This window comes from Xyrauchen texanus, chromosome 40 (assembly GCF_025860055.1).
Source record: "Xyrauchen texanus isolate HMW12.3.18 chromosome 40, RBS_HiC_50CHRs, whole genome shotgun sequence".
NCBI lineage: Eukaryota > Metazoa > Chordata > Actinopteri > Cypriniformes > Catostomidae > Xyrauchen > Xyrauchen texanus.
In genome coordinates this window covers 19,960,117-20,032,205 of record NC_068315.1, presented here as the reverse complement: position 1 = coordinate 20,032,205, position 72,089 = coordinate 19,960,117, and the positions used below count along the sequence as shown (strand labels likewise).

Here is a 72,089-nt window from a genome sequence, read left to right as displayed (position 1 = left end):
ATTTTAGTGGCAACTACAGTGGCATATGCCACTAGTGACCAGTAATTCCACTGGATGAGCCACAAGATTTAGCAGTACATGCTGATGGCAACAGAATGTAAGATGCCATGATGATTCAAATTATAACCACTACTGCATTTAGTGGCATAGCACCTTTAATCCCATTTACACCTGGTATGAATACGCATATGAATTCCCTGCGTGACCCATTATATTTCTTTATATTTTATGGGAATAGTTGTTTAATCTTATTTTTAATATCAGTTACATACAGTGAGGAAAATAAGTATTTGAACACCCTGCTATTTTGCAAGTTCTCCCACTTGGAAATCATGGAGGGGTCTGAAATTGTCATCGTAGGTGCATGTCCACTGTGAGAGACATAATCTAAAAAGAAAACTCCAAAAATCACAATGTATGATTTTTTAACTATTTATTTGTATGATACAGCTGCAAATAAGTATTTGAACACCTGTCTATCAGCTAGAATTCTGACCCTCAAAGACCTGTTAGTCTGCCTTTAAAATGTCCACCTCCACTCCATTTATTATCCTAAATTAGATGCACCTGTTTGAGGTTGTTAGCTGCATAAAGACACCTGTCCACCCCATACAATCAGTAAGAATCCAACTACTAACATGGCCAAGACCAAAGAGCTGTCCAAAGACACTAGAGACAAAATTGTACACCTCCAGAAGGCTGGAAAGGGCTACTGAGGAAATTGCCAAGCAGCTTGGTGAAAAAAGGTCCACTGTTGGAGCAATCATTAGAAAATGGAAGAAGCTAAACATGACTGTCATTCTCCCTCGGACTGGGGCTTCATGCAAGATCTCACCTCGTGGGGTCTCAATGATCCTAAGAAAGGTGAGAAATCAGCCCAGAACTACACGGGAGGAGCTGGTCAATGACCTGAAAAGAGCTGGGACCACCGTTTCCAAGGTTACTGTTGGTAATACACTAAGGCGTCATGGTTTGAAATCATGCATGGCACGGAAGGTTCCCCTGCTTAAACCAGCACATGTCAAGGCCCGTCTTAAGTTTGCCAATGACCATTTGGATGATCCAGAGGAGTCATGGGAGAAAGTCATGTGGTCAGATGAGACCAAAATATAACATTTTGGTCATAATTCCACTAACTGTGTTTGGAGGAAGAAGAATGATGAGTACCATCCCAAGAACACCATCCCTACTGTGAAGCATGGGGGTGGTAGCATCATGCTTTGGGGGTGTTTTTCTGCACATGGGACAGGGCTGACTGCATTGTATTAAGGAGAGGATGACCGGGGCCGTGTATTCTCGAGATTTTGGGGAACAACCTCCTTCCCTCAGTTAGAGCATTGAAGATGGAGTCGAGGCTGGGTCTTCCAACATGACAATGACCCGAAGCACACAGCCAGGATAACCAAGGAGTGGCTCTGTAAGAAGCATATCAAGGTTCTGGCGTGGCCTAGCCAGTCTCCAGACCTAAACCCAATAGAGAATCTTTGGAGGAGCTCAAACTCCGTGTTTCTCAGCGACAGCCCAGAAACCTGACTGATCTAGAGAAGATCTGTGTGGAGGAGTGGGCCAAAATCCCTCCTGCAGTGTGTGCAAACCTGGTGAAAAACTACAGGAAACGTTTGACCTCTGTAATTGCAAACAAAGGCTACTGTACCAAATATTAACACTGATTTTCTCAGGTGTTCAAATACTTATTTGCAGCTGTATCATACAAATAAATAGTTAAAAAATCATACATTGTGATTTCTGGATTTTATTTTTTAGATTATGTTTCTCACAGTGGACATGCACCTTCGATGACAATTTCAAACCCCTCCATGATTTCTAAGTGGGAGAACTTGCAAAATAGCAGGGTGTTCAAATACTTATTTTCCTCACTGTACATTGGGGTGTTTTGTTTTATATTTGTTGTAGTTTAGTTCATGTTTACTGCATTAGTTCAATCTCACATGTGTTACCCTGATGGTGTTTAGAGTTTGTGTGAGTGACACTGTGCACTGTCTCTACATGTTTATTGGTCATTGGTCCTGGAAAAGCCACTACTGATGAACTTCATGTCATCATGTGCCCTTCTGTACAACGGTGATTAACAAATATATTATAAAGTAAAAAGCAGATTTGTACAGTTTCAGATTCACAAGTTTCTGACCTTTTTTTTACTGTAAATGTAACATTAAACAAATTATAATAATTATACCATTCATCAGGTAGGCTAAGAACGATTTTGTGTCCATTATTGTGCAATAAAGGACTATTCTTGAACATTCTGAGACATTCAATCAATTGGTGGCTACTTTTCTATAACTTAAGTGCGTTGTTCGGCCTAGTCTAGAAATATAAGTCAACTATTGCAAAGTTTCTTAGGCCTGTTACATTCCACGGTGTCTTTGGAGTGTTCAGAAAGCACATAGCCTACTTTCAGGCATATGTAAAATAAAAGGTTTAATTAAAATGTATTTAATTTAATTGCTTTATGATGGAAGCGAATAAACTAGTTTACCAGCGACGTATAGCTGCAGACTCCCTCACTAAATAAATCAACAGCACATCATACAACCGGACCCCGCCGAAGATATAAAAGCTTGCTACTATAAGGATGGATGTCAAGTTAATTCACGTGGTCTCAATTTATCGGTCAGCTGCCACCCTTTGTGCGCTTCGGACTATCGCCCAAACACATCTGCCCGACATACATGGGCGGTGACCTAACAGGCCTATTTAAAAGCCCTGTCCAGTGCTGAAGTCCACAAGACTGACACGATGGTGAAGTGGACAGCAGAGGAACGCGCCGCAATACAGGGTGTATTCGCAAAACTTGACTACCAGTCAGTGGGCCGCGACAGCTTGGCGAGGTAACTTTGTCTTTTGCCTTTCAAGCTGTGTATTTAACCTGTGTGTTGTTAATGTTTAGGCCTTCTGTTTAATGTTCCTCTCTTTACTCTACCATCTCAAGATGTTTGATCGTCTACCCCTGGACTCAGAGGTATTTTGGCGGCTTTGGCAACCTGTATAACGCCAGCGCGATCATGGCTAATCCAATGGTCGCAGCGCACGGAATGGTCGTGCTCCAAGGACTGGAGAAAGCTCTCCAGAACATGGATGACATCAAGAAGACCTACGCTTCTCTCAGCGAGCTTCACTCCGAAAAACTGCACGTTGACCCAGGCAATTTCCAGGTAGGTGTCTCAGACCAGTGGCTATTCTACCATGTTGGAACTCAGAGGTGCCTTAACTTTCCCCTTTTCTTTTACAGCTGTTAGCTGATTGTCTGACCGTGGTCGTCGCTGCACGCATGGGGACTGAGTTCACACAAAGCGTCCACGCTGCGTGGCAGAAGTTCCTGTTTGTTGTTGTGGCAGCTCTAACCAAGCAGTATTACTGATTCTCTGAAAGTAAATGAGATTGTCCTGTAATGAGAAAAATATGAAAAATAAATTATTGAGATAATTTTGACTTGAGTTGTCTCATCATTAAATTGCCTCTTTATGTAAAATCAACAATGGGTTTATGCACAAGATACCACGCTCATTAAAACATGATATAATTGCAGAAGTGTCAATAACACAGCTTTAGTAACATGCATGAAGGTTTTTGCAAGCATGCAGCAGCGGAAGTTTGAGGTTTTTGTTCACTCTGATACGATCTCCACTTCCTGCCCTGCCTTTCCTCACAAGACCATGAACCGAAAAATATTTTAACAGCATTTAATTATTTTGGACATTACGCATATCAACAAGTTGGTCTATATTTTTAAAATAAAATCTGTAGGCCATTAATTAATCATGACTACATAAACAAACAATGATCAACTGTATTTTCATAAATTAGCATAGTAAGATTTATACATGTTTTAATAAAATATTGTTCATTGCTACTTCATGATACCAACAACAATGCTTTAACTGATGTTAACAAATATAATCTTAAACTGTTACCAAAATAACAATAATAATAATAGTAGTAGTAGTGATAATAATAGTAATAGTAGCTAACAATATTATTATTATTATTATGAATTATAATAATAAAACAAGTAGTTATTTAGGTTAATTCGAATATAGCATCGTATAACTTTAGCAATAAAACTGTAGTTAAGTTTGTATTCTAACTTTGAGCTATTTAACTTTAATTTAACTACATGTAGGATTTTTTAGGTCCATAATTCTCTAAATGAAAATCCTTCATGCGGATCTGACTTCAGCAATAACATTAAACCGACAGAACAGTCATATATTATAAAAGAGCTCGCAAGCAGCACGCACTCATGGACTGACCCATCTGGAATATCTAAGGAAAATCAGTGATTGTTGTAACACTTTTTGATTTTGCTAACTTATTTAAAAAATTATATATATATATATATATATATATATATATATATATATATATATATATATATATATATATATATATATATATATATATATATATACAGCGTTTTTGACATATCAGTTATTTGCAATGCCAATTAAATGTAAAACTTAAGTCAGATTCAACTCATCTAAAAGTAGGTCTATAATCGAAGGCCAATGTTACATGTGTGAAACACCCATGGAAAATAAGATAAAGGTAACAACACAAAAATGTGAGAAAAACAATGAAAAAGCTCTGTACTTCTGTGTGTATTTATACTAATGTTAGTCAAACACACACCACCAGGCACCATTTCACAGCAAGCCAGACAAGTTTATACAGAAACTACTGTACATCAAGTTCAAACCCAAAAGTGTAACAGCATCAGTGAACAGCATCTGCACTTTTCCAAAAGCCTTTTACCTTCCTGTAGCTGTTACATTCATGCACAACATTTCAAATGGCATTGCTCCCAAATCAGATGAACACAAATTAATGTGTAGCTAGAGGATAGATGGCTATTTTAAAATGATGAATTATTTTATCTTCTGTAAAAACTATTTCTCTATAAAGAAAAAAAAACCCATAAGGGAGACATTTGCACTTGTGCGTCGTTTAATCCCTGCGCTCCCTACTGATTTCAGCACAAAGGACAGCGTCACTTTTCATTTTGGACTTTGGACATTTTTTCAGCACTCATGTCTGGACAGCAATCGACAACATTTATGGCATAATGTCGATTAACAAAATGATAAATAATAATAATAATTTCTTGCCCTTTAAAGAGGTAAAAAAATGTGATTCTCGGCTGTAGCGCTTTTCGAGTTAATTACGTGAGAGTCGACACTGTGCAACAAAGTGTCAGTGAATGACTTCACGACATATTAGAGGAACTCATGCTGGGAATGCAACAGACAATAATATGGGTAACACTTTAAAACGAGGTTACATTTGTTAACTTTAGTTGACAACATTATAGTTAACATTATCTAACAATGAACATTACTTTTATAGAACTTTTATTTCTCTAAGTTAAAGTTAATTTCAACAAACTAACACATTTTTATAATGAAAAGTTGTATATGTTAACATTAGTTAATGCAGTATGAACTAACATGTAAGTAAAATGAAGAATTGTGTTTTTTTATGATTAATAGGCTAAATCGTGTAAAATATATTGTTGGTTGTTAGTTCATGACACCTAATAGGCCTACATTTAATAATGTTAACAAATGTAACCTTATTTTAAAGTGCTACCATATTGTTGTAAATTTACGCATAACGCGGCAGCTCATTTTAGTTCATCGCGGCCCATTCGGCTCATTTCGCGGCTGACCCACCGGCCTGCTCGGTTCCCCAGATGGCCAGTCCGCACCTGATCGGCCCCAAAGTGCCCTGTACGCCAGATTACCGTGATAGAATAATCCGACCAAGATTGGACCCAGCAGGAATTGTTTTTTTTTTCTAGTTAAAACCTCATTCCCCTGTGTGTCATCAGGATCAGAACCATTGGTGAGGGAGCCCTTGAATTTTTAGCATTGGCCACGGCTTTGGGCTTCAACCAGGAATGTCTAACTGATCTCTTTGTTGCAGACCTGGTTGAGCCAAGTCCTGTATTCCTGTTTGGGGTGAAGAGGGTAGTCTTACCGAGACCATAAAATTGGTTTGGGATTATTTTATCTCAGCCTGTGTCTCGGAGGGGTCTCACTCTTCATCCCAGCCCGAGGACAGCAATGCCCCCTCACCGATGGTGGGTGCTGCAACCCCTCTTACCATCACTATGAGGAGGACGAGACAGAGCTCCACACATGTGTCTGTGGCTGCCAGCCAGGAGGCCAGTTCCCCAGTTGCTTCCAGCACTCCCGGCCATGGAGACCATTCTCCAGTCGCTACTAGCGCTCCCGACCATGGGGAGGCCGTTCCTCGCAGTCAGTGTTCTCAGCCTAGACAGTTGCCGCACAGCCTGTCCTGTTCCCTGAGGTTGTCGATGAGCCTGTCCGGTTCCCTGAGGCTGTCGACGAGCCTGTCTGGTTCCCCAATGCCGTCAACGAGCCTGTCCAGTTCCCCAAGGCCGTCGACGAACCTGTCCGGTTCCCCGGGGCCATTGACCAGCCTGTCCAGATCCCTGAGGCCGTCGACAAGCCTATCCAGTTTCCTGTGGCCATCGACAGGTCTGTCCAGCCCCTGGCTACCATCAAGCCTGTTCATTCCCTAGGGGCCATCGACCAGCCCTTTGCTCAGTCCATTGGCCAGCATTTGTCAGACACCAGCTACCTTTCTGTTGCTCAACCCAGTGGCCAGCATTTGTCAGACACCAGCTATCATTCTGTTGCTCAACCCAGTGGCCAGCATTTGTCAGACACCAACTACCATTCTGTTGCCCAACCCAGTGGCCAGCATCTGTCAGACACCAGCTACCATTCTGTTGCCCAACCCAGCAGCCAGGACCCGTCCAACACCAGCCACCAGTCTGCTGCTCAGCCCAGTAACCACCACCTGTCAGACACCATTCTGTTGCTCAGCCCAGTAACCAGCACCCGTCAGACACCAGCCACCAGTCTGTTGCTAAGCAAAGTAACCAGAACCAGTCAGACACCAGCTACCAGTCTGTTGATCAGCCCAGTAACCAGCACCAGTCAAACACCATCTACCAGTCTGTTGCTCAGTCTGTTCAGTCCCCAGCGGGTGCAACTCACTTGGTCCTGTACCCATCGGTCATCAACCAGTCTGACTCAGTCCTGTTCCCAGCAGTCATCAACCAGTCTGACTCCGTCCTGTCCCCAACAACTACTGTTGAGTCTGCCCAGTCCCCTCCGGCCATCAACGCCCGGTCTGTCCAGTCCTCTGGGGCCCCTGCCCAGTCTGTCCAGCCCTTCAGTGTCCCAGCTCGGTCTGACCTGTCCTGTGCCGCCTATTACCTCCCCTGCTGCCCAGCGGCCTCCCCTAACACATCTGACCTCTGCCCAGTAGCCACAATCGACCCCATCTGTCCAGTGGCTGAGAATTTTCTGGTGCTGAACTCAGCTTCTCGACCCATGTCCTCCCTGTCCATTCAGGTCTCCGGATTCTCCTCCGGCTCTGTCCTGGCCTCCCGGTCCATCCAGGTCTCTGGGTCCATTTCTGGTTCTGCCACGGCATTCTGGTCATCCTACAACCTTGCCCATACCATCCCCCTGGTCTCCCCCACCCACACTCCCTGGTCTGTCATCTGTCCTTCAGCATAGCCCATTCCTTTCTCCTAGTCTTCTACACCCATCCCCTCCATGATCTGCTTTCTGCCCTCCTGGTCCTCTCCCCACTCCTTGGGCCAATCCATTAGTCCTGTCGGGTGTGGACACCAAGAGTCATCCGTTGAGGGGTGCCCTTCTGTAATTGTCCAAATTTTTTTGTCTGTGAGAGTTTGTTTTATATATGAGCACATGGCTTAAGCTAATGTTTACATTTACCATGTGCTCTCCAAACTCCACCCCCTTGTTCTCTTTGGCCTCACCCCTAGTTTAGTCCTCATTATTTTAAATGTCTTAACCTGTCTCCTCTTGTGCCTTGTCTGTTTATATTGTGCTCCCTTTCCTCTTGTGTTTGTCGGATCATTTCATTGCCTTGATCTGCATTTGTATGTTTCTCCTCTGTCTGGTTTGTTATCTTGTTTACCAGTTTATCGTGTATTTCCTTTTTGTGTTTTTACCAGTTTTCTCCCTCGTGAGTTTTGTGTTTCCTGTTTTCTTTTGTATAATAAAATAATTTATTTATCAAATTCCTGCATTTGGGTCATGCTTATGTAATGTGACAGTTACAAGACATACAAAACACATAACATAACATTCATTCTACTTATTTAGATCATTTACGGGACCCTTATCCTACTGCATATGTGTGTATACTAGATGATTTCTTTACACTGAAATAGTGTTCAACTGCAATTGTTACATCTCTATTTCTACTTGCTCTAATGCATAAAATAAATTTTCATTAGTGTAACCTGCTTTGTCAGATAATTAGTCAGATTAAATAATATTTTTTTAATAAAATAAAACCAGTTAATTTAGTTGTTACCAAATGAAGCACATTTTAGGTTACCTGACAATAAAAATTGCAGTGAGAGTATCAGAGTTGTTTTGGTTGCAATCCATCTATTACTGTGGTAAATCTTATACCTTTCCTATAATTTCACTGAAAAAATAAGTGAACTTAATATAATGGCTTCACATCTGGTAAATAAGTAAAAAACATGATTTTTCCTCCCTGAATCAACCTGAACACCTTGACGTTACACAAAGCAAATTTTAATAGTCAGATTAATTGATCAATTGCAGGTTACCACTTTTTACAGTGTATCCGTCAATTGTTGCCATAGAGCTATATCTACCTGATGTAATCCTTAACATCCGTTTTGTTGCTGTAACCTAATGTATTCAGTTTGATTCAGTGATGAATAATTGACATGAATAAAACCAGTTAATTTAGATGTTACTTTTTAGGTTAACCTTTTTCCCCCCAGTGCAATCTTTTACAAAACAATCATGCACGATCATGCATAATTTGTAAGAACATGTGGCCTCTGCTTTCTCAAGGTTTTAAAACAACTGGTTTTGAAAAAACTTAAAACTTAAAAACTGTGCTTCATGTGGTAACATTTAAATTAGCTAGCTTTATTCAAATAAAAATTACGTTTAAATCTATTAAATTAACCTGAAAAATTAGGTTACACCAACAACTTATTTTTTATGGGTTAGATCAAGTAGAAATCTACAAGCGTAGGTTTTCACTTTTTTAATTGTGAAAGAATAAAAACAAACTGCAAAATTAAACTCTGAAGTGTTAACATTTATATTATATAAAATAACAAATAAAAGAAAGAGTCAGATGTTTCTGTGGAAGGGATGTATCATAGCATTGTGTCTGATAAACCCTCATGGCTGCCCCTATCAGTGGCTCAAGCTGCAGGCTGAAAGTGGGTGGAAGCTGAAGAGCAGTGTAATCTCCCATATCATTCCTGCCCTGCCCTATCCTCCTGATGGCAAGATGAGCAAAAACTACTCATGAGTCAGCTGAACTGAAGCCACCTCTTCAATAGAATCCACATGATTTCAACAGAAATGTAGATTCTTTTCATTTGAGTGAAATGTGCAACATGACACAAATTATGTTTGTCAAATGACACTATGTCAACCAGCATAAGCACAATGCTTGTGTTCATATTCTCTTCATGCTGGCTTTTTGTTTTTGTTTTTCTTTACCAAGCTGATATGGACTTTAAAGCTTAATTCTATATTCTAAATATACTGCATATCACTGTTGCATGTTCAGCAACCTCAGAGAAAGATATTTATAAAGGATTGTTCTCAAATTCATCATGAATTCATGAAAATGTTCCTGCCATAAGGCCTATTATAGTATTATGCCACTAATGTTATCAGCTCAATCAAATCTTCACTCTGCCTTTCTATTTATTTATTTATTTTGCAGCTGAACCGAGGTCCCAATTTTGGCAGTCTGGCCAGTCAACAGGCACATAGTAAAGCAAGTAGTGTGTTCTGCTCTCATAAAGTTATGTTTTATTTTGTGTGTGTTGACATGTGGAAACAGCTCTATCCTCAAGACCTCAAGTGACAAATCATTGTAAACAACATATTATTTCTGTTGCAACATAGTTTCAAAGCAGCTTTATAGAACAAAAATACTGTAATGTCTGTAATGTCATAAATGTCTTTAACCTTACAGTTTTACTTACTAACATTTTTTAACTCTGACTGACAAAAATATAGGACAATTACCAACCTCATTGTTGATCAAGTTAAACGTTTTCTGGTCAATGTGTACTAATGCAACATGTTAATTTGTGCATGTCTAAATGCATAGCTCACCCCAAAACAAAATATGTTGACATGATAAACTCAAACAATTTTCATTCCAAACCCATTTAACTTTCTTTCTTCTATGTAAAAAAAAAAATATATAAGGCAGAATGTTAGGGGCTGATAGCCTTCATAGTGAGAGACACCATGTAATAGGGCTAATATCTAAATCTCCTTTCACTGAAGATATAAAGTCATATGGTTTTGGAATAACACAGAGGTGAGTAAATGTAACTCTTTACTATATTTAGTGTATTTTAACATTTTAAATTGGTAAAACCGCAATACAGAATAATGTTGTGTATTTTAATGAAAACAAAATGTTATTATTTTATTTGAGTTTGATGAAAGAATAGGACAAATTCTAGCCTATTCAAGTAGATTAAAATATATATATATATATATATATATATATATATATATATATATATATATATATATATATATATATATATATATTAGCACCTCCCTTGAAGCAAGAAGAGTAGCAGAAATGAAGACTTTGTCATGGTATATAATGAGGTTGAATGACAAACAGTAAAAAAAAAAATTAAAAAACCCAGCTGTGCTGTTTTGCTAATTATAATTTAAATGTTTTATAACTGTTTTAGCATGTCGCATGTGATATGATAATTATTTGAATTTTGACTGATATTGCTTTATGTAGTAGAAATCTTCTATTGCAATTAGTTGTTGAGCACGCTCTCCTCTAGATGGCAATAGCGTACCAAATACTTACAAGCTCAGGTTTGCTTGCTGCAGAATGTCTAATACAGTTACAGTTACAGCATACACTATAGGGAGACCGGGTATAGTTGTCTTAAGGGGAAGGTGTCACAAGGGCTACATAGTGACTATAAGCTATTGAGCAGTATATACATATACAGTACTGTGCAGAAGTTTTAGGCACTTAAGATGTTTCACAAAATATTTGTCTTAAGATGGTTATTTATATCTTCATCTGTAGTGTGTCAATAGGAAAAATACATTTTAGACTCCCAAAAATTTCTTTTGCAAATAGAAATGTTTAGAATAGAAGAACCGGGCGCTCTGCAACAGATGGCATTGCCCCCACAGTGCCCCTCATTGAACATCGAGTCAGTCTGAGATTACATGAAGAGACAGAAGCAATTGAGACCTCTTCTCCAAGAAGCTTGAAACATCTTATCTGCCAACAACAATGAAAAACTGTATCCAGGTGTACCTAGGAGAATTGGGGTTTTAAAGGCAAAGGTGGTCACACCAAATATTGATTTAGATTTTTTACTGGACTTTGTATGATGTTAATTGATATATGAAAACTATTTATGTCATTATTTTTGAAGACATCCTAACTATGCAACATTTTTCACAAGTGCCTAAAACATTTGCACAGTACTGTATATTTTTATTATTTCTATCCTCCAAGTTAAAATTTTAACATCATCATATTTTTTTGTAATAGCTCTAATAGCATAAATGTACATTTTGATTGTCAAATTGTTTGTATTTCATGAGTAGTTTACTGATTTCCGAAAAGCATATAGGCCTAATAAGGGGTTTGATGGCAGTTTCCATTGTGACCGCTTTTAGTATTGTAACATCATGCCCAGCTATTTGGGCAGTAACAGTGGAAATGTTCAATCACGACTTTCTTGGAGCCATGACTTTACCATATTTGCCTAGATAGAAATCACCAATAATAAACCTATTAAGTGAAATATTCACTTGAGTGTGTGACAAATAGCCCAGTCTCCTACTCACCCATTCGTTGAAAGCCTTGAGTTCACCATTTAACAAATAATATAAGTGTATATGAAATGCATGCTTTTGGTAATTTTTGCATATTAAATTATATGAAATACATGTATGTTTAGCTGAATCAAAATCTGTAAACCATACAGTTTGCCAAAACAGGTGTACCTTTCAAGATGGGTAAACAGGATAAAAAGATTTTCATTATTTTTCTTTACTCTAATCCTGTGGATGTGTTGTTTGATGAATCACTCCCCAGTAGATCACACGTGCCACCCACTGTCTGCCTCAGCCTGCCAAGATCTCAGTTATGTTGCATTGTGACTGGATCACACAATAGATAGATACTGCAATTACATTATGGATTTAGGAACTCCATGAGCTCTTATGGAGAATGTAATAAAGGGGGAAACGGAGAGGGGGATAGCACTGTGAAACATCAAATGGTTAACTTAATCTTTAATCTTGATTTTTCTGCACATTAAACATTCTTTGGCACTTACAAAATGGTACTTTGAAATCGTGTCCAACAGATGGTAATAAATCATGTATACATCTTTCAACATCACTATCTGTTTGTGCATCTTTCCTCTCATCGTGTGGATGCCCACATGAGGGCCTTTAAACATTTATCATTCCATGATGATTAATCCTCCTTCCCAGGACAAAAGTCATGAGTGTTAACACAGTGCCACAGACTGTGGCTGATGACATTTTTTTTTTTTTTGTAATGAAAAACACGTGTGCTTACTGGTGGCAAAGGAAATGTGTGATCCTGAAGAGCATGTATCTTAATCTAACAGCCTTTATTGTGGAACCTTGAATTTACATGACCAGCAGACCAATTAGTGTGCAGAAATGTGCTCAGAGCTTCCTTTAACTTGTAAATCATAAGGTGCCAACAAAATGTGCCAGCATCCAGTGATTCACATTCAATTGTGCAGACAGCACTTGTAATTTCAAGTGTAAAATATGTTTAAGGAATGTTCCAGGTTCAATTCGATTTAAGATCAACATTATTTTTGGCATAATGTTGATTACCACAAACTGTGGTAAAAAAAATCTAAAATTTCTCAAATTTCCTTAAAAACCAACAATCGGGATTACAGTGAGGCACTTAATGTGGAAATAAATGGAGCTATTTTTTGGACAGTTTAAAGGCAGTAATGTGAAGTTTATCATTTTAATGATTGGTCTCATTAATTTTCATTGTAAGTGTTTAATTGTAAAATAAATAAAATGAAAGGAAAGTAATTGATGTGGTAATCAACATTATGCCACAAATGCTTTTGATTGAACTTAATTTACACCGAACCCAGAATATTCATTTAGTATTACAATGGATTTTGTTACAATTGCACAGGCTAAGAAAAAAATAAATACAATGGGATTCTATAAATGTGCTTTATATGGTAACATCTAATTACAGTAACTGTTTTTTTTTTTCAAGTTAAAATAGTATTTAACATCACTGAATCAACCTGAATAAACAAGGATTAGGGCTACATTTTCAAGGGTTACATCAGGTAGAAAATCTTCCTTAACACAACAAATGCAGTTTTCAGTTGTTTTTTTGTTGTTGTACAGTGCATTTAACCCATAGAATAACTCTTTCTAACTCTTCAGTTGCTTGTGTTCTCAATTTTCACATTATTATTACATAATTGAAATATATTTGTGACCAGACACTGAGTGCTGAGCACAGTATATATTCACCACATAACTGTGATAAAATGTTTTAGATCTCACATATGTATATTATAGCAATTGAACTCAAAATTGATCCCAAAATCCCTAAAAGTGTGGTTCTCCACCTCTTCAGATCATTAAAGTTTGTTTTTTACAACTTCAAAAAATAACCTCATTTCAGTATCAACCCCAAAACACTGACTGTAGAGTTTCCTGTTCTTTGCCTAAGTTATAAAGTTCAGTGAATGGCCATTTGTTTTCAGCCATGCATTGTAATTACAGCACACAAAAAAGGAGAGGGCTTATGGATTTCCTGCACGTAGTGGAGAGTCAGCATGGTAAGACTGAAAGGAAGGAACTAGTTCCTATACCAAATGAGAAAGCTGAATTAAAAAACCTTTGCGGCACAAGTGGACTTTACAATCCTCCAATAAATCTCTCTCTGTTGACAAGATTTGAAAAGATAGTGTCCTGACAAGCATTGAATTTAGGGGACAATATCTTTACTATTGATGTAACTTTAACTCATACAATATTTATAATTGACCATACTCCTTCATATTATTGAGCCTGATAAAATATACAGTTTTTAGACAAATTGCTCTCATAACACAATAGAGAAATATGCAGTTTGATGAGTTGTCATCTAAAGTATAATGCATCTGTTCAAGATTGCATGTTACATATGCATGCACATGCTCTTTTCCTATAATTCTCCAGGCTGTCTAAAATGTTGATGGATGATCTTAGCAATAAATAATGTAATTCACCGGGGATATGAAACGTCTCCCCTGAACTATATGTCAGTTAGAGACAGGCAGTGGATTTACTGTCTGCACTGCTGTTTAGACAATAACATCGGCAGCGCCCCCATCGCTCTCTCTACCCTAAGAAAACTGAAAAAGCTCTTGATTCTAGCTGCTCTTAGCTGTGAACATTTAGTGATTTATATCTGCTTTATAAGAGATCATCCTACTTTTAATTTCAGTTGCAAATTAAGAAATGGTATAACTGAGTGACATGGTACCAACAGGAAACAAATCACTGTAACTTTTTCCTTATGAAGCTGTAGGCATTTTATTGGAAACAAGCGGCACTCAATGCCAGGTTGTCAAAAGGAGCATGGACATGCCATTAGGAGGAGGACTACCATAAACTAGGACTCCCTTCTGGCCTCCATAAACTAAAAGTCCAGAGGGGAACACAAGAGCTGAAGCAAAACTTCCAGTCCCTTGGTTTTTAAAGATGCTCCTCTGAAGAGATGCCAGCTGTGCTTCCTGCAATGGGCCTCTGTAGGGGAACACAAGCCTTTGAAGTGGTCACTTTGTGTAGGTGAGCAACAGGCAGTGGCTCGCTAACCTAAATTAGGAATCATTTTAGATTTATAAAGACTATTTCTAACTGATCTATCCCTTGAAATGCATTTTGCTTGTGTAACCTTGTATGCAGTTTGATGCAGTGATTCTAAATAATATCTTTGCATCTTGCATAAAACCAGTTTATTTCAATACTACCACATTAGTTAACATCCCCCAATGCCCAACCCCAAAATGTATGTTTGCCATGTTGGTTAGCTCTTTGAACATTTTTTAAAGGGATAGTTCAAAAAGGAAAATTCTCTCATCATTTACTCACTCTCGTACCATCCCAAGTCCCAGGTGTGTATGACTTTCTTTGTTCAGCAGAACACATTTAAAGAAAAAGTTTTAAATATCTCAGCTCAGTAGGTCATTAAAATGCAAGTGGATGGTGATCAGACTTTTGAAGCTCCAAAAATCACAGACAGTCAGCTTAAACGTCATCGATATGACTCCAGCAGTTGAATTAATGTCTTCTTAAGCAATATGATCGCTTTCGGTCAGCAGCAGTATGCGTGCGTGATGTATTCACATTGGCATGTTCATGTAAGAACCGACACATGTGTGACACACCCGGAAGAGCAGTGCTGTTTATAGCAGTGGGTAGAGTAGCCAAAAACTGTACTCAAGTAAAAGTACAAATACTTAAAAAAATAATTACAAAGGTAGAAGTAAAAGTGCTAACATAAATAATTACTTGAGTAAGAGTAAGAAATTAACAGATTACTCAAGTAGTGTGTAACTCGTTAATTTCACAAATGACATAATGGACATTAACTCCCTACATTCCATTACATAATACACATTTAACCTGCATTACAGAATTTGTATTATTATTATTATTATTATTAATGGAAATTCTGTCATCATTCACCATCATGTTGTTCCAAACCCATATTACTTTCTTTCTTCCATGCAACACAATAAGGAGTTTTCACTGAGCTATCACTTTAAAGGGTTAGTTCACCCAAAAATGAAAGTTCTCTCATCATTAACTCCCTCATGCCATCCCAGATGTGTATGACTTTATGACTTTTTATTTCAGCTTTGTAGGTCAGTACAATGCACGTGGATGTGTGCCAAGTATAGGGACTCCAGTAGTTAAATTCTTATCTCCAGAAGCGATATGATAGGTGTGGATGAGAAACAGATCAATATTTAAGTCATTTTTTGCCAGAAGTTCTTCTCCCAGTCAGGCAAGGGACGATATGCAGAGAACAATGTGAATCTCCAAAAACACAAGAAGAAGAATGTGAAAGCGATCGGTTTCTCATCCACACCTATCATATTGGTTCTGAAGATACTGATTTAACCACTGGAGTCTTATGGATTACTTTTATGCTGACTTGATTTTTTTTTTTTAGCTTTAAAATGTTGGCACCCATTCACTTGCATTGTATGGACCAAAATATCTGAGACATTCCTCTAAACATCTTCATTTGAGCTCAGCAGATGAAAGAAAGTCATACACATCTTAACTGATGAGAGCATTTTAATTTTTTGGTGAACTATCCCTTTAAGGGCTTTTGACAGATCTTGATGAATCGGTCAATAAGAAGAGAGGTTTTTAAACTTTCTAGTAATTATTACGGTGAAAAGGTGAACAATGTCCAACAGGCAGGCGTTAAATTGGGATTGCGGAGGTGGAGGAACCTTAAAATCGGTTGATGTTGCAGCCGGGATTTTACTCACAGGCGTATGCTATTATGATCGTTCAGATGACGAAGATGGAGCAAGATTTAAAAGCAGAGACTATAATGCTGAAATAAACTCCTTGGCTGTGCAAGCTTGGAACAACGTAAACATCCTTTGTTTTTTGAATGTTCGAAAACAAAATCAAAACACTTTATGTATGGCAAAAATATGTTTATATATATTCTGCTTCTTGCCTTGCCAAACATGTCTAACAATGATTTATTGTAAAAATAAAAAAAAATCAATAAAAAAAAAAATACACCTGATGCTTTGTCGTATCGTTACGACCCTAGTTTGGGATCAAAATAAGAAGCCATCAAAATCAGAAAACAAAAGGGTCGCAATGGCCATGGTAAAAGAGGGTGAGGTGTATGTACAAAATTGAAGCTAACAAGAAATAAAATCATGCTAAACAAAACAAGGACAGGTGAGCAGACTAAATTAAACTTTAAAAAACTAAGAGTTATTAAATCTTTCTAACTCCCGTTGGAAAAGAAAGAAACAGAAAATAAATCTTCCGGGTCAGTTTGTTTGCATACTCTGCCTACTGTAATCCATTTTAACTAAACAAGACAACACTCACCATCCTCTTAAAATATATCTAAAAAAAAAATGAAATAAAAATTAACATCAAACAAACACTAAACACTGAAGTCGGTTTCCTGGGGCAGCAGTCTTTAAGTGCAACCAGCACCTCTTTAAATAAGCAGGTTAGAGTCTCTACTTAAATCTGATTGGCAGCCTACACAGGAAAAAACAGAATCCAAAGAGCAGGGGCTCCTAACACAGACTGTCATTATTAACAATATTTTGATGAGTGCTTTCTAAAATAAAAGAAATTATGTAAACAACAGAAAATAAAGAAATTTGATATCCAGACAATTGCCTATTAGACAAAATCCCTGATCTGTACCATAATGATGTTTTATGTATTTCATCCATCACTGTTATATTGAAAAAAAGTTTAAAATCACTGTCTTTGCCAAAGACTGGCAAACTAGTAGGGCCATGGGTCACGAGAGACAATGCCAATAACATATGCTTCAAAGTTCCAGTCATGTCTTTATGTACAGTTAGAAAAGTAGCTGTATGTGGTGAATCAATCCATTTTAGACATACATTTAGTCAGAATTTGCAAACAAACAAAATAAAATAGTTATTTAACTATTCAAACAAGTGCCATACACATTGAACACAATTCACTATGTAAAGTCGATATGACATTGCAATAGCTGCAACAGTCTTGTCCATGCATCAGTGCACTAGTATTTAAAAGGAGCCTGTCATCAGTTGTGATTAACTCCTGAGATCACCCTCACCCTAACATCCTGGTTCACAAGGTCAATGTTCCTATGCTAACTTCCTCCACTCAACTTACACCAACACCCCTTTATCTCTGAGTATCCTTAAACTGCCTGTGGGATGCCTTACAAGAATAAGACATACTTGTTAATGCAAGTTTAAACTTTTCTTATTATTTACTTGAGTGTGCAGTATAGTCAGTAGTAGAATAATATTACAGTCTTCATCAAAACAACAAAAGTGTGATCAGGAGGATGTTTTCCAGAGAGTTATTGGGAACTAGAGTCCATAAATGTGTCAATCTTGCTGGTTGGTTGGATCACCGAATCTCATTGTGCTTGGCACGCAGGGAATATGGTTTCACCTCCAATTGTGCATCTCTCATTCCATAGGAGAAAGACAGTCATGTTTGAAACAGCATGAGCATGAGTAAATGATGGCAGAATTTTCCTTTTGGGGTGAAATATCACTTTAAGAAGAAGCTGTTCAAATTTTATCAATCAAACTGAAGTTACCAAAATATAATATTTGGCTTTTACAGGACCAACAACTGGTCCTGTATTTGCAGTATAGCTTTTTAGTCTTGTGCAGTATTTGATGTTCCTCAAGCTTCTCAGAGCACTTTAAGTTTATGGTCCCAGGTTAATGAACTAGAGAGTCGAGGGTTTCTGAAACATAATTTTGGTGCCCCAAGAGCTGCTATGAGTTTAACAGTGCTTAAGCCTTCAACTGTCTTTATCTGATGCCAATAAACAGTTTGTGGGGAGCTATGGAAGCATTTTACTCCTTTGACATTTAATCATTTCCTTTCTCTTTCTGTCTTAGCCTGGAGCAGCAAAGCTTGCCAGTACTGGTTAGTGGGGAGTCAGACACAGAAGCCACAAGAACAACATTTAACCCCAAATCCCAAACAGAATGTGACAGATGACGGACAATATAAGGAATACTGTAGACTGAAAAGCTTTCAATATAAGCTTTCAAAATGTTATATAAGGAACTAAAGCATGTGTTCCTGATGATTCTAGTTCAAACACTGGCTTCAACACTCATTGGAAGACACAAAGTAAGTTCTTTCGACATCTCCAGCATTCCTGGGTTTATTTAAATTTTCCTGTGAATCCATGATAATTAGCCATGATAATTAAAACATGCATTCTCCAAAGGTGAAGAAAGTAATTCATAAACATCTCATTCTGCAGAAAGTTCAAGTTATTCATCCAATGTTATGCCCCATGTTTCAACAAATTGAAGTCTATTTTAGGATGATGCCTTTAAATCAACACATTACAAAAAAACGTTAAAATACAGTTTGGCAGTATTTTGAGCTATGAGCATGGAACACCATGCCTGATTGTAAACCACAAACACACCACAGTGAACAAGCCATAAACCAGACGAGCACACAGGGTTCAGAGAGGGTTAAACCTTAGGTCAGGGCATAATGTCTTCCATATGCTGATAGAACTAATGTCATCTATGCACTCTCCTTTTTCTACCTGCATTCCTTTATCAACACAGAGCACTAAATCTCTGATAGCTCCCCCATGCAGGGAATGATTCATTGCAAGGGAGATCACAAGATATCTGTGCCTTTCCCTCTGCTTCCTCTGTGTAGCAAATGTGCCCTTATATGCAGCACCACATCTGATTTGTCTGCTTTCAGTTGGGCTGGTATTGTTGCCCAAACTGTCATGTCAGTGTGTGAGGAATCAAAGCTCTCCACACCTCATGACACAGTGTGGCAAGTTTATTGAGTGGCAAGAAACAACTGCAGCATAAGAAAAGAAGCACTTCACTGGGCTGTTAGCAGTGTGTATTAAAGGGATAGTTCACCCAAAAATAAAAATTCTCTTATGTACTCACCCTCATTCCCAGGGTGGCCAAAATAATACCCTACACAGAACTCCGCAGGTGTGTGTCAATATGACTGGTAGAGAACTAGAACAATATTTAAGACCTTTTTCACTCTAAATCTCCAGTTTAACTTGAAAATTATGAGAGAATTTTCAGTTTTGGATGAACTATCCATTTAACCTTATGTATATGCACACACATATGCAAAGATGATTAGCTAAAAATTGTGTTTTAAACCCTCAAGTGCATTAATTGTTAAATCCCAAAGGAAAACGTCTCAGTTACTTATATAACCTCCATTCCCTGATGGAGGAAACAAGACATTGTGTCGATGAGTTGACACTAGGGGTCGCTCCTGCGGAGCCCAGACACCTCTGATCTTGGGAACAGATCTTGTAGCATGCCACTCCCCCGGACATACGGGTATAAAAGGAGTGCCGCTGCACATCCACATCAGGTATCGCTCTGAGGAGCCGAGCCAAAGACCCGGCGCTTTCAGCGGTTGATTCAGTGTTGTCCATCAGGGAACGGAGGTTACGTCAGTAACTGAGACGTTCCCCGTCTGTCACTTACTTGACGTTGTGTCGATGAGTTGACACTAGGGGTCCCCATGGAAAACGCCACAAGAGCTGAAACGAGTTAAGCAGACTGGCGGTGCGAGACGGGCAGACCTCTGTGTGTCTCGTAGCCAGCGCAGCAAGCTGTCGCATAACTACCCCAACACACTGGCAGGCATGAAGCGATCCCCTGCACCTAGGGGAACGGCTAACTGCTCAGAAGTATAAGGATGGTTGGCCCAGCTAAGGCCTTCACTCTATTGCTCTCCCCTGTAAAAGGAACAGAAACATTTGGCTGGAGGCCAAATATATGGTCCAAGCTGGGGGGGTGTCCCTCCAAAGAGGAGGACACAGCGGAGACCAATCGCTGCCCTGGGGGGGTTTAGGTGGAATACACACACAGTCTTACCGGTTAGGAGCGGAAGTACATCGCGTGGAGCGGCGTCGTGGTAGATGGTAGGGGGGAGGAGTTACTACAAACACGGCGACCAAGGGCAGAGGGCCCTCTGTCCAAGGAAGATGCGGTTTACCGGCAGGGAAACCATTTTACGGAATATATATCACACAGGGTTGCCCAGGGGGACAACCAGCACATGTGGAACACTTACCTCAGTGTGGGGGCCTGGTGATGCCCTCGACGGCCACTAGGCTAGGGAGGAAGAAAGTCCAGGGTTCACACTTCTTGCGAACGCAACTGGGGAAAGAGCGCACGTCTTCGCCTCAAGGCAGGGGAAAGGCGCCATGCACAAGCGATGCTCCCTGCCAGCTGACCCAAACATACCTGTTTGTGTCACCTGATAACACACGGGATGAAACTGGCTCAACTCTGAGGTTATAGAACCTCGCAAAGGTGTTAGGTGTTGCCCAACCCGCGGCTCTACATATGTCTACTAGAGAGGTGCCGTGGGACAAGGAAGATGCCATGGGACTTTGCACAACATCTGTGCAAGTAGGCTTACTGTGAGGTTGTGCCATGGCTGGGCGTGTGGAAGCGGGAGGTCCGGTTCCAGGGCGCTGTACCTGCCAAAGAGAACTGGTGGCTGGAGGTCGTGACAATGACGGCTGGGGAGACCGGAAATAGAGCCTGGGGGCTGAGGAAAAGATAAGGTACAAATACATTCCAGCTGATTTAAAGGGGTGTGAGTGTAATAGAAGAGACAGCGAACAATAATTCTAAAATGTCCAGTCTTATTTTAGAAGTAAATTATCCTTTTTATTCAGTCAGCATTGTACTGTTACCAGGTGGCTGAATGTTGGCTGAATAAATATATATATATATATATAATCTAATTTATTCACTCCGTGAGCTCTTTTTTTCTCTGCTGCTGAAGCGCCCAGGGGTGAATGCTCAGCACAATGCGGTGTGCAAGGGTGACAACCACTGGAAAGTGCCGTAGAACCAACAGCGTTGTAGAGATGACGAAGACGGCAGAGGAATTCAGCTTTGTGACTGCGCTCTCGGCTCCGAAGAACAAATCTAATGTGGATGTGCAGCGTCACTCCTTCTATACCCGTATGTCCGGGGGAGTGGCATGCAAATTCCACACGCCAATTCTCATTGGCCTTTTCTCAAGATCAGAGATGTCTGGGCTCCGCAGGAGTGACCCCTAGTGTCAACTCTTCGACACAACGTCGAGTGAGTGACAGACGGGGAACAAGATCTTAATGTAATTTAATAATTCCTAATCTAGCTTTTTATTTAATCAAAATATTGTCTTTTGAGAGAGTTATATTGGAACTTGTGCATCAGCCATTTTATATTTATTCATGGTGGTTTGGATGGAACATCATATCTTGAATGATTAAAAATGTCTTTAAAAATTCTGTTTAGTCTACTGTTTAGATACATGCATCAGAGTGGTAATTATTCCTTAGAGGTCATTTATGGTACATTTTCAAAAATGTAACTTCTTGTATGACATATCCATTTTGAGAATGTATTGAGGAAAGGTCATTGTGAGGAAAGGTTTTTTTTATTTGCTATGGATAAAAGCACCTGGCAAATGAATAAATTCAGGTCCATGCTATTGGAAAATCTCTGAAGGAAGTTTGTCCATCCTGCATGAGGAATGCCGTTCATTTTCAGGAAGGGGAAGAGGATGCATCCACATGCAGACCAGTGTGGTCTGGTTCTTCAGGGACAACCTTCTGCTTTCTGTTTATTTGTGTGTCCTCTCATCAAAAATGGCTCATACGATTTCTGTGCCAAAAGAAGAATGGTACCTGTCTGAATCATGAAATGCTCCACTGCCCCTGAAAAAACAACAACATTTTATATTCAATCAGATGTTATGTTCATGAAACAGATGTTAAAATTGCTTAGCCAAACAAATCAAGAGTGACTCTGCCTGGTATTCTCAGACTACTAGTTTCTCTGAAGTACTATCAGTATTATCCTGCATTGCTTGAATGTGTGTGATTACCTGGCAGACAATTTGCATTTTTTCTTTCTAAAGCTCTAGATTTACTCCATTATCTTCTCATTTTGTTTATTTTCTATGGCTCAAACCCCATTGCCGTTTCCATTGTTACTGTGTCCAAACTCAATAGCGAATACACAGTGCTGGGTCTTTTTTTTCTTTCTGAAAAGCATTCAATGTAAACTAGATCCACAGAGGAGGGATCAGATTTTACATCTCATTACAGTGACATTTAGTCTTTGGCGGAACAAAAACTCTCATAAACCTGCCATGAGAACTTGTCAGTTTGAGTTACTTTACTTTCGCTCATGGAACAACACAGAGTGCTGTGATTTACTCCTTAATCTTTCTACATGATAAGCCAAAAGGAGAAATCTGACCGATGGATATCAGCATAGAGAGCATGGAACAAGTCATATATCATATTTCTTCCTGTATGAATGATTCCCTGAACAGCTTAATACTCTTAAATATCCAGAACATTAGCTGATATATCAAGCTTGAGACAGCAAAAAATCTGAACAGATAGATGGACCATTTGGGTATGGCTTGATAAGTCATAGTGATTGGGAGATTCATCTTGGTGTGTTAGATACATGGCAGTGGCCCATTTAGATTTCCTGTGGTAAAAGACAGATCATCTCTTTTTAGTTTTAGTCTTTATTATAAGACAATAGAGAATGAAAATTCTCTCATCATTCTCTCCCTTCTGCTGAACACAAAAGATGATTTTTAGAAGAATATTTTAGCTCTGTGGGTCCATACAATGCATGTGAATAATGATCAGACTTTTGTAGTGCCAAAAAGCACATAAAGGAAACATAAAAGGAATCCATATGACTCCATTGTTTTAATCCATATCTTCAGAAGCAATATAATAGGTATGCATGAGAAACCGATCAAAATGTAAGTCCTTTTTAAATCTAAATCTCCACTTTCACTTTTATATCTGAAAGTCACATGTGGTGCCTGTTTTTGAATGTTAAAGGGTCAAGAATTAGGGTAAAAAAGGACTTAATTTATGTTCTGTTTCACACCCACACCTTTTATATCGCTTCTGAAGCTATAGATTAAACCACTGGAGTCTTATGGATTACTTTTATGTTTCCTTTATGTGATTTTTGGAGCTACAGATGTCCAGTCACCATTCATTTGCATTGTATGGACCTACAGAATTGAGATATTCTTCTAAAAACCTTTTTTGTGTTCTCCTGAAGACAGGAAGTCATACACATCTGGGATGACATGAGGGTGAGTAAATGATGAGATCATTTTTATTTTTTGGGTGAACTATCCCTTTAAACAATAGTCTCTTCCCATTTTAACAGCTCTTTTAACAGCCAGAAATTACGCACATCATTGTCAGTCCTCTGGTTTCGGCATCCATTTGTGGTTAAGTGTAAGAGAATGGAAGAGGTCCTCGGTGGTCGTTTGTTTACGCCCATGAATTCCGCCGATTGGTCAGTGACGTCTTCTCATCTCGGCAGTCTCCGCCCAATCCGTTTCATTCTGCGTGTGGGCGTATTTACTGCGTGAAACTTAACTTGCGACTGAAACTCTCCGCCCTGCTCTGGGCTACGGTGCGGTGTGGGAAAATACGGGGCGAGCAGCAGCATTTTTTTATTTGAATTATTCCGTCTCGTTTTATTTCGCGCAAACTTTGAATTTAGTTGGTCTCTTTAAATAAATGCTGACTATTTAAAACCATATTTCCTTCTGTACTGTACATTTATGAATTAACAACACAGGCTTGTCTTCTACGGAGACGGTGCATCATATTAAACGCCGGTTAATGAATCAACCCAGTCGTTGAGAGCTGACAGTCCTTCAGAAGGTATGACTATATTTCATTGCGGCTCGTTACATTGGTGTTTTAAATTTGCATCCATAATGACAGAAACAGCATTTTTATTGGTTGGAAGTAGGATAGCCTATATTTTTAATTCACGTGCAGGTGAATACATTCTAATGGACTTTTTTCATATAGAATTGCCTATTGTCCGATAAAGTGTGGCGTTATGCTTGCAGTGAAAATTGCAAATTCGTTTGGAAACAGGTTGTTTTATTTTTTATTTTGCAATCCAGGCGCATGCTGACACGGATGCTGTATAGGCACTGCAGCTCTGCTTGTGTGCGATGTTCTTGTAGAGCGATTGCATGCCTATATAATCTGGCTGCGCACGTTAATCTGCAGTTGCATGGATTTAGTGCAACATCGAGCGTCACTGATTTTGTCATTTTAATGGACACTGATTACCCACGTAAAGGGCTTTTCTCGCTGCAGAAGACTAGAGACCTCAAATCTGTCTCTACAGACAAACAAACAAAACAAAAAATACTCCATCCATTTTTTATATATATATTTGTAACTGTCATTTTACATCTGTCATAGGAATAAGAACCATATTTCAATATGACATCATACATTTTAGCCAGTAAATTCCTCACAGCAGACTACGTATGCATCTACAAACTGTGGTGACGTTTGTGCGGTTACAGCTGCAGGAATCTGCAAAGTGCACATGCAATGTCAAGGCACAGATCTGAGGGTAGTGTTATCCTGTAAACGGCTGCAAATTACTTACATAACTTTAGAAATTACTTTAGAAAAATATGTTTGAAAACATCTGGGTTACTAAAAGTGTTTGTACAAGCAGTACTGAGTACCTATAATAAAAGGAAAGGACTAGGTAGAATTAACTTTTCAATCGCCCTCTGGGAACTGGTCCTAAGCCAATTGATTGTATCTGACCATTAAAATGCCTGATCAAAAGCATGCTTTATTTTCCAAATACTCTACAATAATTATTTCATTATGGAAACTGAGACAGAATGCTTTGCATATGCAGTGCACACACATAGTAGCCTATTGAAACAGCAAAGAGGTCCAGGCATGCAGATTTTTGTGAAGAGTGGGCCAACATTCAGCCATCTGGTAACAGTACAATGCTGACTGAATAAAAAGGATAATTTACTTCTAAAATAAGACTGGACATTTTAGAATTATTGTTCGCTGTCTCTTCTATTACACTCACACCCCTTTAAATCAGCTGGAATGTATTTGTACCTTATCTGTCCCTAAAGCTTACATATTAGTACTTAAAATAAATAGTTCACCCAAAAATTTTAATTCTCTCATCATTTACTTATCCACCTTATGCCATCCTAAATGTGTATGACTTTCTTTCTTCTGCAGAACACTAATGAAGAGTTTTAGAATATTTAAGCTCTGTCGATCCACAAAATGCACATACATTTTGACAAAAATTTGAAGCTACAAAAGCACATAAAGTTAGTATAAAAGTAATCCATGCAATGCCAGTGGTTAAATGTAAGTCTTCTGAAGCTATCAAATCATTTTGGGTGAGAACAGTCCAAAATATAACTCCTTTTTCAATGTACGTTTTGCCATTTCAGTCTCTAGGCACCATCATGATTTCAAGCTTGATTACACTTCCTAACGGCATCTAGCGCTTTGCACATGAGTCAAGCACTAAGAAGTGTAATCAAGCTTGAAATCATGATTGTGGTTAGAGACTGCAATGGCAAGATGTACAGTGAAAAAGGAGTTACATTTTCGACTGTTCTCACCTTAAAGCAATTAGATCACATCAGAAGACATCGATTATACCACTGGAGTCTTATAGATTACTTTTATGCTGCCTTTATATCCTTTTTGGAGCTTCAAATTTATGGCCACCATTCACTTGCATTGCATGGTCCTACAGAGCTGAGATATCTTTGTTGAAAGATCTTTGAAAAATCTTTGTTTGTGTTCTCCAGAACAATCTTGGATTGCATGAGGGTGAGTAAATGATGAGAACATTTTCATTTTGGGGTAAACTCTTCCCTTAAGATATAAGGAGAGTATAGTGGGTGTACCTTTGAGGGTACTGCCCCAGTGACAAACTGTACCCTTAAAGGTACAATTTGTGTTCCTGTTCAGCAATAAAACACACTCTTGGTTTCTTTCCTCTGCATGTTGTAAAATAAAACCTCTGTGCAGTAATATGTATCAATGGCATTTTTATCATCATGTTTTACTGCTTTGTTTGTGCTTGTAAGTAATGCATCCATGTTGCTGTGCGAAATAAATTCCCCTTCTCTGACATTGTGAGCTGAGATGAGGCTGTTGTGTGCGAGTAGTTGTATGATCCCATTTGTGGATTTATGGTTGTAAGCTTGGGTGAATTGGATACATGCACTTTAACATATATTGATGTCTCTCAATTTGAAAATAGCATGTCACCACCAGATAAAAACAGCAATTGACTGTTTCTCAGAAAAAGTGTTTTTACAAAGAAATTACAGCAGATTGGCTCTGTTCCAGTAGATTCTGCATTTCCACATACAAACTGCTGAGTACACCTCCCTTAAGGTCCAATCACACCTATTCCTTTCACAAGATCATATTACTGCTTATGTTCTATAATACTTTCATATTCCAATTGTCCAGAAATGAATATCTAAGTGTTTTAAGAAGCTTGGTAAACACAATTTGATTTGAACTTTAGAGATGTCCAATTAGATTTATTTGCTTTTCTGCTTCTTGACAGCATAGAAATAGAAGATCTTAATATGGTGTATGTCTAACACATACAGTTGTCCCTAAAAGTAGGAAGGACAGCTTAAATCTTACCTAACAAACCTTCTTTTGTGAAGTGTTTTTTGCTTGTACAGAATGCTTGTGCTATTTTTCTTCACAATAAAAGCCACTTTGATTGATATTAGGTATTTAATGACATCCATACATTTGAAGTAAGTCTTAAAGTGATAGTTCACCCAAAAATGAAAACCCTCATGTTGTCCCAAGCCTATATGACTTTATTTCTTCTGTGGAACACAACATGAGATGTTAGGCAGAATGTAAGTCTCAGTAACCATTTACTTTAATTGCAACCGGGCTGTCATGCTGCCTAACATCTCTTTTTGTTTTACACTGAAGAAAGAACATCACAAAGGTTTGGAACAACATGAGGGTGAGTAATTAAAATCTCATTTGTGTCACTTTCAGTGTTCAAATACTTTTTGGGGCCACTGTATCTACACAATTTTGCATTTAAACAAGCATTCAATTGTCAAAAAAGTTTTCCTGTAGCATTCAGGAAGTTCAGGCCTGTTCAGACAAATCCCATATTAGCAAACAAAAAAAGACATAAGAGCTCGGAATGCATTCACTTCCAAATTCCTTTGGAGCAATCCATTCAGTTAATTAGATTACACACATTCAAACAGATGTTGTTTTGGATTATTACTTTGCTGATAGAGGTCAGCAAAACTGACTTCTTTGAAACCTCAGAGGATTAATATGACTTGCAAAAGTTGTGTGTGGAGTGGAGGGGGGCGGGGCCGGGTCGGAATATCGCGCGCCCGGTCCCCAATCGGCCTGATGAGGCGCACGACGGATAAAGGCGGCCGGTGACGATTGTTTGAGAGAGAGAGAATTACGGGCATGTCCGTCATGTGTGTTTGTTTATGTGTTTTTGAGTTTTCATTAAATTATTATTTATATTGACAAGCCGGTTCTCGCCTCCTCCTTGCCCATCCTTTAACTGTTTTACAGTGTGTTAAGTCAGCCATGCACCACAGATATGGTCAGTGCTTTTCTGTGGAAGTGAGCATTTAGCTGCTCAAGATTTTCAAAGACTTGTGGAAAAAGAGATGACACGTGGGAATGGCATTAAGTCAAGTAAATAAAAGCGTGTCTTAACAATTAACAAAGTCTTTCTTTCTTTCTTTTTCTTTTTTCTTTCTTTCTTTCTTTCTCACCCCAATATAATGGAACAGGAATTGACTGTAGTTTTGATACTGTAAGATGTTTTGGCCGCTTTGCTTTCGTGAAGAAAAAAATTATAAAGATTTAAGTTTATCCTCAATGAGCTTGTTTTATTTATAATCCCAGTAACCTCTGTGTTGCTGTGTAGGACAGCAGAGACATGTGTCCCTTGATATGGCAAGTTCATGCTCTCAAGCAATCTGTACTTCATAATATATTCCAGAGGCTTTTAGGCTCTTGTCAATAACCTGTATATATCAGAATTTATGAATTAATCTCATGATTTTCCACTTTCCATCCCATTTTCTTTTTTCTTCTTTTTTTTTTTGGCTTTAAGACTTTCTTGTTGCAAGTATAAATGGTAAAGATGATAAAAAGTTACATCATAAGTATGGCTGTCTCTAAGAAAAGGCCCTGGCATACCCCAGGGATCAGTCTGCAATCCTTCCCCTGTGCTTCATCTCTTCTCACTCATGCTGAAAATCATCAGCTCCCATATCATCCTGGAACAACTCATCTACAAGTTCTACAATGGTCTATATTTCAACGTCCCTTTGTGTATTCATCTCCCTCACTCCTGCCGAAATCTACAGTTATTCCTTCGCTCTGCCTATGTCTGCTGACATATCCTCATTTGCACTGCTCCATTGTTGTTTGCTGACTCTTTAATAAATTACCTGTCTATTAATCTGGCTTGGGTCCTTGTCTCTATATCCAGCAATCATGACAGAAAATCTGGCCACTCCTTGACCCAGCAGATTGTGTCTTTATATGGCCTCCACTCTCCATCCAGCTTTGGTTGCCTAGAGGAAAGTCTCCCTCAGGTCTCAATCCCTCAGGTATTTTTTACCTTTGCATGGTCAACTAAACATCTAACCTGCCTGGGAGCTGTGTTTTGGTGAGACATCCATTAAGATATTTTAATCAGGGTCTTAACAACCCCTCTCACCACAGGAGCTGAATAGAATTATGCATTAGACCTATGGGGAGATTGTGGACTATGTGCCTCTTAAGAGACATAAGAGCCCTACTTGAGCGAATACCTTCCACCACAAATGGTCCCATCTCTCTGCCAGTCTCTGAGCCTGATGGTCCTATTGTAAATTCCCTTCTGTCAGGAGGAAAGAAGATGAGGGCCTCGTTCCTATCAGCAGTTCCCATGGACACACTGTCCTAACTACTGCTGACTGGCAGAAGTCGTCTGAATCCGTGGCTGAATGCAATTCCCCTGCCGCTGCCAGCGCTACCGGCCACAGAGGCCGTTCCTCTGCCAGTGCTTCCGGACATGGAGGCCGTCCCCTTGCCGCTACCAGTGCTTCCGGACACGGAGGCTGTTCCCATTCCGCTGCCAGTTCTTGGCCACTGAGACCAAGTCCCCTTCCTGGATCCTCTTCCTCGGCCGCCAGACCTAGTCCCCTTTCTGGATCCTCTTCCTCGGCCGCCGGACCCAGTCCCCTCCCTGAAGCCTACTCCTAGTTCACCGGACCATGCTCCCTTATTGGAACCTCCTCCTGGGGTTTTCCCACCCTCTCTCCCTTGGCTGGTACTTCCTCACCATGTTTTTTCTCTTTCTGGTCTTGCCTGCCAGCCTAATTTGTGCCTCATGTGTTCCTCAGACACTAGGAATCTGTCTGCAATCCTTCCCCTGTGCTTCATCTCATCTCACTCGGGCTGAAAATCATCAGCTCCCATATCACCTCCTTGGTTTGAACAACTTATCAACAAGTTCTCCAGTCATCTAAATTTCAATGTTCCTTTGTGTGTGTATCTTCTTTACTCCTGCCGAAATCTACAGTTATTTCTTCACTCTGCCTACATCTTCTGATACATTCTCATTTGCACTGCTACATTATTGTTTGCTGACTGTTTAATAAATCTACTAATCTGCCCTTGGGTCCTTGTCTCTATATCCAGCAATCTATATTAGCAAATGCTTAGAATTTCCAATAATTCAAACTCCAGTGGTAGGAGTGTCATGTCTTGAGGGCTGAGTAGGTGCTCATTCATTAGAAGAACAGTGGATGTGGGACTTGCAGCAATTAAAAAAATACAGGCCCTGAATCTAGGCAAGATCGGCCAATCACCAATCTAGATCAGTGGCCGATCGATCGGTACACCCCTACGTTTATTAAAGCAATTTTGTTTCCGTTTGAAATATTGCCTTGTGAAAGCAAACCCAAACAAGGAGAAAATGCAATATTGTAACAATTTTAGCCCCTGTTTCAAAACAAATATAAATAGCTACAGATCTGAAAAAACCCAATTTTTTGTGAGTAGTCAACTCACAGTCTCTCTTTTGCTTCTCTCACAGGGCCTTTAATCAAATTGATATGACAAAAAGGACAATCTTGAAAGATGGATTGAGTTAACTCATATGGTGACCACGTTTTTCTGTGAGCTTTTATTTTTTATCTGAGTGGAAAAAAGTTGTTTGTAACTAATCTAGTTTTTCCTTCCATAAATATCCTGGAATTGATAAGACTTTTTCAAATGCATCCTTTTGCTGTTACTGCCAATAATAAGAATTATTTATTTGATAGACAAATCATATTAATGTACAGTTTCAGTAAATCTCCAAGAACACGTGATTGAAAAAATAAACATAATTTAGCAGGCATATTAACTTGATACAAACACAATTTGCAGTAAGTTGTGGGCTAATGAAAATAGTGTAGTGTTATTTATAGCATTTGTAGTCATTCTACCTGATGGGAAGTCTTAGAACTGTAATTTGACTGATTATGAATTTCCGTTAATGTCTGCATTCATACCTGTCAACACTCCCGTTTTTCCCGGGTTTCTCCCGTTTTTTAGCCCTATCTCCCGGACCCCTCCCGGTTTGTTATTTCTTCCGGGAAACTCCCGTAATTTGCATGGCCAAACTCCTTTATTATTATTAATCGGACCAATATGTTTGTCTAATGTTGATCAGTTGCCAGATTGTATTAAATGCATTATATTCACACAATCCACACACCATTTACAATTTCAACCCATATGTCACCTCAACCTGGCAACTTAGTATAACCCAGTTGCGCAGTCGCGGAAAGTTTAACCTGAAAGCGAGCCGATAGACATGATGGCAGGTGAAGGCGGTGTCCCCGCAAAGAAACTGAAGTACAATTGTAAATTGTTGGACGCAACAATTTACGTGCATCTTACCCAGTCATATAGACAACCTCCACGCTTTTTGTAAGGTATGTCGCATTGATTTTAATGTAGGCCACGGCGGGAAAAATGACATTAGCCAGCACATTAAAACACAGCGGCACCATCGCGCAGAAGAGGCAAGTAAGGGCACACAGGCGATCTCATCCTTCATCACGAAAGGACAGACAGAGAGTTACAGAAAATCGCATGAGCATGAATAACAGCACTCTTTGCTCTCTCCTATCCTGCAAAATAAACCACACCGGTTTGGTTTCAAAATACACTCCGTCCAAGAGGGCACTGAGAGCAGCAAAATCTGCCACATAGCCTACAATTACAACACTTCAAAAAAAAAAAAGCGAGCACATATTCATGTTTACAAAACATACTGTACTTATGAGACAGTTATTGATGCTCAAGGAATGAACTGTAAATAAATGTGTTAAATTAGTTTGTACCACAGTGTTATGTGTTTGTACCAGTGTTAAAAACTGTGATGTTTTGTTGTAAAAAATGACAAATAAAAAAATTAAGAAATATTAATAAATTAAGTTATCTTTTCATTTATGGGTATTGCAATGTAAATAATACACTTAACACGTGCAGTACACTTAACAGCATGAGCCTACCTCTTACAGCATGAAGAGGTAGGCTCATAACAAACCCTGACAAGTTCAGACTAACACTATTTGAATAACACATTGATCAGGTCATATTGTATTTACACTAAGTTACAGTGTTGATAATTCTCACTATGAACATTAGAACAACTGAAGCAAATGACCTATTTATTATTCTTGTCTTTTCTCCATGGAGCTTTGTTCAATTTCTTTGAAGAGCAGTCTGAATATTTGTTGCTATAGAAAAGCATTGATATTTGGTAAACATGATTCTAATAGCCATATTGTGCTGAATGGATGAATATAGATCTTTGCTTTTAACAGGTTTTAAACGCATTAGAAATAAAATTGCGGTAAGGTAGACACAGTGTACAGAAAGCCTAAACCAAGGTCATGCTGTGTTTACAGTAAACACTTTCTGGGTAACTTCAACAGTAATAAATACCTAATTACATGCTTCTTTCATGTTTTGTTATTTGTTGGCTGGTTTTAGTCACAATTTTGGTCTTAAAAAGTGATCGCCCTGCTGAGATGATTATTTTTTTTAAGAAAGATACAGATGGCTTCATTTTTTTCAATTAAATACCTTTTAGGAAATGTTGTTGAAAAAGGTTTGGCTTTCATTTGCGAGCTTGTGAATCTTTGAATGTCAGATATTAATGAAATTCTATGGTCTATTTTCTTTTCAATCCCGCACACCATCTGTGTACAATTAACATTCAATCTTTATACAGTGTGATCCAACAAAGGAGTATTCATGTCAAATTCACAGCTTGAAGATGCTTCATAATGAGCACCATTATGAAAGCAGCCACTACTTACACAAATGCAATGAACCACCCTGCAGATCTCAAATAGCTCTTTATACTAACTATTTGCCCATCTGCTGGGCTACAGATAGAGGATTTACTTCTCTGTGCTTTCCTCTAAAAACCTGTTTTTAATGTATGGTTAAAAAAATTTTTTTTTTATATGAGCACAAATCATTTACTGCAGTCTAATCCCTGTGGAAGGCTTACAGTAGCTTGTTTGATACGTGTTACTGCATGTTTATGGATGTTGGGATTTTGCAGTATAAAGGAGAGCAACCGCTCAGTGTTCTATTAATTGGGGGTGTTGGGCTCACTGGAGAGAATTATTCTGGCAACTGAAATCTGTAGACACAGACAGCATCCTTTTAGTTCTATCCCAAAGTCAAACTCTGAGCAGAGAGACAGGAAGCAATTAATGGAAAAGCTTGTGACTGAGGAAACAAACGTGCCCTTTAAATTAAAAATGTTTAGTTTGGGTTTCTGTCTCATTGTTCATAATTGTTCTTGTCTATATACTAAGCAAAATAAATCAGTTGTTGTTCTTTTCTTCCCCAATTGAGATATATTATCATTCAGTATTGTGGAATATTTGGAGAACCTGGAAAGTATATGCAATACTGTACTGTGCAGTCTTACCATCTGTTTGTGTTACTTTGGATATTTTCTTTTTTTTATTATGAAACAAACCTCCCTGTACTCCATAAATACAAAAAAACAATCTTTTTACAGTTCTGTTCAGTTCTGTTCATCACAATATATTTGCCTGTGCATTTATTCCTTATCCACAATTTAGATTTTTAAACCAATAAATGTAGCCTTAACACAGGACCTTTCTGTTTGTTTCAATTTTCCTGTATAGTGCAAAATATTACACCACTTATACATTCTTCTTTAGCATATATCGGAAAATAATTATGAATACAAAATAATTTAATAGAATTTTATGACTAATTATTAAGTATAATATTTTCATACATTAACAGGCCAAAATACTCCATTGATAAAAGTGTCATTAATTTGTTTAGTTAAGCTTTAAAATGTAACACAGGGTTAAAAAAAATCATTATAGCGACACTGTTCTGTTGTGCTATTTGGGAACATTTTTAAATCCCTGATTAAAAATGTGTCTCTCTGCTACTTCTTTTGGGAATATAGCAAGTTTCTTCCATTTTTAACCATTATCGTGCTGTCACAAGCATATTACAGTAAGCAATAAAAAATCCTGCCAGACTAGCCACCAAAACAGTGGGGTCTGTCTGGGGTTTGTCTGAAATTAGAAATCCACAGTGGAGAACAATATTATTCTCAAATTGCATCTTCAACAGTTGCAAAGACTAAATTCACTAAGGAGCTAATGCATAATTTTTTATTTTCTTAGCCTTTATTCATGTCATGGAACAAAGCAGATTGGCTCTGTTTCATTAATTCAGAGGGAAACTATATTCAAGCCAAGTCATTTTTATTTGTATAGTGCCTTTCTCCCTCTGAATTAATGAAACAGAGCAACTTTATTAGCACAGCTTTCACATTTCCAACTAAAGCTAGAGAGGAACTCTAACAGCCCAAATCAATACAGACAGCCCACACAGCGAGTCCTCTCTAGTGGGAAATGCTCCAGGCAGCCATCACCCTAGAAAGTATTTAAATGGAGATCACATGTTGTTTAGGCATACGCTATTGCAGCCCTCTTGGCTTGGGTCTTACACAAGTGAGAAAGAATGATGTTTGTTGGCAGGTCAGAAGATGGATCTGAAGTCTCCTACCAGGGACATTGAACACCTTTGCATCTCCCAGCGTGCACTCTGATGGGATCATCTGCATTGCCCACAAAATGTCAGCACATTGAAATTCAGGTACTTATGTGATGTTTTAAAACATCATTACACCAAAACACTGCTCTATCAGGCATTGAGATTTAATGGACCATTTCAGTCATTTACATAGTCTGTCAAAAGCTGTATCATGTCCAGTCAAAAGCCTGGAGAAACAGAGGAGCACTACTGAGTCTTAGATTTTTTTGGACCTCATGGCCCTAAAAAAAACAGACTTGGAACTGCATGAATTTCCAGTTGGTTTATGCTGGTTAGTGCTTGTTTAAGAGTTGGTCTTTTAGTGAAGTTGATTGACCACGAAAGACTTGCTGGTTAAGCTAGTCAAGAAGTCTTGTGTGGACATTAGCGCACCAGCACCCAATCTGGTCCCATGAAAAGTCGTAATCATAGTTCTAGATGATAAAAATAGTAATAAGAGAGATGAAAAAAATCTAAAGAGTTGGCTTGTACAAAAACGTACGACTTTGACTCTCATAGAGAACAATAAATGAACCAACAAATTATATTAATACGATTTTTGTAAATTTAATCCCAAACCCAAACCATAAAGTCTAAGCCCTTACTCAAACCCTAATTCTTACCATGATTTTCTAGGAAGATTTATTTTGTGTACCACGGAAAAAAGAAAACATTGGGGTGTGGATTTGTATTGAAAGAAGGAATCGTATTACAGGTTATTGACATACTGTACTTCAGTCATTTGTATTGTATATTAATTATGGAATAACAATGTATCAGTTTTAAAATGTAAATGGTGGCTGTTTTGTATCAATTAGATTTTTCTCGATGGGAATAAAAGTTGTATGATATCTTATGATTTTGCCATCTCATACAAATTATTACGTACGAGTTGTCTTGAGACTATGTTGCCAGTATGCCATTGGGACCACCATCCAACATATTTTAGTGACTTGCAGAACTTAACTGGTCAACCTGGTCAAACAGCTTGGCCTTTTTTGTGAAGCTGGTTGACACCAGCATACTATTCTGAGGGCCATCATCCAAAACATATACTGGTGACCAGCAATTTATCTGCAGACCAGTTGAACAGGTCAATTCTACAAGAGCAGGCTGATCTATCTTCCAGAGGTTATTGTGAGTCCAAAAACCCCAATGGCCAACTTAAATGCAATAAAATAATGCAGAACGGCTCTAGCAGACCAGAAGTATGTGCGGCATTTCCCAGAATGTGCTGGGCGTGTTCTGCCAGGTAATGTGCCCAGATCAGCAAAAATCCATTTTCATGCCCATTCACTTCATGGTTCATAGAGGTACACGCAAGTCTTTCAGCATCAGCCATTTATTTAGGCCAGATGTGTAATTAAAGCTGTCAGAAGATAGTGAAGATGGAGAAGATAAGTTCTCCAACTTTCATCATCAGCCACAATGTTTCAATGCATGGAAGTGTCTTCACCTCTGTGGCTTATTGTTTGAAAAGCACAATGCACAAAGGTTGTAATTGGTTTAATACATTATATGCTTATAGGGCTTGACTTTGATTATGTAGTCTTTCTCTTATTATGACAATACTGTACTAATACGAGAAAACATGACTGCAGGTTGTCAGTTTTTAGAATCAAAACGACATAAATATGTCTATTTTGTTTTTATTTTCTGTGATGATAAATAAGAAGTTGTTAGAATGAAAGAAGAAGATGAACAATTTAACTTCTGATGAAGTTGCTATTGACACCACAGTGTGAAAAGCCCAGATCAGATTCTTCTTATGTATGGCTTCTGTATGTCTCTGTCTTCCATCTTTTCTGAGAGGAACTATTGTGGCTGTTGCTCATGGAATGAATTTGACTCGGTTGAGCCAGTGCGTGTTTTCAGGCATCTTTTTCAGAATAAAGTGTCCTATGAGATGGTCAGTCACGGGCTATTTTCCATTGAGTAAATGGAAAAACAAATTCTTAATCAGATTTCCAGTAAACATATTTAAACATCTCTCAAACATGATATATTTACATGACAATTTGTGTAAGATAATATGACTTGAGAATATGTCTTATTGTTATTTTAAGCATAAACCTCAATATATTTTAATAAAACAATTTTCTTTTTAAATCACCATTTGGCTAAGAAAAATAAACTTAATTCAAGTATTCTCTGAAATCAAGTCTTATTATCTAATCATAATTTTTCCATTCAAGTAAACTTATCTCTATTTAAGGATGTTTTAATATTAGGATCGTTTTAATATTACCACTAGAAAACCGGACAAAAATACAGATTAAGACATTTATTAATCTAATAGAGATTATATTTGAGAGTAATGAAATTGTTTAGAGGTTTGTATGTTTTGTTGTATCATAATTTTGTTTGGTTTATGAGGATATTTGAGATAGTATTCACAAAGATTTTCACGATTAAATCAAGATTTTCCATAGTGCCTGTGATGGAATAGTCATGGAAGAGAAAAGCTACGGTGCTGACTCAGAAGCACGTTTTTGATCGAATTGTGTATGTGAGAGAGAACGCAGAGTAAAGGAATGCTCAGGAAGGAAGTGCTCTCCAAATGAGGTAATCCATCACCGGCCGACAACACATGGACATCTGCCGCCCAGTCCTGTACAAAAAAAACAGCTCGCCATCCCACTGCAACATCTGGCCCAAATCAAAACATCGCCCATGTCCTTCCCAACTTAGACCTCCTGTATAAGGAAGAAGAACTACAGATTTTGATGGGAGACAAGCTGTAATTACAATATACAGAAGATTAATGCATTATATTCAATTAGAGTGGAGGAACAATGTTTAACGTTTCAGGGGGGAATCCGGTAAGAATATATTGTGCTTGTCCTGCTGATGGCTTAGTTTATTTGCACACATGATCTGTGTAGATTTAGTGCCCTATTCAAAGGAATTATACAAATCAGGTAATTGCACAAACATGCCTGAAAAAGTGCACAATACCTATAGCACAGCACTATATTAGAGCATCTATTGCCTGTATAAGCTGAATTTCCAGATTGAACACACTGTGAATTCTGCAACAGTTGAAAGTTTGCTGATGAAATCGGTCTGTGCTAAACAAATATCAAATCACTTTTCCCAAGTGTCTGAAGCTGGAATCATTGTTTAGCGTATGGGCAAGCATGAGCTCAAGTTTGGATGAAATGTCCACTGAGTGGCACCAAAAGCGAGTTTTATTTTTAGTTGTAAATAATGTAATACTGTCAACAGCCTTGCATACATTATAATGAAATATATGTTTTAAAAAAGTGCACCCTTCGAATTGCAGTCCTCATTGTTTTTGTGTATGCGATTACTTCTTGGTTCCCTCTTTATCAGTGTCTCAGAGGTTGCTTGCTTGAGTTCGCTATCAGAAGTGCTAGGGAACAGGTTGATTTCAGGGCAAATTTACTTTCGGAGGCAACATGTCGATTTCCTGTGTGATCATGTTGGGATTGCGGGTGGTTTTATAAATTAGTTGCAGGGTATTACAGAGCAACTCAACTGTTTAGTGAATTCACCCCTATGATGATTAAATAATATCGAGGCCCCTGAATACTTATAGATGTTTTTCCATGTCACAGTTCTCTGAGAGGCTAGTACACAAAACATATTTCAATAATAACAGACTTTACAAACACAACAGCCAGCCTGTGTAGATTTGCACACTTCATATCCTTTTGGTTAGGTTACTTCCTCTGTATGTACTCTAAGAGAATGTAATGCTGACATGAAAAAGATTAACTATAGTGGTTGCTCAGTCACTACCATTGAATGGGTTTGGCTTGTGAAGCATGGAGAATACTGCTTTCAATACAGCAATTGTTTCATATTCTTGAAAAACAAGGCATTTCTTGGACTTAATATTGAGAGTCAAACGATAAATGAAACATCACGTGTGTGTGTTTGCGGGCAGGGGGTTATATGAAGGTGAGTGCAAAGAATAATATATGAACACTAGAGGAGCCTTGATCTCCTTTTGATCAGCAATCACATCTGCACGTATTAGTCAATATAAGACAGGAAATATAACCTCTTTACAGTCACTTTAAACATATAATGCATATTTCACATCATTCCAGTGGAGATTTAGGGATGTCTTGTTTTAAAATATTAATTTCCTGATTAACATTTTATAATGTGTTTGCTGGGAAATGTGTATCAGGTCAGATTTATTCTAATAGTTACAATGTGTTTATTACAGTTTGCTCATTGCTAACTACTATGAGCTGAAAAGCCTTTAAATGGTAGTTAGCAATTAGGTTACTGGTTTCTGGATAAGTTGGTTTGATCACCAGTGTAGTATGTGTGCTGAGAATAAATGTCTGCCATTTCTCCAGTATATATACACTCACCTAAAGGATTATTAGGAACACCTGTTCAATTTCTCATTAATGCAATTATCTAATCAACCAAACACATGGCAGTTGCTTCAATGCATTTAGGGGTGTGGTCCTGGTCAAGACAATCTCCTGAACTCCAAACTGAATGTCAGAATGGGAAAGAAAGGTGATTTAAGCAATTTTGAGCGTGGCATGGTTGTTGGTGCCAGACGGGCCGGTCTGAGTATTTCACAATCTGCTCAGTTACTGGGATTTTCACACACAACTATTTCTAAGGTTTACAAAGAATGGTGTGAAAAGGGAAAAACATCCAGTATGCGGCAGTCCTGTGGGCGAAAATGCCTTGCTGATGCTAGAGGTCAGAGGAGAATGGGCCGACTGATTCAAGCTGATAGAAGAGCAACTTTGCCTGAAATAACCACTCGTTACAACCGAGGTATGCAGCAAAGCATTTGTGAAGCCACAACACGCACAACCTTGAGGCGGATGGGCTACAACAGCAGAAGACCCCACCGGGTACCACTCATCTCCACTACAAATAGGAAAAAGAGGCTACAATTTGCAAGAGCTCACCAAAATTGGACAGTTGAAGACTGAAAAAATGTTGCCTGGTCTGATGAGTCTCGATTTCTGTTGAGACATTCAGATGGTAGAGTCAGAATTTGGCGTAAACAGAATGAGAACATGGATCCATCATGCCTTGTAACCACTGTGCAGGCTGGTGGTGGTGGTGTAATGGTGTGGGGGATGTTTTCTTGACACACTTTAGGCCCCTTAGTGCCAATTGGGCATCGTATAAATGCCACGGCCTACCTGAGCATTGTTTCTGACCATGTCCATCCTTTTATGGCCACCATGTACCCATCCTCTGATGGCTACTTCCAGCAGGATAATGCACCATGTCACAAAGCTCGAATCATTTCAAATTGGTTTCTTGAACATGACAATGAGTTCACTGTACTAAAATGGCCCCCACAGTCACCAGATCTCAACCCAATAGAGCATCTTTGGGATGTGGTGGAACGGGAGCTTCGTGCCCTGGATGTGCATCCCACAAATCTCCATCAACTGCAAGATGCTATCCTATCAATATGGGCCAGCATTTCTAAAGAATGCTTTCAGCACCTTGTTGAATTAATGCCACGTAGAATTAAGGCAGTTCTGAAGGCGAAAGGGGGTCAAACACAGTATTAGTATGGTGTTCCTAATAATCCTTTAGGTGAGTGTATGTATCTTTCTGTGACATGCTGTGCTCTATACTGTGTGCCAAATGCACATTGCAGTAAAGCCAAGCGATGAATTTAGTTTTGAGAAATTCAGTGAGTGCATTAATGTATAAATATATATATAAAAAAGTAATTTTCTTTCTTTATGGTCAATACTCAAACCTGAAATTTCCACAACCACATTTGAATGTGTTTGTATAAAAATGTGGTTTGCAGTAGGATGTGGTGTTTTATTTTTTTGAAGGATTGTGTTTAACTTTCTTTACAAATAAGTGCCATGGTTTTCTTCAGAAAAAAGTGGCATTCATTCATTCACTGTGTTTCTGCTATGTAGTCAGTCACTGAGAGTGTCTTATCAACCTTGGGTGTCATAAATAACACTTGCCCGGGCATCGGGATCTTTGGAATATTGAGGAAGCAATTTCTTAGCCAAAGGGTTAAATAATAATATTGCAGGCTTTCTAATATTCAGACCCAACGCTTTAAATTCAGAAAAGAACATTGAAAACTGAACAGTAAGAGGCTTTCATTTGTCATGTGGCCATCTGTCACATTCAAATCAGAAGTTCTCAGTTATATTTTCACTTACAACTGACTTAGTATCCTGTCAAAGCATACAACAAGATTGGGCAACTCTGAACCGTTTTAAATGCTTTTGTAAAATCCTGAAGTCTGTGGCTCTTCATATTTTTGATTTGTCTATTCTTTGTGTTCTGTCTTATTGAGTGTAGTGAAATATACATTGGAGTATGATCTATGTGTGTATATCATTTAATACAGCAGGCCTATATGCAGTATATTCAAATTATTTTATTAAGTTTCCCTTATGAGTCTTTGCCACTACTTTTAATATGGCATTTGCTCAGTGTTTGCCCTTTGGTTTCTCTGTGAGTGCCCACATTATTCCACATATTTGTTCTCAGCCTCGTTTCTCATTCATTCTCCTTCTCATTCATTCGCGCAATATAAAGCTGGAGCTGAGATACTATAAAGCTCTTCAGTTGTGCATATTCTGTGTTTGTTCATATTTGTTTGTTTGCCTGGCTGTTTAAGTTATTTTGCAGCTTATTTAAATGCTTTTCAGTGCTCAAACAAGGAGAGACCCACTACAGTTAAAAGCAATGACTGCCTCAGTCACCATTCACTTTCATGTAGTCAAGAAGATGCAATGGAAGTGAATGGTGACTGAGTGAACATTCTACCTAACATCTCCTTTTGTGTTACACGGAAGAAAGAAAGTCATACGGTTTTGAAACAACATGAGGATCATTAGTAGGAAATGATGACAGAGTTTTCATATTTGGGATCTATCCCTTTATGCGCTTTGGTAGAGTAGAACTGTAATGTTAATTACTTTGCAATTCTGGTCACTACAATTTAAGACTGAACATACAGGCTTTGTACCAACTATCTTCCCACATCCTTCATTAGGTTGGCTTTTATTTCTGTAACAAGATAACAGCAGTTGGCCAATTCAGATAGCTTTTCGTGATTCAGTGTCCTATAGAAAAAAATATGTCCGCTCAGAAAGTACTTTTTCATCAAGCAATAGAATTCGCTACAGCTCCTTTTCAAAAGAGTGTAGATTGTGAAATAGTAGAATTTGCATCCTCTGGTGGAGGACTTGGGTGATGCTTTTTTGCCACATGGCATTCTTTCTATGAAGCGACTCAGTTTAATTCATTGTATTTAGAAAATACTTTTCATAATGCAGCTTTAGATGTATGCTGTGAGGGTACTAAAGGCCACCATGATTTAATCTGTATCGTTGTGCATAAATGCACATCTCCAAATCTGTATGCCTATCCAATTCTGAAATATGGAGTTGAAATATATTATTACAATATCTCAAATTGGTGCAAAGTGTCAATCCCAAGAGCATGTAGTTTTACACTAATATGACTTGAGTGATGTGTGAATGGAGGACAGTCTCAGGAGTGCACCTTCATGACACAGCAACCAGATGGAAATGCGGTGTGTGTGTGTGTGTGTGTGTGTGTGTGTGTGTGTGTGTGTGTATTGTTCACCCATATCTGCGAGTATATGTAAGTTGAGTTGTTTATTTGACCCTGTTTGATCCAGCAGCTGGCTAGCGAGGTGAGAGACGTCAGACATGTCCGAAACTGAAGACGAGAGCAGCAACAGCAGCCTGCGGAGGAAGAAACCACCCTGGCTCACACTAGACAACCCCAGTGACCAGAACCCTGCAGAAGAGCACAATAACTTTCTACAGGTATACAGCAGTCTCATGTTGCAATTTTGTACTGTACATTTTTTTTAAACTTTGAAACACTTATAGATGCCCCAGAAAGCATTGAACACCTAAAAATGCAGTCACATTTATTTTATATGGCACAAGATCACTTTCAAGCAGAATTTTTTTTAGCAGCTGGTTAAAAGTAAATGCAAAAGTGGCTCAGAAATTTTTTATTTGAAAGGAATAATTTTTTTGCACCACTTGATATTTTGTTATAATTCAATTAAATCAATACATAAGTGTGATTGAAGTGGTGCCCAAAGTGTCTAAATACTCTTTGGGACCAATGAATATTTCCATGAAATAAAAATATATTAAAATGCAATTCTTCATTTGTTCATAATTCTCCTCACACTATGAACATACTGCACACTAATTGTTTATTGCATAATTACACTTTTTATTTAAGTACTGAAAACATACCAAATGTGTGCTGTGATTTCTTTAGTCTTCAGTTGTGTCTTGGTCTCCTAAAAATTATTTTTTATATTCCTCTGTCCTGCAGCCAGTCATGCGCAACAGCTTGTATATGCGCAGTGCCAGTGTACCCACTGAAAATATCCAGCTCAGATGCCCGCCAGTCGACCCCAATGCTTGTCGCAGACCCTCGGTTCTGCGCAAACACTCCATCACCCAGACCATCAAGAGGTACGATTTTAAACACATATAGAGATTTTATTGTTAATGATACTGTGACACTGTATTATCTTGTTCTGAACAAATCTGTCTTGTCTTTTGATGTGAACTGTGTCACATTCTGCATAGTTGTGTCCTGTGTAATGCTGTGTTGCTTTGGATCCTTTTGTTGTTGTGCTATTTGTCTACTATAGTAACTAGCAAATGTGCCTACAGGGATCTATTAAGTTATTTGGAAAGTTATCTTGTATTATTGCCACACACACACACACACACACACACACACACACAAACATACACACTAAACATTGACAATAGTAGAGCAGCACATGTTCATGCATGTTTGTGTGTGTGTGTGTGTGTGTGTGTGTGTAGGTTTGGATGGTTCACAGGGACATTTAGTTTTGTTACAAACTGGTAATTACAAGGGTGTTATGCTATAAATGTGGTTTATGAGGACATTTCTAGTGTCGCCATAATTCAAATTGCTTAAAAACATACAAAACTATGCTTTTTTTATATAAGTAAAAATGCAGAAAGTTTTTTGTGGGGGTAAGGTTTAAGGGTATGGTTGGGGTTAAGGAATATTATCTGTAGACCGTACAGTATAAAAGTCAATATGTCTATGGAGAGTCCTCATAAGGATTGACACACCAACGTGTGTGTGTGTGTGTGTCCCCATAAGGATAGTAAAACCCGAAATTTTTGACCTTGTGGGGACATTTTGTCGGTCCCCATGAGGAAAACAGCTTATAAATCATACTAAATTATGTTTTTGAAAATGTAAAAATGCAGAAAGTTTTCTGTGAGGTTTAGGTTTAGGGGTAGGGTTAGGTTTAGGGGATAGAATATAAAGTTTGTACAGTATAAAACCATTATGTCTATGGAAAGTCCCCATAAAACATGGAAACACAACATGTGTGTGTGTGTGTGTGTGTGTGTGTGTGTGTGTGTGTGTGTGTGTGTGTGTGTGCGTGTATTTATCACTTTGTGGGGACCAAATGTCCCCATAAGGATAGTAAAACCCAAAATTTTTGACCTTGTGGGGACATTTTGTCGGTCCCCATGAGGAAAACAGCTTATAAATCATACTAAATTATGTTTTTTGAAAATGTAAAAATGCAGAAAGTTTTCTGTGAGGGTTAGGTTTAGGGGTAGGGTTAGGTTTAGGGGATAGAATATAAAGTTTGTACAGTATAAAAACCATTATGTCTATGGAAAGTCCCCATAAAACATGGAAACACAACGTGTGTGTGTGTGTGTGTGTGTGTGTGTGTGTGTGTGTGTGTGTGTGTGTGTGTGTGTGAGTGTGTGTGTGTGTGTGTGTGTGTGTGTGTGTGTGTGTGTGTGTTATTTATTTTGGTGTCATATTTGATTTACTCTTTATTATTACTATCTTCCTAATTTTAGAATATTGATAATGTTATCAAAATGCAATTATGGCAATATTTAATTTATCAAAAAAATACCCTTTGCCTAGATTGCAGATCTGCACACTCTGGGCACCAGAGGCGTTTCCAGCATTGAAGGACATCCGGGGCTTAGCCCAGACCATTTTATTTTCACACTAGCAACCACTTCTCTGTAGTCCAAAGCTGGTGAGAGGGTATTCTTTGAGTTTTGCTCTCGCTGGGCCTGTTTCTACAGTTCCTAAATCTTCCACTCTAGTACTATCCTCAACATCCTCTCTCCTCCCTGAATCATCTGTGATGCAAAAGAACAGATACAGCACATAACTTATTGCAAATCAGCTTCAAACAACTGATTCATCAAGTGCTACATATGTCAAATTGTGGACCAATACCATTGAAGAAAATGTATTGGGAAGAGCAGATCAGTGGGATTGCCCTAATATCTATCATGATTCTTGAATTTTCATGTACATTAACATAAAGTCATCACAAAAGAGTTATATTATAGTGAGTAAAGTGAAGTAAAAAAATTTTTTTTATATAAATAATTTATATTTTTTGACATATATAGTCAAAATGATGTATAAGATCCTAAGTTAAAGCAATACATGAATGACTTTAGTCTAAGTTCATTGACACACCATGGCATCGAACTGTATATAATTATCCATGTTCATCTGTCAAAATCCTTTCATTAGGATCATTGGAATAAACAAAGTTTCACTTTTAACTTTCTCTAAAGTAAAGTGACTTATTAATTGTTACCAGTTTCCATGCCTGATTCTGGCACATCTTTGCTACCCTCAAAGTGTATATTTACTACAAACTAATATCACAAAACAAGTCACACATACATTTTATGCTAATGCTTATTGGTTATCCTTAGAGAAAACAACACCTGATAAACAAGAAAATTACGCACCGAACGGTACTCGAACCGCAGACTCCAGCGTGAGAGACGGATGCGCTAACCACGAGGCTAGAAAATACGACATCTAATAGCAGTCGGTAGACGTCTTGAGGTTTAGCCTACTGTGGGTGCAAGCCAGCCAGATGATCGATCTTTAGACTTTAAGGACAAAAACAAATGTGAATTCTTACCCACTGACTTCTTTCGGATATTTTAGAAGGCTCATTTGCTTCATTTTTGCTGTCTTTCCTGCTAACTGCTGTTAACTCGCCACTAAGTAACGTAAGTTGATGTCAGCTCCTCCCCTACCTGCTGCATATTCAACAGAGAGTTCGCCCATAGGCTACCGACAGGCTACCGACAGCAAAGGAACTTATTCTATAGGCTAGATTATGCCTATGTCTATTTTTACATGTGCAAAGCCAAAACACAATGAAATAAGGCAACTTGTGATTTCGAGGGTTTACAAAGGCTTTTGTCCGGTTTCATATTTGTCAGTCAACTTTTCAAAATACATTCGGGGCTACACTCAAAACATTCGGGGCTGAAGCCCCGGCAAAATCGGCTGCCGCCGCCTCTGCTGGGCACCCCCCTAAACCACCTAGAAAATGCAATTTTAGTTTTGTTTAAAAATGTAAGCACAATTTAAATTTGTCTACAAAACTAATTTCAAGCATTTAAGCACAAGCCTTTAGATCAGGTGGCTTTTCAGATCATAAAAAACGAAAATTCAGTCAAGGGTATCCAAACGTTTAAATTGAAGTGTGTGTCATTGGTCTTTGCTATTTTACAAGGAGGATTAAAATATTTTTTTGGAAAAGTTTTCCCAATTTATATCAATGGGAAATATGTACTATAATCTTTTATATAATATGATACTACAGTATACTGTGAATGAGCCAAAAGGTTCATGCATTATTAAAGTTAAACTTTTTCTTAAATGCCAGACTGTTCCTAGACTCCTGGTCAGTTCATCTTAATCACTTTCAATGTTTTATATTCTTGACAGAGCTTATGTCCTCTACTGCAGCCGCACTTGTGAGGAGACAAAGCAGTAACTCAAGCAAATATATTTGTGTTCACTCTGAGTGTATGTGTGCATATAGAGTCCAAAATGAACTTTTTGCCACACCTGTCAATGGCAAATTAATTGAAAACCTTTTACAAGGCATAAATATTTCTTACTGGCCATGAAACTATATTTTCCTTTTTTTTTATTTCTAATGATATAATAATGTCCTTATGACAATGGGATTATTTAGCTGTTGTTCCTTGTATATTTAAGACAAACAGTGCATGTCATTGTGTAACTCGAGATGAGGTTGTCTGTCTCTCAATGAGACTGCAGCTAAAGGAAATTTCAAACACATTGTTTTACTTCTATTTACATTTTGTTGGCTTAATGCAAGCAATATTCAGTAAAAAACTCTTTTACTTCCTAACCAAAACCACATTTTTTACTTGCTTTTGGTGCTTGGTGAGTGGTCATTTTGAACCCTTTGTGCGTCTTACTCTGCTTCAGCATCTGTTCTTTCTGAATATTCTTTACAAAAGTTGTGTTATATAAAGTCTGTCTTCTACGTTCACTTTTTAACCTCTTTTCTACAGCTTTCTAAAATTAATATAATTCTGTGAGCTTCTTAATTTATGTTTTTCTTCTGTAACTAAGCTGGATGCTTTCCTATCTTCTTTTTTCACACTGTTTCCTCATTTGTCTTTCCTGATCCTCTTCACCTCACCCCTTTTTTTCAGCCCCACAGGGAAGAGGGTACGCTTTGAGCAGATGAGCTCCATCCTGGTTAAAGGTCAGAGTTTCACACGTCTGGAACCCCCCAGGCGTCAGTCACTGCCCCAAATCGTCCTCAGGTACCGTAGGACCAATATAAAATATAGACCCACTAAATTAATCTAATAGCAGTTTATATACTTTCATTCTGTAGAGAGTGTATTCTATTTTTTATTTTACACAAGTTATAATTATTAAGCATTTACAAATCTGGTTCACCCACATGTAGTGTAAAGTGCCACATCTAATTTAAATATTGTTCCCAGGGGCCGGTTGCCCTAAATTACAACTTAGCCTAGTTGTGGCGTAAATGGGCACTTAGTCACAATTTACACACTACTAAATATTTGAGGGTTGCAGCATTAAATTTAGGTAGGACATAAACCAACGTATTAACTAAATATTTACAGAAGATTCCAACCAGGAGTAACGGATGGAATAAAAAAGCACACTCATTTTAAGACATCAATGAGCTCATGTTTTGGTTGATAGGCTTCAGTCCTTTAGACAGATATGATGATGTTTACACTCATTTACATTTACGGGAGAAAACATCATGTAAAAAACTTACTTCGTCAGCATGAAACCGATCTAACGGGGCACTTTTTGGTGTAAGCCTGTCTATTTTTCCAGCCTGTTGTATTAGTATTTATTTATTGTCCCTTATTCATTTTAGATCGAGTTATTGAATATTGTTGTTTACATAAGCTAAATAGCCTATATCAATAATGAAATCTTGTTTTATTACTTATCGTATTTTAATGGGGATATCATTTATTACAGCTGACAGTTACATGAGCAGACAAGGTTTGAACATTAACCGTAACTAAACTGAAATTCACGGCTTTTTAACACTTCTGTGTACAAATTTGAAGGTTGCTTATTGGCTCGATACAAGAACACATCACGCGACTCGCATGACTTTACGGAGAGCTTACAACCTATTTAGGTCTTTCATTAAGAACAGGTGGTGCAACCAAATTAAGCACTGATGTAGTTACAAACTAACCAGTAGTTACTAAGCACTAAGTGTGAACTTTACATCCCAACTTACTTGAGATCTTACGCACAGCTGGTGCAACACTACCCTGAAGTCTTCTCATAAGTAAATAAAGGTTTCTTGCACCACAAACACTCATAGTTTAGTTAAAGGTGCACTAAGACTTTAAAAAAACGTTTACACAAAAAGATGAATAGCATTTTTTTGAAATATGTTGAAAATGATGTACACTCACTATATATGAAGACTTCAATAAAACCAATAAAAGCTGTTTTATTTTACATGGAGCGGATCGCCCCCTCTTGGGTGCTGCAATGTTGACAGCACATGATAACCTGTGTCATGCAACTGACTGAGATAATACCACTAATAATGACAATAATAATAATTACATATTATATGGCACTTTCAGCCAATGCTGAAATAAACGTACATATAAACAAAACAAGCAAATCAAACAATAAAACAACAAGCATAATATACTTACTACAAACAACAGCTGTGCCCAAGTCAACAGTGTAGTCTATAGTGATGGTATGTTATTGATTAACAGGAGTGTGATCCACTAGACAGTCTGAACAGAATGAGTGCAAGTGGAAAGATAAAATGTCCAAACAAGAAGTCCCTGCTGGATTGATGTAACAAACCGCTACCTGCAGCTCTCATGGAAAAGCTGCGTGACATCTAATGGCAAGCACAAGCACACAGCAATTTTCACCTGGGGCAGAGAGCTCACAGGCTGCAGCTGCACAGTCATAGTCCAGCACTCAACAACGCACGAAAAATCTTTGAATTTAATACTAGAATGTCCATTATATAGATGTGCGTATTATGAGGTGGATAAAAACACAGACTAAAGGAAACAAAACAGAAGATAATGCAACATATTCAATGTAAAATGGCAGCAGACTTGGCAAAATAGTAAACAAACTTCCAGTATCCAGGACGAAGGGTGTCACTATAGAGTCTAAGGGTGCTTTCACACTTGGTTCGATTGCTTGGACTGAACCCGAGCTCGTTTCCTCCCCCTGCCCCCACTGGTCTCTGTTCACATTATATTTGTTAGTCCGAACTACAGACAAATTACGTCATCAATGTGAGTACAAGCGGTAGCTGTTTACCACTGTATCTAGGTAACAACTCAAAAAGACGTCATTGTGTTAAGTGAAGTATTAATGTTTGTCTCTTTGGATTTACCATGAAAACTTGCCATGCATAGAACAACACTTGTGTTTGTCTCCCACAGATGAATTGAATGTGCAATGATGTGATGAATATTAGCGTTTTTCTGCCACAAGCTCATGGATGCGTGGCAAGAGATGTGAAGAATGTGAACTGCTCTCTGATGTCGGTGTATTTGGACACAAGCGAGAAATGGATTATACCATAATAATTGCGACGAGAGCATGCAAAGATGCAAATTAACGTCATCACAAGCCACTTCCGTGATTTGGTACGATTGTGTTCATTTCAGCAGCGAACCGTACTGGAGTTCACATGAATCGTACCTTTTCAAGCGGACCCGGGTGCGGTTCGCAGGTGCGCACCAGAGTTAGGACAGCGTTCACACTGACAAATGAACCAAACAGAAGTTGTTCGAGCCCGGGTGCCTACCAAAAGCGCTAGTGTGAAAGCACCCTAAAACCACAAGTACTACTGGGACCGATGGCTGATGGTACCTTTAACATGACCATTTTTCACCCTCTTTCTAACATTTAGAATTAAACAGATTGTTGTTGCTTCTGTACCTTTAAGATTTCTCTTTGTAAATAACCTTTGCTATGTTTGGCTAACCACTTTGAATGCGTAGTATTTCACACTGTCTTACATAAGGGTGGGCCAAGTTGTAGAATATGAAAAATGTGTTGATGGTAAAATATGAGACATCACATGTTGACGTGCTCATAGTTGTGACATCTAAACATTAAGATTTAGGAATTTGTTTTTGCAGCTTATTTTTAATAATGATCTGGCTGGACAGTGGGGGAATTTGAGTTTTGAAACTACATCAAACACTTTTAATTCAACCCCATTGTTATGTTAGTTTGACTCACCCACATTTATTTTAAAGGTGCACTTGTTTATGTTGCACTCAGCCGAGATGCTCCCATGAGCCATGTACAATAAAAAGCTTTCATAAGGCTACTGATGTGATTGACGTCAACATCTTATGTGAGTCTACATTATCTTAAACATATTTTTATTAATTTCTTTATGTACATACATTTTAATGAGTGAAGAATTTGTACACATTTAGGATGAATTATTTAAAATATCACAACTCTTTTGACAGCTATTTGCCATTTGAAAACAAACACAACCCGTAACTATGCTAACTAATTCTTTTCAGTGATATACAAGCCACTCCCTGATCATCCATAGTTCTTCATTTGGCTTTTAAAGAATATCAGAACACACACACTACTAGACAAACATGAAAGAGAGCCCCTTTCTTCCTCTGCACAAAAAACAGGAGTGCATCAAAGCTTTCCCATCTGCTTCAATGGGTTCGGCTGGTTTTTAAGCTAATCAACTGATTGTGGATTGGCTCTTCAGTCAATGTGTCTGCCATCAAAGGAATATCTGAGCTGTGGTAGAAGAACATGTCACGGCAGAAAATGTTATTTACAATGGTTGAAAAGCAGTGCTTATGTGGGCCTCTTTTGAATTTTTTCAACTTTGCCGCTGGTTGTGACTCATTCCCCATCAATGTAAATTTTGTTTTACTGGTCTGCTGTCTCTAGTTTTTATTCAAAGTTTAACAGCTTGGGTTTCTTACACTGGAGATTTTGTATGGTTAGGATTAGGGTTAAACCTTTGATGGAATGGTAAAATGTCTGGTCCTGATTGCAGCTTATTCTGGTCAAGAACTGCCCCCTTAGACAGAAAGGTTGCCTCAGAAAGCTGAAAAATGCTGTTTTTGCAGTCTGTATATGGTGGTATAAAGGCATCAAGACATGTACGAATCCAGTGTTTGCATCACATTCTGTCTACTGAGATGACTTTTTGAAGGTAGCATATGCAGTCTTCACTACCTTCGATAATGCATAATGCTTCATGTACATTTCAGTGGTCGGTTGAATGAATAGAAATAGCACAGCTGTTGAAGGAGTGGCTGAAAGTAGTAAATTATTTTTTACCAATATAAATCTCCTAGTTATTTGCTACCAATTTTACCAAGAAATAAGCATTGTAATCACTAAATATTTACACAGTTACGTCTCAAGCTCACTTGAATTTGTTTTAGATCATTAGATATGACATTGCTTTGCCTTGGAAGGCTGTCTAAAACAAATTTCCTTCTTTTGGCTTTTGCAGCCAAAGACTGATCTACATGTAAAGCGATCAATTTTGTTTATGGGCAGATACATCTAAAATAGATTATACCACAAAAAAAATATTGTAGGTAATGATGTGGCTGTCTCTATGAAGGGTTGAAAAGAAAACACCAGACAATTTTGGAAAAATATGCAGCTACTGCTCGTGGATATCTAGTTTACTTGCTACTACAGAAAGTGCTTCAAACAAAACTGAATATTTAATATTTGATACAACTCACCTGGTAAAAATTATTTATGTGGCCAAAGAGCTGAAACAGACAATAAGTTGAAGATTTAAATATTAATTTATTGGCTCCTTGTTGTCACTTGTGTGCTTTGTTTGGACATCTTTATGTTGGCCCTGGGATAGGCCTATAGACCATTTCAAGGACTATTTGTCAGTTTAAGGAAGCCTCTTAAACATTTCCTACTACTTGTCAAACTCATTCAAACAACAGCGAGAGGCATTTGTTGACTTTAACACAAATAAAGTGCCATAAAATGGCATTATTAAAATGTGGACCATATTATTTAGTGGCTGGATGATCTCTTGATTCCCCATGAGTGGAACAGGCATGGCCTGGGAGGGTTCAGCCTCCGGGCACCTCTAAGGAACCTGATGATCAGGTTGTGCTTCCCTAATGACTTACCATCCTACAGGACTTAGAGGGGAGCACCAGGCAATCTCAGCAGGTGGCTGTGTTTTCCGGACACAGGTGGATCACAATGGCTCTGTCCACCTGGGGGACCTATGAGTACCCGTGGGCCGCCCTGCCATCGAGGGTAGTGAGAGCAGACAAGCGAGGAGGTCGGTTGCGGGCAGTGAAAGGTGCCCTCCACGACCTCGTCAGCTCATCATGCACCTCCGGGAAGAAAGAAATCGTCTAGCCGCGAGGGCTGCGGGGAAGACCGAGGGTTCCAGTCCAACTCCACACTCACGGCAGCCCGGGCAAGCATGTCGGCCATCTGGGTGTCAGCCTCAGACTGGGCGGGCCAACCCAAAGGCGGTAGCCCTGTCGATTCTTCTGCGTCAGACTCCAGGATGCTCTCCGATGTAGCAGCAAATTCATCATCCAGCTCGGCGGGTCCGAGGGAGTAGTCAGACTGGCCGTAAATAAAAATAACTTGTAAATTAAAACCTTATAGTTGAGTATTACTCATTAAATTAGGAGATAAGGGATGTTATCGGATAACTAACAGATTAGGCAAGGATTGGAGCTGGATAAAGTTAGTAACGAACACCCTATTAATTGTAAAATCTGTTCTCTTGATTCAGTTTCATCCATCGTTTTAAAAAAAAAGTATTGAAAAAAAATAAATATATTATTACAATTTAAAATAACTGTTTTCTATTTTAATGTATTTTAAAATGTAATTTACTCCTGTGATGCCAAGCTGAATTTTCAGCCTCATTACTTTTGAACGGCAGTTTATATACGAGTATGCTTAAGTTGTTTTAAAGCTGAATATATTGTGAATATGAATAAGTATTGTAAGAATTATACATTAGATATATAATATTTATAATATATAAATAATTATATTACTATATATAGAATTGTAAGAATTGTAAACAATAAGCTTCATTTCACTAAATTTTACATTTATGTAACTGCTGCTAATAGTTAATAGTTCATTGACCCATTGTGCGGTGCGAGCTGGAAATCACCTGTCACCAGCCTGTCTCTGTACTATCTGAAAAGTCATAAATATGACATTAGTTACCATGAGATTAGTGAAAACAATGAACATGAGGTAACATAAAAAGGCAACAGAAACCCTAGCCTGAAATAAGTTGAGGCAAATAACGGTAGCTTAACACTAATCCTCAAATATTAGCTGATTTGATCTTTAAAAAAACAACATCGCTGTAACAACATACTCATGCTACATACATATGTCGGTGTGTTACATAAATATATAAAATAAATGCATTTATTGACTACTAATTACCAGAAATCGCAGTTCTGTCACTCTACTCTAACAGTTTGAAATGCCCGCCAAACCACTTCCTGGAACTATCTGAAGTCTACGTGAATCACGTGACGATCAAGCATTTAGAACCGTTGTCGCAACTCTCTCTCTATATGGCTCTGGAAGGATAGTGCATTTTTTAAAGAAAGAGTTTATTAAAGATGTGCTCTTTATTAGGATGTGTGGAACAATGTAATTTAAATTTAATTCTACCATCTCCCCCATCCAAACCCCAGACTACAGCCATCTGTCATTGGCAAAAGTATCCACAGTTCAGTGATTCATAGTTGTCCAGACATATCAGTATTAAAGGCTTTTTTGAATTACTTGTGAAATTGGGAAGGTGTGGTGAATGCTGTTTAAATTTCACCAGCAGAGTATTTTTAGGACAGAGTAATTTGCCATGAAAATATGCTCTTTACACTTGAAGAATCCATGACACTTGACAATACGCTCTTTACACTTGAACAATCCATGACACTTGACAATACGCTCTTTACACTTGAAGAATCCATGACACTTGACAATACGCTCTTTACACTTGAAGAATCCATGACACTTGACAATACGCTCTTTACACTTGAAGAATCCATGACACTTGACAATACGCTCTTTACACTTGAACAATCCATGATACTTGACAATACGCTCTTTACACTTGAACAATCCATGACACTTGACAATACGCTCTTTACACTTGAAGAATCCATGACACTTGACAATACGCTCTTTACACTTGAAGAATCCATGACACTTGACAATACGCTCTTTACACTTGAACAATCCATGACACTTGACAATACGCTCTTTACACTTGAACAATCCATGACACTTGACAATACGCTCTTTACACTTGAAGAATCCATGACACTTGACAATACGCTCTTTACACTTGAAGAATCCATGACACTTGACAATACGCTCTTTACACTTGAACAATCCATGACACTTGACAATACGCTCTTTACACTTGAAGAATCCATGACACTTGACAATACGCTCTTTACACTTGAACAATCCATGACACTTGACAATACGCTCTTTACACTTGAACAATCCATGACACTTGACAATACGCTCTTTACACTTGAAGAATCCATGACACTTGACAATACGCTCTTTACACTTGAACAATCCATGACACTTGACAATACGCTCTTTACACTTGAAGAATCCATGACACTTGACAATACGCTCTTTACACTTGAAGAATCCATGACACTTGACAATACGCTCTTTACACTTGAAGAATCCATGACACTTGACAATACGCTCTTTACACTTGAACAATCCATGACACTTGACAATACGCTCTTTACACTTGAACAATCCATGACACTTGACAATACGCTCTTTACACTTGAACAATCCATGACACTTGACAATACGCTCTTTACACTTGAACAATCCATGACACTTGACAATACGCTCTTTACACTTGAACAATCCATGACACTTGACAATACGCTCTTTACACTTGAACAATCCATGACACTTGACAATACGCTCTTTACACTTGAACAATCCATGACACCTGACAATACGCTCTTTACACTTGAAGAATCCATGACACTTGACAATACGCTCTTTACACTTGAAGAATCCATGACACTTGACAATACGCTCTTTACACTTGAACAATCCATGACACTTGACAATACGCTCTTTACACTTGAACAATCCATGACACTTGACAATACGCTCTTTACACTTGAAGAATCCATGACACTTGACAATACGCTCTTTACACTTGAAGAATCCATGACACTTGACAATACGCTCTTTACACTTGAAGAATCCATGACACTTGACAATACGCTCTTTACACTTGAAGAATCCATGACACTTGACAATACGCTCTTTACACTTGAAGAATCCATGACACTTGACAATACGCTCTTTACACTTGAAGAATCCATGACACTTGACAATACGCTCTTTACACTTGAAGAATCCATGACACTTGACAATACGCTCTTTACACTTGAACAATCCATGACACTTGACAAGTGTTTTCTGTCCTGTGTTGACGTATTTCCTATTGATACAGGATGATTGGGTGGGACATATTGAAGGGCTCATTGATGTTTTTTAAAGTTTAGCCAATAAACTTTAGTTATTACATCACAGCTATTAACCACGGTTTGCTACTTGCAGGTTAGTTGCAGGTGGTATGCGGGGGAGGGACATTCTCATTCTAGAGTGCATTTGATTGGACAAAAATATGTGTAGTGCAGCATGAGTCATTTAATATTTTGGTCTGTTTTCCCAGAGGAGAAAACTCAAGAATTGTTTTTTCAAAGTTTAGGAGTGCACTAGCATAAAGATGACCTTAAAGCTTACAAACATATACTTAAAGTCAGAAAACTCTTTATGTGTGTAATTAAGATTTGTCATCTGCTTTTCAGAAAATCTGAATTGTTGCTTGGTCTATTTGTTGAGGAAATTGTATGATGTGCATATGTGAACGTTCATGTGCATAAACTGAGTATTTCTTTTAGTCCCAATACTCATGTTTCAGCACGCCCCCCACCATCTCTCTCTCTCTCTCTCTCTCTCTCTCTCTCTCTCTCTCTCTCTCTCTCTGTCTTCTTTTAGCCAAAGGGGCTGGTATTTTACTGGGTATTTACACACACTTCTAAACCAAGACTGTGAGAGAAGGAAGTGGTAGAAATGAGTTGAAGTTTTGTTGGAGTTTTAGAACATGTGCTGCTGTGTGGAGACATCGCCAAAGGAATACAAGTGAGTCAGTCATGGCTCGCTAGTCCTCTTTGACTTTTTGTGATGTAGTAGGTTGGAAGGGAAGATAAGGCAATATTTCTCTCAGTGTAAAGGCTTCTGTTCCTCTCTCTACCTCAGGCATGACCTTCCTTGCCTCCTGGGATGATTTAGACAGGTAGGTGGATGCAGCATTGTGGCTAGAGGCTTTTTGACATTGTACAGTGTTTTTATGAGTGGTGGACCAATGAGTGGAGGTATTTGTGTAGTCCGGTCAAATAGTTGAGCTGTATTGATGTGCATGTAAAATCAAAGTACATAGATTTTACATAGAGCAGTGGGCAACCATGGAAATATAAACCATGAGCATAAAATTATAGCTAATTAAAGTGTTTCTTCATTGGTCCCCAGTGGCCGAAGGTGGAAGTGTTGTTTAATGGATAGGCATGTGTGAGCTTCAGTTTTCAGGTGAAATGTCCACAGATATGTGCTAAAAGCTATTTTTATTTGTAAATGATGTAATACAGTCAGCTGGAATGCATGTGCTCTATCTCAAAACATTCTTATAAAAAAAATTTAAATAAGTAAATAAATTAAAAACAGTAACAATAAGTGTCCCATAATCCTCTCTCTCTCCCTTTGCAACCTTAAAAGGCCTCCCATTAGCTGGCCTCTTTTGTAATGATGCACATTCTGACTGTTATTATAGAGTGTCCTTTACTCTAAACACTGCCGATATCCTCACTGTATTTCCAGCATTTACACACACTTCAAGCACACACACAACAACCTAGTGAGAGAGAGAGAGAGAGAGATACTTACAGACTCTGTCAATGAATGTGTTTCAGAGTAAGAGAGGTTATTATTATTTTATCATGTTTAAATAGTCACTTAATCCATCAATGTTAAATAGTTATGGGTGCTTACATACCTGTATTACGCAATCCCCAAGGCAGAATGTGACTCAGAAAGAGTCAGCACTTGATTGTGACTGACCACAGATGTTTTAGAGGTCTCGAGTGAGGCTTGTTAGTTTGTTCAGAGCTCTAGACATGTTTTATCTCTTTGACCAGATTGCCTTAGTGGATTCAGTATACATTTCTATTCTATTCGAGGCCTGTTACACTTGATGTGGTGAAAATTATGAACTAAGCCTTATACAAAAGTACTCTAATGTGATTGGACAAGCAACGTTCCAAGATTGCTTATATTGCTTCACTGTTTTAATCACTCTGTTTGTCTGTTTTCGAGGCGATCCAGACAGACTATCAGTCTGTGTGTTGCTAGTTGAATGGCAGCATGCTACGGCTCCTAATGTGGTCTAGTTTGGAACAGTTTTATTTGGTGGAGCTAAACTTAACAACACAACAAGCCATATTCTGTCTATAATGTTATAATAATGTATTGTTTACTATACTGTCGTACAGAATATTGTATCTGTATTCAGTACACTAGCACTCTCGCTCATGTGATATTGCTTAATTATCAGTAATCACTGCTATGACTGCAGGGGCACAGCAGACTGGTTTGGGGTCAGCAATGATGTGGATGCCTCCCAAAAATGGCAGAGGAAGAGCTTGCAGCACTGCACACAGCGCTACGGCAAGCTGAAGCCTCAGGTCATTCGTGATATGGACCTTCCCAGCCAAGACAATCTCTCCATGGCCAGTACAGAGACCCCTCCTCCTCTATACGTCCCTCCCACACAGCATGGCTTGCAGAGGGTAGGCTTTTTTCACAGCTGAATACAGAGTGTTGACATTGCTGTTTACATGCTAGTACACCAATCCATGTTTCTTCAGTGGGGTTCAAAAGTCTGAGTCCACTACTGACACAACTTATTTATATTTTTCTAATTTAATACAGTTTTTGGTTGCACTTTATTTTACAGTACGTGTACTTAGTATACTTACAGTGTACTTACCCAGGAAAGTACTGAGTAATATTAGGTGACTATATGTACTTAATATTGGTTAAGGTTAGGTTTAGGGTTAGTACCTAGTACTTATTGTAGTTGTTGTAATTATGTAGTATGTAAATGTTGAACAGTGCTGAAAAATAAAGTGCTACCCATAATTTTGTTTTCATTGCAAGCTATATTATCAGAAAAATCATTTGAGAAAAAGTTGAATTGAAAATTAGATGAATTACAGAACGTATTTTTATTTGGTATGTCCCCTTTTAGCTTTAATGACAGCATGCACTCGAGACTTGAACATGGACTAAAAACAAGTTTTTAGCAGAAACAGTATTTTTTTATTCCGGTTCCGACATTCTTTAGCCTCCTTTCCAACTGGTAGCTGGTTAGAATGAAATAAATCAGTGGTTATCAATGATGTTAATAATGCAATAATAATGTTCTTTTTCAAATGACAGTACTCTGTGCTAAGGGTGGGTGATATACCAGGTGCAATGTTGCCATATCTCACAAGAAAATCAAATTACCTGATCTAGAAAAACAAGCCCAAAATAAGGGACTTTACTCACCCAAACTAAGTGAAAAGAAGCAATTCCATTTTTTCCCATGTGGGGGAATTAGCAGCTTAGAAATAAGAAGCATACCATACCAGGGACTAAAAACGGTGCAAGGAACAAAACCGAAAAGGAACTTAATTTTTAGCAGAACATAACCGTAAACTGGAAAAAGTGATTTTCAATTGTTCCGGAGTGAAAAAAATATTTTTAAATGCTAGTAACCAGTTATAACTGGTTAATTTAGTTTCGATAATGTCTTTCAGAAACTAAAGATCAAAGGGTTTATCACAGTACATTTTTTGAACTACATCACTTCATGTTGCCTGAAAAAATTTAACATGTGCTTTGATCCTGAAGGAAACTGCTGCATCACACATTTCTTTGTCTGATTTCCCATTGTGGATTAATCATTCTGTGAATGAAGACCTTTTTAATAATTATGTATAAATACTACATATACATGCACGGCTAATCCAGATACAAGTAAAACCTTATTCGAGGAAAAAAGTACTTTTCTCAGTGTTTTTTAAGTCTTCACTGAATTATTGTTAGATATGATGCATTAATACAGGATTGATGCTGCTGGATTATTATTTCTATGCTGATAAATGTACAAATACAATTTTAAAAATATTTAATGTTATTTGCTACTTGCTTATTTTGGTGAGACAAGTGTCTTATTTTGGGCTTGTTTTTCCAGGCCAAGTTGCTTGTTTCTCTTGTGAGATCTGGCAACACTTCACCTGGAATGTCACTCACCCCTTTTTATTTTGTTCTAACTTGTAACCTTTTGGAAAGGAGGCTTTGGAACTTTTGAACCGGAATGAAAAAATACTGTTTTTGCTCAGAACAAACTGAAATAAAAACTATTCATTTTTAGTCCCTGTAATATACATTAGCCTATATAAAATAAAGTTTAATATTAAATATATCCCTGAAAATATTTCAAATATTTCAAAGACACATCTGGTCATCTAAAATCAATTGAAAGCTTAAATTTCTCTGCGTGGGCACATTTGTACTAAATGTTACCTTATACAGGCCAAGCTATTTTTTGTTTTGCTGGTGTACCCACAGAAAGCACATACTGTGTTCCTCTGAAGCTAATAAAGTCCTGAATAAACTTTATACTGATTCAATGGGACCATACACACATTGCTCTTTTTAGCTGTAATAAGCCAAAAACCGAACATTATCACAAAGTAAGGCCTAAATTAAAAAATAAACTGTATGCATAATTGAATTTAAAAACAGATCTGCTTCTCTGTCAAAACCTGGCAGCATTGAATATTTATTAATGCATCATATCTACCAATATTTCAGTGAAGACTTGGAAACAAATCTGAGAAATAAACTTAAAACCAGGGAAACTGCTTTGTTTATGTAAGCTACCATAAATGTATAGCTTATTAACATTCTGCAGTTGAACACTATGAACAGTTCTCGTTTATGATCCGCACAGATCGGAGAGATGCTTACAGTAAATGATCATGAGTGACTTAGTGTTGAAGTTTTTGTGATCTCTGCAGATCGTGGACCCACTGGCTCGGGGTCGAGCGTTTCGTAATGTAGAGGAGGTGGATGGTCTCAGCACATACCAGACTCCCATCACTTCCTGCGCTGCCTCTCTCTGCTCCTTCACCAGCTCTCGCTCAGGCTTTAACAGACCTCCACGCAGACGAAAACGTGAGTCTGTTGCTAAGATGGGCTTCAGAGCAGCTGCTGCTCTGGTGAAGGTAAGACTCTGAGTGATAGAAAGCATCTCTTTCAAACACAACATGGTTAAACCCAAATACACAGACCTTACTCAGTTCCAACTGTGCTGTATAACATACGTTAGGTGTTTTCCATTGATTTCAACATGGGTAAATCAAAAGTTAAGTCCATAAGGGTGTTTCTTCAACTATGGGCACTTTTATGTCCCATGGGTTGATTTGTATCTCCTAAATCTCAGATTTCAACTTTTTTTTTTATTATATGAAGGTCATATTAAAACTGTCTTGGAGACTTTACCAAGACCAGCAGCACTCATTTCTGGTAATTGCTAGGTCAAATTCACCTTTAAATTTGTGTCAATAACTATTCCTTTAAATTCAGAAATCTCCTTGAGCCAGAGTGCCCCTTATGTCAAAGTGATAGTTACAAGGCAGTGTGCATCCAGTAAACCACGCCATGGTGATTATCGTAGATCACTTTGGCGTCATTGTAACAAAAATGTAATAAATAAATAAATACATATTTCCCTCTGTTCTATAATCTGTTATGTGAAAGTTTATCTCTGGCTTGAGTTGGTGCAGTATTTGGCCTAGTTCCATTTAGTGCCTCAGCCCAGATGACCAGGCTGCAGGCCTGGAACAACGCTAACAGATGGCTATGATAATTCCTATGGAATGTTCAGCTGTTAGTCAGCTAGAATATTCTGGAACAGGTTGAGGTAATCTCCTGCTTTGCTATGGAAATGGCACAGCTGCACTGGAAGGACATTTGATCTATCTCCCCCATTGTTAGTGATGTAACATCCACAAGTGTGTAGAAAACTAACATTGCTGATGTTTTTGTACATTTAGTGTTTATTTTATGAACATTGTAGGTAGCAGTAAATATGATGTTGTTCATGAGGTTGATGATGATTATAATAATGGTAATGATCGTTGTGGTGGTTTTAGGGGCGCTCTATTCAGGAACGTCCTATTCGACGTGTGCACCGGCAAAGTTTTGCCACAGCCAGTTTCCTGGAAGAGGACACTGTTGATTTCCCAGATGAACTGGACACCTCCTTCTTTGCCAAGGTGAAATTGACTGCAAAATCCATTCACTATCATTTCAGTCCATCTCAGTGCTGCTATATATGGGTTGGCATATGTAAAGACATCCGGCTGTTTGTACAAAATCATTTGAATGATCCAATGAGGAATTGTGCAATAAGTAGTGATAGACCGATATATCAGCCAGGCCGATTAATCGGTTGATATTTGGCCTTTTTGAGATTATCTGGATTTCCAAGTAATGATGCCAACTTGGCTGATTAACAAAACTGTAATCACGTAACAGATCCAAAACTTACCATCAGTTTGTCATTGGATAATGCATATTTTGTCTTAATCCATGCTTCATTTTCTATGATTAAATAGTTTCATGTAGATATCAGTATTGTATCAGCCATCCGTCACCCTGCTCTCTAAATATGGGTATCGGCATTGGAAATTTGAAAAGCCCTTTCAGTGGACCACTAGTAATAATTCATTTTATTTCAAGAAATTAGACATCAGTTATTTTTGTTGTAGATCACTGTGTCTGATAAAGCCATTTTGTTCTTGTAGGATGGGTTTATGCATGAAGAGTTGTCCACATATGCAGATGAGGTGTTTGAATCGCTTTCTGAAGACGCCGTTAAAGAAACTGATGCCAGTAAAGCATCAGATGAGAAGGACCTGACGGGCAGTGCCCTAGACAAGACAGAACTGGAGAGGAGCCATCTTATGCTGTGAGTCACATATGCACTTTCCCACAAACAAATAAAGAGTCACTGAGAACTTCCTCTAAAATGTTATTTTATCTGCCTGTCTGTCTCAGGCCTCTTGAGCGGGGCTGGCGTAAGGTAAAGGATGGTGCTCTGGTTCAGCCTAAAGTGCGCTTACGGCAGGAAGTGGTAAGTATGAGCGGGCAACGGCGTGGAAAACGCATTGCCGTGCCTGTTAAGAAACTCTTTGCCAAAGAGAAGCGTCCTTATGGGCTTGGCATGGTGGGCAGACTGACCAACCGCACTTACCGTAAACGCATCGACAGCTTCGTCAAGAGACAGATAGAAGACATGAATGACCACAGGTAGAAAGCAGGACAATATTATGGGTGCTTTTACTGATCTTGATTTTTGATGTTCAGGCATACACTGTATTTGTTTTAGAATCTAGATAGGTCATCTGTACACCTGGCATTAGCATGCACATTTATTGATTGGATCACAATTGGATGGCTCTTGATCAAATTAAAAGTCAGGTGTAAGGGGTCTTGGTAGCTCAATGAGTATTGACGCTGACTACTACACCTGGAGTCACAAGTTCGAATCCAGGGTGTGCTGAGTGACTCCAGCCAGGTCTCCTAAGCAACCAAATTGGCCCGGTTGCTAGGGAAGGTAGAGTCACATGTTGTAACCGCCTCGTGGTTGCGATTAGTGGTTCTCGTTCTCAATGTGATTTTTTACCAAATCCTTGCATAGATACAGCATGGCAGCTCTGCCGTCATTGGTGTGTGAGTGTGTGTAAATGGGTGAATGAGACACATTGTAAAGCACTTTGTAGAACCACTAAGGTTAAAAAAGACGCTATATAAATGCAGAACATTTATATATTTTATTGAATTTTATTTTTGATTTGGACTTTTATTACTTGTGAAAAAAAAAAGAAATCTATTGTACTTGTTCTCAAATTCAAATCTACAAGTGCTCCAGTTTTGCAACAGTTTTACCTTATAACAGACGTCCAACAGGTGCGTTACTGTTGTAGCCATGCTGTAAAACAGAGAAAGTTGTGAAAACAGTCCTTGAAAAAGATTGACGTTGTAAACTGCAATGTAAATGTATTTATGGCATATCACGGCTCAACTTTACTCGTAATGTAGAGGGCTGATTACATTCAATCAGGATGCTAATGCTTTTTCATTATCCGGATACAACTACTGCACATGAGTAATAGATGAAGTAGGAAATGCAATAGATAAAGTACCTTATTTTTTATCTGCCAAATGGTGGCAAGCATTTTGGTTGTCCGTCAATGTTTTTTTAAAATTCCATAAATGCTGGAAAATGTTATGTTATGTGTAAGTGATGTTTTCCTTTTTGCTTGAGTAACAGTGACCCGATCTCTATCCAATCAATCTGGAGATGCATTGGAATGCTATGTGTAAATATAATCCAGCTAAAGAATTTTATCCTGATACAATCCGGAAACAAAACGCATGTTAATACCAGGTGTAAAAGGGTGCATATATACAGTATATTGAGATTTGTTTCTGAATAATTGTCTGTTGTGACTTGAAACACTCAGCTTTTACAAGAATTGCTGTACATGTTTCAGAAACCGAATGATAGGTGTATTAACAGATTGATGAAATGATGTTCTTTCATCCCCAGGCCTTTCTTCACTTACTGGATCACTTTTGTCCATTTGCTGATTACCATCCTGGCAGTTTCCATCTATGGCATTGCACCTATAGGCTTCTCACAACATGAGACAGTAGATTCTGTAAGTAAAACTAAATTGGGGCAGTAACGTCTGGTACCTTCGGTACCTCCGGTATTGTATTCAGTTTTGTTACACTTCTCTTGTGTTTACAATGTGTGTGTGTGTGTGTGTGTAACAGATTTTGGCATCTATCACAGGTCTTACGGAATAAAGGAGTTTGTGAAAACGTCAAATTTGTGCAGCAAGAAAACTTCTGGGTTGGACCAAGCTCGGTAACTATATTTACAATATTAAGAGTACAACGGGACTTAAGGACACTGTGCTTTTCTTTTGGTCACAAAGTATTGTATATCAAGATTGAAGAAATAAATTTTTTTTTATTAAATATTGATGGAACAACATCATTTGTGTGAGAAGAAATATGTACGGAAGTTTGTTTTAATTCAAATTCTTCAAATTCAATAAGGTTGTGAGGAACCCTCACATTTGGGGTATAAAGGCCCCCAGGAAGGTTTATAGTGATGTTGAGAAAGTATAGGGACAATATTTATAGGGAAAACTAATTAAGATAACGATTATTCAAACTAACCACATCAGAATTTTAATCACATTTTGCTATTCATAATAATGTATCTCAAGTGTTCTATAAACAAACTAATCTCTATTATGATTTGATCAGTCAATGTGAGTACACTTTGAACATTCTCCCCACTAAAGATAAACAATGTGTTTAATAGGGGCCTTCTAGCCCCTGAAACAGGGGGGGGGGGCTTTTTATCCCAAATACTATCCTTTCACTTATTGGAAAGTTATTGAAAAATGTTTGATTTAATCATCTTAAACAAAACTGAAAATGACAAATAAGTATTTTGTCTCAATACAATTTTAGGGATTCTCAGTAGCTACATAGATTTGCAATATATATATATATATATTTTTTTTAAATATTAGATCAAATTACCTTAAAATCAAACTAAAGAAATTAAATGCAAAGTTCTCATGGATTAGGAAAGTTTTGCAGTGTTTAGTGACACACACAGGTGATAAGGAATGTACAACTGGTAGAATTGTTGCTGTTGAGTGTTTTGGGAGACAAATGTGCCCTTTAACCCAGGAGGCCTTTAGCCCTGTTGTACCTAATGTCAGAGCATATGGATAATTGACAAATAACATTAACCTAACATTAACTTTTTTGCATCATCATGTTTTAGGTCACAGTTTATTATTTTTAATAACCTTTTTGCAGTTCACATATATTGTCCAGTGGTGTGACAAATACATTTTTAAAAGTACAAATATTCAATTTTAGATCATGAAAATTCATGCTATTGAGCCCCCTCCCAAATAGCATGCTAATCAGCCAAAACCTGACCACCTGACCATCTCAACTGTGTTCATTGCTAATGTGCAGTTCTTGTGAATGCCCAGGAGGCGTTGATTCACCTTGGGGCTAAGTTCTCCCCCTGCATGCGTCAGGATCAGGAGGTGCATGAGCTTATACAGGAGAAGAGGGAGAGTGAGCGTCACTCAGCGTGCTGTGTCCGTAACGACAAATCAGGCTGCCTGCAGACCTCGCAGGAGGAGTGCTCGGTTGGTCTTTGCATTTTATTTCACTGTATCCATAACAAATATTTAAAGTAATGTGTTTGCTTGACCTACTTTCATTCAGATGACTAGTGGTTGTAATTTGCATGTACTTAGAGTACACTGGCATTATGGGTAAAGTGGCCTCAGCACCCAAGTGCTCCCTATCGAGATGAGGAAGTGCGTCACTATGGTTCTGTATGCCATCAAGACCCCAGGTATAACTCTAATCATCTTTACTGGTTTACACATCCACATGGTTTGAAGACTGAATTATCTTATTTCACATATTTATGATTTTAGGATTTGTCTGGAGCCCGCATCTGTTACACCTCACGAGTGGCCTGATGACATCACTGAGTGGCCAGTGAGTTTGATACAGTGACAGTCTCTCAAGAGATGATCAATATGACTTATCTATCTATCTATCTACTAAATAAGTCCTGTTTTGTACCATATTCATGAAAAGTGCCATAATAGTGTCAAATATGGTCAATATGATTTTACCACAACAACATTTAATAATATTCCATTGTTCCGTACTTTTATGAGCTGTTTCTCCCTATCAGATATGCACCAGGTACAGCACAGGGAACCACACTAACTTGCCACACATTGATTGTGTCATTACCGGCAGACCCTGCTGCATAGGGACCAAAGGAAGGTGAGGAGAACACAGGCACACATTTCATCATGAAGTACTAACTGAATCACATCCTGATACTTGTGACGCACTCGCTGAATGCCAGTTAAATGATGACATCACAGTATCCTTGTCTTTGTACAGGTGTGAGATTACATCAAGAGAGTACTGTAACTTCATGAAGGGGTACTTCCATGAGGAGGCCACACTCTGCTCACAGGTCAGTGAGCTTTTTCACCCAGTTGACCTATGTACACACATTCTGTTGATTTGTTATGCAGAGCATTGGTCCTTAAAGGGGGAGATATGAAAAGTCTCTCATCATTTATTCATTGTCATGCCATCCCAGATGTGTATGACTTTTTGTCTTCTGCAAAACACAAACAAAGATTTTTAGAAGAATATCTCAGATCCGTTGGTCCATACAATGCAAGTGAATGGTAGCCTGAACTCTGTAAAAATCACATAAAGGGAGCATACAAGTAATCCATATGACTCCAGTGGTTAAATTCATGTCTTCAGAGGCAATATGATAGGTGTGGGTGAGAAACAGATCAATATTTAAGTCCTTTTAACTATAAATCATCATTTTTCTTTTTTTTTTTGCAATTTGCATTCTTTGTACATAACTGGTCAAGGTGGAGATTTGGATTGGATTACTTTTATGTTGTCTTTATGTGCTTTTTGGGCCTTCAGAGTTCTGGCAACCATTCACTTGCATTGCATGGACCTACATGAAATAGTCTTCTAAAAATCTTTGTTTATGTTCAGCAAAAGAAAGAAAGTCATACACATCTGGGATGGCATGAGGGTGAGTAAATGATGAGAGAATTTTCAATTTTGGGTGAACTATTAATTTAACTAACTTTGCTTCTGGACACAACATTTTACAACATCAGTTGCTTACAGCTTGCTCACTGGGGTTATTAATACAATTATCATTTAATTATTTTTAAACACTATTAAAAATAGTATTTTATCTAAATTACACAATGATGATCAATAGACTTTATAGACATTACAGGTGTATCATCTGTTAATGCTGATATTCTGTAAAGCTGCTTTGAAACTATGTGTGTTGTGAAAGGCGCTATACAAATAAAATTGACTTGACTTGACTTTTACATTGGAAATCAAGTGGTGATTGAGTACAGTACCAAAAATGGTTAATTGTACAACATTGAATTTCAATGCTTTAATGCTCTTGTCAGCCAATAATTCACAGCAAAAAAAAAAAACATCCTCACTGCAAGTGAACCAGTTTTTAATGTAGTCTGGGTTGTATTTTGTATATGTATCTTGCGTTTGCTCATGGTTTTCAATGATGAGGGCATGCCACACAACCCTTCCAATCATTTGAATAGATTCTACCAAGTGACAGATGAATTTGTACTAAAACACAGAAGAGTTTGATTAGAAAAACTGCCTTTCTAATCAAGAAACAAGATATGGAATGTATTTTAATACTATATTCATAATAGAGTTTAATAAATATGCAATCTGTTGAGCATTGCTGGTTCCTGTTGCGACATAATGCATTTACAGATGTTAACATTTACAACAATATGTTAACAAATGTTAACATATTGCAAATATGTATAATGTATACAACTGTATTGTAAAGTTTTTCGAAAATGTTTATTATTATGCCATTGTTCTTTACAATTTGTTAAACTGAAGTGAAATGTGAAATGTTATAAATTGCCAGCAGGGGGGGTAAAGAGCTACAACTTTCCTCCTGATAGCTCAATCTAGATAGAGAATACAGACCTTTTTTCAATTGGAATTTGTACAGTTATGATACAGCTCATTATCATAATAAGATCTAACTGCTTTCAGGTGCATTGCATGGATGATGTGTGTGGCCTCCTGCCTTTCCTAAACCCAGAGATCCCAGACCAGTTCTATCGGCTGTGGCTGTCTCTCTTACTGCACGCTGGGTGAGTAGGAGGTGTGATGCGTTGCAGGAGGCCCTTTGTGAATTATAGTTTCGCAATAAATTAAATTATGTTTCATCTCTCTCTCTCTCTCTCTCTCTCTCTCTCTCTCTCTCTCTCTCTCTCTCTCTGTCTGTAGGATTCTGCACTGCCTGGTGTCTGTGTGCTTTCAGATGACCATTCTGAGGGATTTGGAGAAGCTAGCAGGCTGGCTGAGAATCTCTATCATCTATATCCTCAGTGGGATTACAGGCAACCTTGCCAGTGCCATCTTCTTACCATACAGAGCAGAGGTACAGGAGGAATACAGCTCCATTAGTCTAGATCAGGGGTCTTCAACATTTACAGACTCAGGGATACCCACACCCAGACTCTCAGCCATCAAATTAGACCCCCACTAAAAAGCAAGGTTTTCACATTAACACTTTTATATAAACTTTTATTAAAGTCATGAAAAGAACAGTTTGCAAAAAAAAAAAAATCTCATCATTTACATACCCTCATGTAGTTCCAAACACAATTGAAGAATTCTGATGAATCTCCAAACAGGTATTTAAAAAAAAAAATAGCCCTATAGCAGTGAAATAAAACTAGTCCATAATACTGAATCAGAAAGAGCTGTAATGCCAAGTATGCTCTCACACACGCAAAGGAAAGCTTCTGTGACAGAAGCACAAAAACAAGACATAATATTATAAAGACATAGGACAGGGTAATGACAGCTGTGATATACATAAACAGATATGTTACTACTGTATATGTCATCTGAAGCAAAATTTAACTCCTTTTTCACTATAAATCTTGACAGCAGTCTCCTTGATGATCATGATTCCTACAGCATTATCTAGAGCTATGTGTCGTCGTCAAGCACTAGGAAGTGTAATCGAGCTTGAAATCATGATAGTGCCAAGAGATTGTAAAGGCAAGTTGTACATTGAAAAATTCATTATATTTTGGTCTTTTCTCACACAAAATCGATTGGATCGCTTCAGAAGACACTGATTAACTACTGGAATTGAATGGATTACTTTAATGTTGCCTTAATCTGCTTTTTGGAGCTTCAAATGTCTGGCCACCATTCAATTGCATTGAATTGACCTACAGAGCTGAGATATTCTTCAAAAAATCTTCATTTGTGTTCTACAGAAAAAATAAAGGATCTGGGATATCATGAGGGTGAGTAAATGATGAAAGAATTTGCATTTTTGGGTGAACTATCCCTTTAAACACAAACAGTATATAGATATTCTATATACATGATAGGCTATATACATGTACAGAAATTTTAATAAAAATGTTACACAGATATGTTAAATCCCTATACAGATAGTCTGTATACATATGCTGTATACAGTACATATACTGTATGTTAAATATATATATGCTATATATTGTGCAGCTCCCTGGTTGAAAATCCTGGGTCTAGATGGATCAGTTAGGTCAAGCCATAAACTAAAACATGCACAAAAATAAATAAATAATTCCTGTATTCTTCTAATGGCAGGTGGGTCCAGCTGGTTCTCAGTTTGGCATCCTGGCCTGTCTGTTTGTGGAGCTTTTTCAGAGCTGGCAGATCCTGGCACGGCCGTGGAGGGCCTTCATCAAGCTCTCTTGCGTAGTGCTCTTCCTCTTCGCATTTGGCCTGCTGCCCTGGATCGATAATTTCGCTCACATCTGTGGCTTCGTCTCAGGCTTCTTCCTTTCCTTTGCCTTTCTGCCCTACATCAGCTTTGGGCGCATGGACATGTACCGCAAGCGTTTGCAGATCCTGTTGGCACTCACTCTTTTCCTGGGCATCTTCTCCAGCTTTGTTGTGCTCTTCTATGTTTACCCCGTCAAGTGTGAGTGGTGCGAGCTCCTCACCTGCATCCCACTTACGGACAAGTTCTGTGAGAAATACGATCTGAACGCTCACCTCCACTGAGCCCTTGCAGAAGATGGGCTGCAATGGAGAACAATGGAGATCTCCAGCTTTCTAAAGGCATGGACAGATATTTTTTAAAACACAATCTTCACCAGTGTCTGAAACATTTAAAAAATGTACTTCATTAAGAAGGTTTTATGGTTTTTATTTGTCAGACTCAAAGAAGAGCACTCCCCTGGAGGGAAGGATAATGGTTATGCCAACAGTGCCTTTTCAGTCGGTACCAACTACTGCCATATCCAATTAAATTGGAGCACTTTTAAGCCAAACCTGTAATGTGTGTAGTGCTACTACAGTGGTATTTAATTCTCGGTAGTGTTTTAGCTACCTGCTCACATGTAACAGAAAATTCAATGTGAAGAAATCACCATGTCTGCACCATGTCTTTTTTGTCTTTCTTCCACTTCTGAAGGTTAAAATAATGGCTCTGTTCCCAAAACCTATTGAGCTGTATAGGCAGTATATTAAGGCATCATATTTGCATTCTAGACATGAAGGCGGTTCCAAAACGGATGCACTAGGCAGCATAATTATGCTGTCTTCTAAATTACCTTCTTTTAGTTGGCAATCCTATAATGTGTGATTATAGGCGATTATAGATTATAGCTCAGTGACATCAGAAGGTGCTTAGAGTCCTTCACTACCCTTTACATTATAGTATCTTATCAAATCAAATATTACTTGCTGTGTCTGAATTTGCATACTGTAAGTATTACTACATTTGATGAAAAACATACTTTTCAGCCATTAATAAAGTACCTTCTTAAGGTATGCAGGTGAGTAGAGTGAATAAATCCATGGGCATACTATATCCAGGAACGTGGGCAATGTCCCGTGACATAAATATTTGATGTAGTAACAACAACCACAAAAGCTAATTACTTAGGTTTTGTTAAACAAGAACATTTTATCCACAAGGAACAACTTTATTGCCATTTTTTTATTCAGTGTTTTGAATGTGACATCTCCGCAGTGTCCAGTGGATGCGCATTTAAAGGGTTAGTTAACCCAAAAATGAACGTTCTCTCATCATTCCCTCATGACATCCCAGATGTGTATGACTTTCTTTCTTCTGCTGAACACAAACAAATATTTTTTTGCTCTGTAGGTCCATGCAATGCAAGTGAATACATTTTTAGCTCAGAAAATCATATACAGGCAGCAAAAAGTAATCCATACTACTCCAGTGTTTTAGTCCATGTCTTCAGAAGCAATATGATAGGTGTGGGTAAGAAACAGACCAATATTTAAGTCTTTTTTTACTATAAAACTCCACCCCGACTAGTTGGTGTCAATATGCATGAAGAATATGAAACGCCAAAAACATAAGAAGAAGGAAGTGAAAGTGGATATTGATGGTAAAAAAGCACTTAAATATTGATATTTTTCTCACCCATATTTTTCATATTGGTTCTGAAGACATAGATTTAAACACTGGAGTCATATGGTTGACTTTTATGCTGCCTTTATGTGATTTTGAAGCTTCAAAATATTTGTACCTATTCACTTGCATTGTGAGGACGAACAGAGATGAGATATTTCTATAAAAATCTTAATTTGTGTTCAGCAGAAGAAAGAAAGTCATACACATCATAGATGGCATGAGGGTGAGTAAATGTTGAGAGAAATTAACTTTTTGGTTGAACTAATATTTGTATCTTTCCGTATCTTGCCTGATTTTGCCATCTTTGAATTTCTCACATACTGTTTTGTGAATACTGAGGTTTAGGACATAAAACTTAATTAACATACTACTTTTGACATACCATATAGTAGGGAAGTAGGCATATTCTGATGTAACT

General features: G+C 38.1%; 2 protein-coding genes across 7 annotated transcripts; both read left to right on the top strand.

Moving 5' to 3' along the window:
• Positions 1 to 2,760: 2,760 nt before the first annotated feature.
• On the top strand, positions 2,761 to 3,382 carry LOC127633401 (hemoglobin subunit beta-like). The gene is made up of 3 exons (XM_052112471.1): positions 2,761 to 2,852; positions 2,954 to 3,176; positions 3,254 to 3,382. The coding sequence occupies exons 1-3, from the start codon at positions 2,761 to 2,763 to the stop codon at positions 3,380 to 3,382; spliced, it is 444 nt and encodes a 147-aa protein (XP_051968431.1).
• Positions 3,383 to 24,393: 21,011 nt separating this feature from the next.
• Positions 24,394 to 71,027, top strand: LOC127633922 (inactive rhomboid protein 1-like). Of its 6 annotated transcripts, none has more exons than XM_052113295.1 (20): positions 24,394 to 24,651; positions 34,911 to 35,028; positions 42,617 to 42,764; positions 43,294 to 43,436; positions 47,499 to 47,612; positions 58,055 to 58,268; positions 60,549 to 60,755; positions 61,686 to 61,808; positions 62,340 to 62,503; positions 62,593 to 62,844; positions 64,148 to 64,259; positions 64,397 to 64,471; positions 65,628 to 65,789; positions 65,901 to 66,001; positions 66,087 to 66,150; positions 66,353 to 66,447; positions 66,571 to 66,646; positions 68,266 to 68,366; positions 68,503 to 68,656; positions 69,868 to 71,027. In XM_052113295.1, the coding sequence occupies exons 3-20, from the start codon at positions 42,645 to 42,647 to the stop codon at positions 70,285 to 70,287; spliced, it is 2,697 nt and encodes an 898-aa protein (XP_051969255.1). In that variant the 5' UTR covers positions 24,394 to 24,651; positions 34,911 to 35,028; positions 42,617 to 42,644; the 3' UTR covers positions 70,288 to 71,027. The 6 variants fall into 6 exon arrangements, with proteins under 6 accessions (XP_051969255.1, XP_051969254.1, XP_051969256.1 ...); XM_052113294.1 differs by having other exon boundaries at positions 42,614 to 42,764; XM_052113296.1 differs by lacking the exon at positions 34,911 to 35,028.
• Positions 71,028 to 72,089: the final 1,062 nt, after the last annotated feature.

Excerpts from the sequence above, each read along its gene's own strand:
- LOC127633401 (XM_052112471.1), top strand. The coding sequence starts at position 2,761 with ATGGTGAAGTGGACAGCAGAGGAACGCGCCGCAATACAGGGTGTATTC. Across the intron at positions 2,853-2,953 it reads GGCCGCGACAGCTTGGCGAG|ATGTTTGATCGTCTACCCCT; the intron begins GTAACTTTGTCT and ends TACCATCTCAAG. Across the intron at positions 3,177-3,253 it reads TTGACCCAGGCAATTTCCAG|CTGTTAGCTGATTGTCTGAC; the intron begins GTAGGTGTCTCA and ends TTTCTTTTACAG.
- LOC127633922 (XM_052113296.1), top strand. The coding sequence starts at position 42,645 with ATGTCCGAAACTGAAGACGAGAGCAGCAACAGCAGCCTGCGGAGGAAG. Across the intron at positions 64,472-65,627 it reads TCTGGGTTGGACCAAGCTCG|GAGGCGTTGATTCACCTTGG; the intron begins GTAACTATATTT and ends GTGAATGCCCAG. Across the intron at positions 68,367-68,502 it reads TCTCTCTTACTGCACGCTGG|GATTCTGCACTGCCTGGTGT; the intron begins GTGAGTAGGAGG and ends CTCTGTCTGTAG.